Source organism: Drosophila teissieri, chromosome 2L (assembly GCF_016746235.2).
Source record: "Drosophila teissieri strain GT53w chromosome 2L, Prin_Dtei_1.1, whole genome shotgun sequence".
NCBI classification, from domain to species: Eukaryota; Metazoa; Arthropoda; class Insecta; order Diptera; family Drosophilidae; genus Drosophila; species Drosophila teissieri.
The window spans coordinates 16,772,228-16,844,316 of record NC_053029.1 but is presented as its reverse complement, the minus strand read 5'-3'; the positions used below and the strand labels follow the sequence as shown (position 1 = coordinate 16,844,316).

The window sequence follows — 72,089 nt, the reverse complement described above, 5'->3', positions numbered from 1 at the left end:
GCTTTATGCCAGACCACATGCAAATGATCGTGCCCAGCATTCGACACCGGCCTGCGGATCGCGGATCGCGCATCGCGGATGGCAACCTGTCAGCGATCAGTGACCTTAACTGTAAAGCCAGTCGCAGAGCGCATAGGTTCTATTCCCGACACTCCAAAAAAGTGGGCTTAAATCTACGATCAACTATGATATATACAAGATACTCCTTGAGGTGTCTTTAACTATTAAATATATATTTGGTTGAGTAGTACTTCTTTACTTGAATTTAAATAAAATATAGTTAAGTACATTTTATTGCACTTAGGCTACTAACTAACTTTTCTCTTCATCGATTAACTGACATTTTTCGCCAGTGGATTCTTGAGTTACATGACCGCTGAAACCTGGCGTTAGTAGTCGCTAAGTGCAGTCAAGCGACTGCGGACTTAAGACTCCTGTGGCCATCAACTTGATGATGAGGCAGGCAGATCGCCCCAATCCCCCAGTTTCCCCAGCTCACCAGCTCCCCATCCAAAGCACCTCCCATAACCCAGGCAGCAGCACCATCATCGCTTAACCCCCTCGTAGGCTTCGTGCCTGGACTGCTGTAGATCGGCGAGCGTTGATAAATGTTGTTACTTGTCTTTGGATGGTTGTACTCTTCTGAGTTGTCGACAAGCCCGATCGATGGGTGGTTATAGTTGACATGTCGCTCTGTGTTTGCTAGGCCCATCATCTCGGCATCGGAGTGGGGATTGGGATCGGGATGGGGATCATAAAAAGGGGACAGGGCCAGAACGACGATCGCCCAGGGCTGGCCGACTGATTGCCCTTGCCGGCGACTTGTTCGCCAAACGGTTAATTGTGGTTATGATTGGGTCATGTCTGCGCCTAATTAGCCACCTTATATGCCACACCGAAATTACCTTCACTTCCTGCTTGACATCTGCCATCATCTGTGGCTCATCTGCAATTTGAATTCCCCAAGAGCCACGATCCAGGTATAAATATTGCATAAAGTACAGTCAGAGGGTAGAAAGTAGCGCCCCTCTCTCATTCCAGGCACATCCGATTCGTTAATTTGCAGGCAAATCGATTCCAGTCGATGGGATCCCATCCAGAGCTCACTTCGCCCAGCGATTGCATCTACTTGACACACATCGCACGCAAATCGATGCGGCAGCATTTACAAATATACCATATCGGGTATATATCGGGGAATACTCCACCCGCCGATCCCGCACTGAAATTTACAAAAGATGCGGTTCGGAGTCCCAAAATAGACACCTCCCTGCGCGGTGGCTTGAGGCCGATGCTTCACAGCCTATGCCGAAAATGATTTATGTATGGGACTTTCCTCAATTTCATTCAGCTGGGCCTACTTTTTGTATCGCGGTGTATTAGAAACAGCCGAGATGACCCTTAAATCGGAATGGGTCTCTGTTTCACAAGGGAGTTCATTGCCCACTCTCAAGACTTTGCCGAGGCTTAAGCTGTCGAAAGCTGTTTCCATCCAGCATACCTACCACGTGCTTAACAAGATTGAAAAATACAAAGTAATCTTCAACGGATGGAACTCTATTTACCGAAGTTACCTAAACAAAATGTCAAATGTGCAACTGCCTTTTGCTATTAGCAATTGCTAAAAGAGAAGGACAATAAAAATATATGTAAGCTTACACATTAAGTCAACTTTTTATGAATATATTACTGAATATATTACATTTTGGCAGTCATAAGCCCAGTATGATAAAAGTTAAGTTTACTGTGGAATTCGGTAAGACATCGTATTCACGTGACAGACTCCTCAGCACATGTTATGATGGACAATCGCTTGCTGTATATGCAAATAGTGTTAAGGGTTCTATGATCTCATAGAATGACGTAGCTTGTTAGACTCCCGAACTGTTGAAATATTCATGAGAAAAAGACTTTCTTCCGTTTCCGCTATGGGATAGCGTTTCGCATAGCTATGGAGAGCGATCTGAAGTGTATTTAACGAGCCGGCGATAGGATGATACAGAAGTGTTGGCAACACTCCATAAACTAACAGATTGTAAACGCCGGCAATTAACTTTATCTCTGGGCGAGACGCACAACTGTTGGCTGGAACCGTCTGCTTATCGGCAGCCACGTTTACCTGTTCTGATTTGAACGCTGAAAGTGAAACCGTAAATTCCACTCCCGAGGGTCCAATGCGAGTCGTGTTCCTTTCGGCCATCAAATCAGACATCAGGTGGCAGGACTTCTTCTCCTTTCAGCGGCCCTTATGCCGCTCCAGATATCAGAGGTGCGCACTTGGCTATTTTTTATATGCCTCTAAATATATTTCATAAGAAGGCCAAAAACAAGTAAGGGGGAAACCAAGTTGACTTATGCGATCATCAAAAGAGTTAAAAAGGAAACTGTATTTTGGTATAGTATGGTTAATGGGTTTCCTTTATTACCTATACTAATATCTGTATTTTAAACGTACAATGTTAAAAAACAAGCAAGGGGGAAAACCAAGTTAGTATAGGCGATTATTAAATTAGGAGTTGAAAAAGAAAAATATATTTTGATACATTATGGTTCATGGGTTTCCTATATTTCCTATACTCATATCTGTATTTTAAACGTACATTGCTTTAGCTTTCTTTATGGCCTTCACGCACCTCTGATGCTAATCCATAGTAGGCCAACGGCAGTCGGTGATCAAATTTGGTCAGCTCGTAATTAATTCCAGAACTGCCCAGAATAGATACATCTTCGCGGGGCACCATATGGCTGGCTGTCCGCCCCGCAAACAATGTCGATAGGGCTCGCCGCCACGACCCGCTTTATATCGTATAGTTAGTGGCAATTAACACGACACGCTCATGTCCTTCGTGTGCCGTTCGTGTGCTGCGCCGCCGGCTCACTCAGTTTTCATCAATTTCTCGGATTCGGTTACGGGTACGGGTACGGGTACGGGCCCACAACAGTTGGCCAAATGCCCCTTCTGACCAAAGGGTCAGCGGTCGGTTGGCCGGCAGTTTTCCCTAATGAATTCATTCGCTTCACTTTCTGGCCATAATCGGGGGTTCATTATCCTGTGCGCTGCACTTCTGAAGTTCTGATGTTCTGATCTGATGTTCCGATGTGCAGTTGCAACCCCCCGGATCGAGTTTTTGGAAATGGTAAAAGGATTGAGCATTCCCTGAAATTTATTGGGTGTGTCCGGGATATTATTCCTTGTTTGGTCCTCGTGCGGCCGCATATTTCAGAGCATTTTGAACATTCTGATCGTGTTTTGATAAGCGGTTAGACTCTGAAGCCGACCGCGATTAATCAAAAGGGCCACATTTAGAAAAAGGGTTCTACAATATTAATATTTAAAGGAGTATTTTTAATACCATTTATGTACTTTGTTACAGATGTATGTACATTTTGCCATTTAATGGGTATGCCAATAACAAAATATATGCCTGCACACCACTTTAACTTAATAAAATATAAATGACAGAATATGATTTTATGATTTGTAAGAATTAGAAATAGTTCTAACTTAGAGCAATTAACCGCAATGGTTTGTAGTTGTAAAATATGTCATGTCCGTTTCAAGATACATTATATAAATCCAGCATAAGTGATAAAAGTTTGATAATTCAGAGAACAAGAGCACTGCATGTTCACAATTTCCATATGAATGGCTTAATTAATTAGCACTCGTTTATTTAGCCCTGGCAATTTGCATTGACCTGCAGGCAGAACCGAAGCCAAGCGGAACCAACTGCCATAAATCAGTTCGAATCGAAGTTATATTATACATATAGCCACCCACATGAGTCGGCCGACCACTGGCGCCAGTCTTCTGTTCCGACTCGGATTCGCGTGCTGTTCTTAGAGTTTTCAAGACCCAGCGCATTTTCAATTAAAATTCAAATTGATGCAAACAAGTGGCCAAGCCCAGAACCGAGGCCCCAATCCCCAGATTCAGATTCAGCTCCAAGTCCAAGTCCAAGCCTCCTCGCGCATTAACAAATTGAAATTGAAAATGCTCCAGTGCTCCACTGCACCAATGCACCATGGCACCTATGCACCAACGCCCCCGATCTCGGAGCACTGTGCTCCTAACCGATTTCTTTATTTCAGCAACTTTGCATCAAAATTATGAGAATGCAATGCACTTTGCCACCAAGCCGAAAGAGACGTCGAATCTGTCGGAGATGGCGTCGCTGGTGACGCCCGATAGCCCGATAGTATCGCCACTCGAATGGAGCTCCAGTTGCCCCCGGGTTCTCGGTCTCCGGTGGGTGTTGTCCCTACAGAGTCCCCCATATAGTTCAATGCCAGAGCTGCGGTATCGCCGCCAATGATCAGGCTGGGGATTAATTGTCATGTGCGAAAAGTGAATGATACTGGCGCCAAGGAAAAATGAATACTGTTCTGCTTGCAGTAAATAATTTGTTGTAAGAGATTGTAAATCATTTCGGAAATTGGTAGATTGCGACCAACACTGTATGCTTTATATATATATGTATAATATTTTGTATAAATACAGAACCTAATATGCTTTGAAATGTTTTGTCTAGTGAAGGCATTTTTCCTTTTTAACGCCAAGGTTCGCCTGACTGTTATTTTCCTTCCCATTTACCTGAGGCATTCCCCTCTTCAACTTCCACATGCACTTTCAACAGAGCGATTGGAACCACACCCAGTTCACCAACTCAACCACCTTACCGCATTACGTATGAATGAACTCCTTTTCGCCGGCATTCCCGCTCTTGTGCAGGCCACCCTCTGCAGCCTGGGAGTTGGCATTTCCTAGTCGCGCGGTCGGTCATAAGCCTTCCTGGAATTAAGTTACAGCAAGTGCGATGCCCACTCCCACCCCACTACCCCTCCCCCTGCATCTCCCCCTCGTGAGCAACCCCCTTTCTGGGGGAGAGGGACAGGGACAGGGACATCGGACAGCGACCATGTGGCAACTGGCCGACCATAATGCAACATGACATGCGCCGCATGTGCAGCAACACAGCCACAGAGTCTCGGGCCGAGTTGCAAATATGAGTTCATTATTTAAACGTTGACCAAAAAACAAATTGACAAGTAAATGCGGCACATGGTCGGCTCGTTTTGGCGTTTTCTGTGGCCATACACAAGCAGAAAATTCCACTTCGTAGTTATCGGGCATAAGTGGGTTATTATGTCTAGCTAAAGTACAAGAAATTTGCAAGCAGGACAGTGTCTGTATTGTTTGAACATACGCTTTTAGCATTGGTAAAGTAGCTTGGATGTGCAATATTTTGCTGAGTGTACTCCAGCTTGGGTTGGGTTCAGTGGAGTTCGCTGCAGTGGGTTCCTAGGTGGGTTTTACTCCTTCTGCTCCAATAGATGTGGATGATGTTGCGCACATGCGACGCTCTGGTTGTTGTTGTTTTTGCTGTTGTTGCTGCACACAGATCAGCGTCATCAACGCGTACACATTCTGCTCATAAACGACTTTGGCCGCTCGCTGCCATCGGACTTCAAAGAAACTCGCAGGAGGCCGCCGAGCGCCACGCACAGCGCCAACTTTGGTGGTGCTGGCTTGATCTTTGGCCGGACCGCACCACACTGCACCACTCTGCACCACAACGCACTGGACCGGACCTGGTCGGGATGGGGCGGAACGTGAAGCACTTCCCACTTGTTGGTTCCAAAACACTCGAAAAAATGGAATATCTAGTACATATGTATATAATGTGAAAATGTCTCTCTACCAAAGTATGATATCTGAAACTCTGAGTGAATACTTCAGTGACTAGCTAAAAAATAGGAGTGGCTAGCAAAAATAGGTTAAATTGCCTACTACTATATTTACAAATTATTCTTCTATACAGTTTATTTTTCCAAGTGCCTTGGCTCTCAAAGTCTTGCGTCTTCAAGAGTCGCCTGCAACGTCATAGTCCCGACTTGTTAACGCTCTTGGCCTACACAGTGTTAGCTTGCGCCTCGGAAGAGGATCCTTGAAGGGTGGTGAGGTGAAAGGATCGAAGCGGAGTTGCCTCGCCCGCTGCGACTTTGTTGTCGTTGTCGTTGTTAATGATGCCTTATGATGCCAGAGCGCCTGATTTGCCACAATTTATTATGAAAAATCGTAATAATCTCGGCGATTTTCTGAACCCACAAGACGCATTTGTCTTTGGCGGCGCTTATCTTCCGCCGGCCGCGACTCCTCGGACTCTTGGCCATCCATCCGTCAGCGTCGTCGATAGCTGGTTAATGCTCTTGACTGAGACTGAGGCTAAGGCATTGGTTTTGCTTTGGTTTGGCTATGGCTACGGGCTTTGGATCTCAGCTTGGATCAGGCTTGTGGTAACATGAGACCTGGCCCAGTCAGCCAAGCTGCTCCTCCTCCGCCGAGCGTGTCATATTGGCGTTTCCTTTTCGCGGGCGACGCCCACGACTCCTCTGAAGTCGTTTTCAAATTGATTTTTGCCGTCAAATTTGCACAACTTGCTGGGGAGTTCTTGCAAAGGCAGGTCCTCCCACCGCAGTGCTGGAAATTGTATTTTAAATACTTCAAAAAATAATAAAGAAATCAACAAAAAAATTTAAAACTGTCCCAAACTTCATTTTACTAAAAACCCTTTGATAATGGAAAAAAGTTTAATAAACCTTAACGGTCTCTTTAAAGTAAGGATTTAATATGAAATATATAATAATATATGTATATAATATATTTATATCATATAAAAACCCCTGTGTGGCACAAATGTAAGTGAAAACTTAAAAATATAAATAGTTAGTTAATATTAAAATAGCTAGGCTGTCATCACCAGAGTTTAATTCCGTTTCAGGGACGGGACGAAAATCATAGAAAAGGGATCTGATAGAGAACGACCTCCTATTGGTGGTCGACCCACGCCTCTGATCGCCCAAGCTGCGCTGGTTGTCATCGCAAAATGTTACTAATAGTCGGAAATTACAAGCCAATAATCGTTTGTTTGAGCAGCTATCCAGCTGTCTGCCTCTCTCTCTCTCTCTCTGTCTTTTGCGATCTTCCCTCTCTTTCTGTGTAGGTGTTTGGAGTGCGTCGGGACATTCTTTTGATAAATGATCTCGGGCCAAGTCAAAGCCAATTGGAGCCCGTTAACTCTTGGCCAGGCATCATATTTTATGCTTAAGTTGGCATATAACTAATCAAATTCAAGTGCCAGCCGAAGCGGAACTGCAGACATAAAAACGAAAACTCATGAGAAAAATGTAGCTTTAAGTACCGGAAAATGGAAAGCGTACTTACTACTTTTTGGGTTGAGATTTTAAAGATACAGTTTTATTTACAAGTAATTACTTATAAAATGTAAAAGTTACTACAAAAATGAAACACCTTTTGGAAGTAATAACAAATTAACTATTAAGTAAACACCCGTTTAGTGTTTTCATTTTAGTTTTACAACTACGAACGAGGATTCCCTGTCGGTAAACTTAGATCAACTATCAGCAACAAGTTAACCGATTCGAGGCAATTGAAATGCACAACTCTCGTGGAAAACACGCTGAACACTAGATAAAAACTTTGACCAATTGATAACTGGCCAGGCAGCCACATGGAAATGGAAAAATGTTTATCTGCTAAATGCAACAAAGGTGTTTGCACATGTCCAAGCAAATAAAAGCCGGGCGCCGGCTTTTCGGATAGTGGCCACCATTTTAGTGGCCACCACAGTCATAGGAATAGGAACGTGCGACGCCAGCCAGCAGGATAATGCAAATAAATTCACTGGCCAAACGTTGGGCAAACAAATTGGCCACAGACGGGGACTAGGTCTCACCCAAGTCCAACTCCCAACTCCCAATCCCAGTCACAGTTCCAGGCCCAGTCACAATCGCAGCAGGCACAGTGGACCCGGCCTGGCCACATGCAAAATCAAGATAAACGCTTTAATTGAGATTAAATTCATAATTACGATCGCACGGGCGACACTTTTATGGTGTTCTTTAATTAAAGTTTCTGCCGTTCGCCGTCGCAGTTGCCTTTTTCTTGGCCTTTTTGCCGCTGCCGAGTCGCGGACAAGAAATTTGAAACGCGCTTAGACGTCGGCCAGAAACTCGCCCTGCAGCTACAGATCCGTTCGAGGTGCACTGACAAAAAATCTTATCAAGTCTGCAGTATTGTTCAATAGTTAAGAAGTTAACGTAATAAAGATATAAATCGAAGTTTAGTACTTTAAAAAGACTCTTAATACTTAAACCCTTCTTAAGTTTCTGAACCAAGTCTAGCCTGGTAATTCTAGGGGATACCCATGTAGGAAACCACCTAATTTGATGAATAGAGACATTTGTATTGACGAGTTTTTTTAAGTGCAGTTCTCTGGGAAGGTGTTGAGTAATTTTTGCTTTTTTTCTTAGCGCTGGGTATCGCCGCGCGCGACTTTTCGCTGATTGAAATCGCAGCCGCTGATCACATAAATTGCCAGATTTTCGGTTTACATGACAGTGCACTGCCCCTCCCCTCCCCTTCCCACCCTTCGCCACCCCTCCCGCGCGCTTTTCCGGACGCATAATTGCATTGTGCGGCGTGTGTAATTGAAATTAATATGAGTGAATTACCACAGCCGGAATGACGTATTTTTATGTAGGTAAATTTAACGCCCAAGACCTGGGCAATAATTAAGCAATTTAAGCGGATTGAATTTTATACTTGGTGATTTATGGTAGCGATGGCAGGGGTTAAGAGATGTCACGATAAGTTGGGAAAACGTCCACAACGCTTGGCTATCTGGAATAGCCGCCAATCCTGGGATTATAGTGGCTTGGGACCAGTTGGGACTTGGGACTTGGCCCAAAGGGCTGGGAGCTGAGTGCATGTGATCCTCACATTTGACCATAACTCATCACGCTGATAAATCTGGAAGGCCCCCCTTGGACTCTCAAATGATTTCCCACACACCCAGAAAAGTCCAGCGGGTTCTTGTCGAATGCGTAACTCAGAGCGATCGGTTGATAAGGAAGCTAGTCACTCGGAAAAATTGCGTTAGTTAATTTATATAAATTATATGATATAAATATTACCAAATAATTAGAATAAACCAAATGTCTAAGCAATAACTTGCATTTTTTGAGCACTCATCATACAAATATAATTTGTAAGACCTAAGTTATAAATAAATAATCATTTGACGCCCGTATTTACCCATACTATCTAAGTCTAAGTGAGCTTTTACCGATATAGTTTGCATTCATTGCGAATATAAATATTTAAGGATATTGTTATTACCATTGGCTACTTTTTCTAACCAGTTATCGTTTTGTTTTCTGTGTAACCTGGGTAGCTCCAAAGCCTCGCAGCGGCAGCAATTCATTTGAGACAATTAAATGGCTCTCCTAATGATGATGCCACAAGCCCTGAAAAATATGGGGACAGACAGACAGACAGACAGACGGGCAGACAGACAGAGCAGTCCGATAGATAAGGCATTAAAAAGCAATTATGACGACAAATCTGTAAACATACGGCACAGGCGTCGATCGTTTAATGGTGGACTTAACGCAACATTTAGAAGGTAATAAAATCGAGGCGGGCGCCATTCGGTAGGAGAAGCAAAACCCGGGGAGGAGCAGCAACCCAAGTCAAAGTTGCATTAACATAAAAATGTCATAAGGTTTACGGCGGAGATGCGCTTAGCCAGATCGATCCGATAGATACAGCGAAGCGGGGTGGCCAGCTGCCGATCATTTTGCAACTGAACATCGGTGGGGCTCCATAATTATGGCGAGGGTATTTGAAATGGTTTGGTTTGCCCCCAGAATGTGACATAAATTATGAAAGGCGGTCGTAAATCTTGGGTCGATCGCAGATCACTGATCTTGCGGGTAAGCCCATAAGAAAGGCCATTTCTCTTGGAGAACGGAAAGTTCAAAATAGAATTTACGGATGGATTACGCAAACCAAATTTTGATGTAGTGAATATTCATTGGAATTTGACAAAAAATCAGTTGTAGAAAATGTCTAACAGAACTATAAAGGAAATTAATTTTGACCGCAGTAATAGTGAGTTCAGGAGTTAAGCTTAGACCGAGGAACACAAAATGACTTTGGTTGCTCCTTTCAAAAATGAATATTGTTTTCAACTTATAATTCAACTGTGATTTATTAAGTGATTACTTAAATACAAAGTTTCATCAGGTATTTGCATATTAGGTTCTACCAGTGGAGGTCTCTAATTTGAGTGAATCTGCTGACCGGAAACCCACGAACATTAATTAGGCCCCAAATTCCCGGAAAGCCGCTCTACTTTAAGGGACCCCAACCTCTTAAACATGTCGTAAGAAACGACCGGGCACATGCTACAAACAAGCATATAGAACCTAATTCCGATGGTTGAGGAGGTTGGGGATGCAGATGTGGATGGGGATGGGGAAGGCGATCGCCAACAAAGTGGATGTGCTACCTCTTAAGAGACGACAAACATATCGCTCATTGAGCGTAACAAAGGTGCACCTTCAATGAAGCCTAACCCAATAAGGCATGCCACGCAGTCGGATGACAGCTTTGGGGTGCGCTCCACAAACTTGACCTGAGTCCAAGGAGGAGAGCTTGGCAGGGGCTTCCAGGGCGGAGATGGTCGGGGGGTCCCGTGGAGGAGCACCCATTTTACCTGCGACGTTCTGTTTGGGTGACTAAACACTTGTTTCGCTTCAATAACGCACCGTTCGCCGTTCGCCGATCGCCGATCCAAGTCCACCTCCAAGTCGCCGCTGTCATCTTCTGGGCAACGCTTTCGAAATAAACGAAAAAACACAGCGCTTCCAAAGGCAAACAAGCAAATGTGTGAATGCACTGCGAAAAAATCGGTAACCTAAAAAATCACGTAAAAACATTTTATAGAACTGTATGACCAGGTATACCAGGTAGTAAATATAGATTTATTTTTTGTTTTTCTACATCATTTTTCAAATTAATATTGTTTATATAACTACAATAATAACAATTGGACTAATCCAAGGTGGTTTTTCGTTTCAAACATTATTCTGTGAATGATTAATATTCTATAAATAAAAGGGGAAGTTGCCATCCTCATTTTCCCCAGTGCAGTCGTGTGCGATCATCGAAAACATATTTTAACAAGTACGCAATGCTGGAACGCTGACAGGGCGGCCACCAAACCCAAATACAATTTTAAGGCGCTGTCCGTTCGATTCGTTGACTCAAGGTGTAGTATGTGGTATGCATATGGAGGACCCCGCTCGGATCAGTTCGGTTATGGGTTTTGGAATGGGTGGGGGTGGGGGTGGCACTGGGGCATAACGGTGACCCGTGTTTGCCGTTCGTCGCGGAAGTTCTTTTGGGTTGGCCTGAAGACGAAGACGCCGTCGCAGGTTAGTCGAGCTGGGCTTGCACTGAAGAAAAATGTACTTTTATCTATATAAATATGAAATGTAAATATATACTTAATACAAGCATGCGAAAGCAGTTCTTTTAATAAATACAGAAGAAAGTGCGGACTGTTTTTTAAGTGTAGCTTTAAATAACGATTGGGGTTGGAGTTCGGGAAGTTCGGGGTTTCTTCATCGAACGTTCTATATATCGTTCGAATCGGACACACTCCCCGCACGAGAAATTCGCGGTGCGCTGCGGGTCGAGAATTATGGGAAATTAAAAATGTTTTATTTATGAGTAAGAATTCTTGGCACACACTCGTATTTTGTGTTTCGTATTTCGTATTTCGTATTACGTGTGGCAAGTCAAGTAAATCTGAGGTGCGGTTTTCGGTGCACAAGCGCAACAGATATGGAAATTATAATTGTGGTTTATGAGCGTTTAATAGCGACTCGCGGCGGGGGAAGAGACGGCTTGTTTTATGAGCCCGAACTGCGATTGCTGCAAAGTCAATCAATTGTGACACAGGTTCAGTTGAAAGTCGTCGCTCTGGCCTGGCCGTGTTCTAAGCCTATCCACTCCATCAAAATCATGGCTAACCGCCCCCGATCTCCTCTCTCTCCGATCTCCTCCGATCCGGAGCGGCGGCGCTATCTTCCGCCCGACGATTGCGAAAACAACTTTCCAACATTAATGACAATTTGTATCGTAATTGAAATCGAAATGCCGTGAATAAATGCCGCTTTGCACTAAAGCACCGAGACGCAGACAGAGACGCACCAACAAGGAACACCTTTTTCCATGTCCCAGCCTCGGATTGGAACCTACATATACATATTTATGTGTTCCGCAAACCAGTCCGGTCGCCTGGCAGCCACTCCAACTGCAATCGGGAGTCCAAGCAAACCGAAAACACAGGTGCCAATTGGGGAGTGGGCCACGCCGGGCGAAAGCTCAGCTCAGCTCGGTTCAGTTGAGATACTTCGGTTAATTTCAGGCAGCCGCTCTCGGTGTGTAATCCATTTTAATGCCAACACCATTACGAACAGTAGCCTCAGTGTCGCATTTAGCAAAAGCAAAAGCAAAGGCAAACCAACGGCGACCGAAAATGCAAGCTGTCACACACTTGAGTGAATCTGCGAAATCTGTGTAGAGCATCTAGTGGGTCAGCTTTTCTGATTTTCTCTACAGTACAATTTATAAATAATAAAACTTTGAAAGAACTGAAATAGTCTACAATATCTTATGGCCAAGAAGGGGAACATACTATGTGGGAATTCCAAATACCAACTAACCATCTTAAGAATCGCGCAGAGAGGTACCATTTCTTTTGTATTAGCTACACACGATTTATGTCATTTTTCCTCAAGTGCAGTGTATTTGGCAGTCGCTCATTCCAGACTATAAGTCTGGACTCGCACTTTGTTTTATGATTTAAATGAAGCGCCAAAATGGGATGGCAGTGCTGATAGCGAGTGAAAAAGCCAGTGGAGTGCGACCTTAATACGGCGACAATTGATTAGCGAGCGACGGAGCAAGGCGCGCAAGGCTAATGAGGATCGCTCCCTCCTGATCGGATTGGATCGGAATCGAATGGTATGGAATGGTATGGGGTCGTATCCAGGCGACAGAACTGGGTGTGTATGCTGAAGAATGGGTAGAGGTGGCAGGATAATCAGTTGAATGGGCTTAATACAAGATGGAAATACCTAATATAATAAATATTTGACTATGCATCTAATAGTTACGTATACGATGCGCTTGTTAATTATAATGATTCCTATCCTTTTATTCCGTACATGCAATTTATAAATGGCCTTATTACCAGCTTTCTCATTCATGGAATCATAAATATACCCTGCATTTGGCGCCAAGTGCAGTGGAAACCTGTTCCCCGGGCATCGTCATCCCGTCCTGGGACTCTGTATTAATCACTGCGATTCAACGGCGATCGCCTTCGATAGCTGCCTGCACTTCGGCGTTCCGATAGCCCTCGATAGCAGGCGCACAATTTATCAAATACCAGAAGGTAGAAGGCAGAGGGCAGAAGGCTGGATGGGGAGGGATATCGGAGGGACTGAGTCAGTGGCCAGGCATGCCATAACGAACCTTAGCCTACTTAGCAAGTCCAGCTCGAGTGGCCGAAAGAAACCCGCTGGTTGTTTCCCACAATTATGCAAAACAAAGAGGGAGCCAAAGTGCTGCGCTCCACGAGGAGCGGGTGGATAAGGGGCAGAAACAAACATGCCCATACCACAAGGTGCATCTCCCATCCAGCCAATTGCCTGCAAATTATAATGCATTATTTCATAACTCCCGCCAGCAACTTGTTTGAACTGAGTCAGCCACTGCCGGACCCCGGACCCCGGACCCCAGACCCCAACCCGAATCCTATCCGCCACCCGACCCCGGGCGATGGCCAGCAATCAAATCACTTGCCGCCCCAAGCGGACCTCTAAATCGAGTCAGTCTTAGGAATCGCGGACTCGAATGGTAGGTTCTCAGTTCAATTCCAAATATTGTGTACGGAATAGTAATAACTTACAAACTACTTTGTACATATATAATAAATACATATGATCACTTATTTAAATTATTTTACGTCTTGCTTACAAATAAACTGTATTTTGATAACTCTACTTAAAGAGAAATTACTTTACATGCATCAAGAGTATCACCTCACAGTTCTATCACCCCCGTAATACCCTGTTTTCTAGCCTCAGAGATTGCTAGACAACAATCGTCTTGCTCGTTCCGTTGTGGCCTACATTCGCAGCATTGTCCTGACTCGGACTTCTCTTCTGGCAGTTAATTTGATTATGTATTTTCCACTGGGCCGCATTGATTAACTGCCGTCTGACATGACAGCTCAATTCGGGCCCGTCGATGTCATGATTATCGATTGCGCAATATTCCCTCGAGAGTACTATCCTCGGCATCTTCGGATCGGGGTTTTGTGGTCTTCAGCAAACAACGAGAGCTTTGCCTGCTTTGCTTGCTTTGGCCCTTAAGCCACTTTACTTTACCTTTTCTATGCTAACTCGAATCGGACAACGATCGCGTAATCGCCCTTAATCCATCAATAAAACGGGGCCATCACGATATCTGCAAGTCGGAGGCTGCAGTTGCCACTGTTGCAGTGGGGAAAATATGGCCAATTGCGGCGAACGATCGATCCACAACACCATCAGTCAACACAATCAATCTCTTGGCAAGTCCGTTTGGTTGTGAAAATATTTGACTTGTATTCGATCGCTAAGTGCATTTATTGGGGCCTAACGAGCCGGCCCGATCGATCAAGTGCCCTAAAACCTTTCACTAATGATTCGATCATGCGGTGGGTGGCTCTACGGCTGTATGGCTGTATCTGTATCCGAAAATTGAAACTGCATCCAATAGATGCATGTGGGGCTGCTGGCACAACCGGCATTTAGCCTGCCAAATGGATTGTGACAGTCCAATTAGTATTAATTCGGGGTCTTAGTTTGTTTTAGCCGTTCGCTCGACTTTAGCCGTTTTTCGGCGATCTGGGTCTGTGTGCAATTTGATCGGATTTTGGGCCATAACTCATTGCCATCTTTCAATCAGGCGGGACTTTTTACCTTCACTTCTTCCTCGACCCGATCGCGGTGGATAAGAAGTGTCCCACTGCCGAAAACAAACGACTCGCATTCACTTTTAGCCATACGGGCAATAAAGAAACAAATTAACTGATGATCAGTGTCAATGGAATGCAACCATGTAAATTACATACATCCTCCATCCCAGCCGCTCACCCGGCGAAATCAGAGCCACAGCCAAAGCCACAGCCACAGCCAACTCAACCTGGCCATAACTTTGGCCACGGATGCGGAGAGGCCTCTCCCCGCATCGAAATCCTGGCCTGGCCTGGCCTGAATCGTGTCGTGATTACAGGTTGTTTGGAGGATTGGCCCGAACTATGCGATGTGTTGTCGTTTTGAAGCGATGAATTAAGCGATATTTGCAATTAATAACTGTCATGCTTCGGAAATCTGTTCAATAATAAAATTTGTTTAACGAATCAAAGACTGGCACTCTGAAACTGGGACTGGAACCGGGACTGGGATTGGGATTGGGGCTGGGTCTGGGTCTGGGTCTTTCGTCCATCTGAGATTCTTTGGAGCCGGCGTACTCGTCTCCACTCTCCTCGCGATGGCCTCAAGCGATTTCGCAATCGAGGCGACTTTCGTGTTAATGGCATGCAGGCACTGCCATTGATTTCACTTCGATTGCCCATAAAATACGGCCAAGTGGAGATCCAAGTTCGAGGCAGTGTCGGAGGACTCACACTCGGGGAAAAGTTCCGATCCTCCGAAAAGGGTAACAAATGAAACCTCTTGGAGTTCCTGGATCCAGATATGCAAGAATTTAAATGCTTTTAAGACACGTGATTACTTGAATGCATACTTCAAATCACCATTCAAGTTTATCTCGCACTTCATTGAATTTATATTTTATCTGAAATTATTATTTTTGTACTGTTTTAGTGAAAAACGAACTACTGGACCCATTTTCCAAGTGCAGGGCCACGTGCTTGAAGGCGGCAAAAGTTATTGACTGATTATGAGATTTGGCACGCCATGAGGAGAAGGCGGAATGTCGGCAGATTATGTTTTGAAAGTGCAGTCACTGATTTCTTTATGAATTCATTAAACTTTAAATTGGTTTTAAATTGGCCCCGACTCCAGCTCCATCTCGATGGTCTTGTCTTCCGTCGTGTGGAATTTGGCACGACCTGCCCGCCACAATTATCTGGCAGCACACATCTCGGCCAGGCCGAGTTGCCAAGTGGCCAACTGGGCAACTCGGCAACTGGGCACCGCTCAACTGGCCCCTGCTCGCCCTGTGTGGCCAATAGTCGGGAGCAGCCTGTGGGCCAATAATATTAATAACACGCACTTTGTAAGCCTGCCAGCCATCCAGCCATCCAACCTCCTGCCTGCGAGCCAGCTGCCTGCATTCTGGCCCGTGGCCTCCGCATCAGCGTCTCATTGTTTGTTTTCATTAAGAGAAATATTGCAGCGTCAACATGAAATCAATACCGGGTCCAAGGCGATACACCCGCACCTAAGGCCAGGACTCAGACACAGTTGGAGATGGTCCTTAGGTATGCGATTTCAGTTTCTTGGACTATCGCATCTGGACTACTTTGTTCAATTGAAGAAAGGGCGCTGTAATAAATATATCGTTGTTAAAGGTTATAATATGTATTTTAATATTTTCATACATATGCAAATAATATTCGGATTTTAAAGCGAAACCACCTTTGAAATAACTTATATCATTTTCTCTTTATTTCGTTTTAATATCGATATTGGAGTGAAATTCACAAGTATACTTATTTTTGTGTCTTATACAAACAACCTATTTATTAATTAATATAATAATGTACATATATTTAGGGATTTGGTAACTTAGATCTTTGAAACCAATTTTCTTTTATTTAATATTTTTTCAGGACTTCTCAACATTCTTATTTTGACTCCTCACGCTGCCGTCTCTAGCCCTCACGCACTCAGTGTGAGCCCTTTTGTTTCAGAGGCTGCCTTTCTGATGGGGGTGACTGATTGGGATTGTGATTGTAGCTCTGCAGCATTGTGTCCCAGTGCCCCGACTCCTTTCCAAGACTTGCAACTCGCATCCAGGGCTCAGGACATGGACACGGACACGGACACGGACATGGACATGGACATGTGCAATGTGCCGTTTCTCGGTGGCGCGTAAAAGAAAGGAGTTCTCTGTTTTCGGTACTTGGTCGTCGTCTTTCAGTTTTCTGCTGGTGGCTCTGCCTTCTCCAGAAATCTGATACTTTGGCTCCGCTCGTAATTGTGCAGATGCATTGGTCGAAAGGTGTCACTCGAGTGAATGCTGTTGTCTTTGTTGTTCCTACCGATGTCGCCGTCGGTCCGCCCAGCTATGTACATCGTATATCCCCAGACCAAGAACGGATAGCAGACGAGGATCCAGGCACAAGTCGCACACGCGCTTGTGATTTGAGCCACCTACCTCACACCTGTTCCGCCTGCGGAGGAAGTGCGCTATTCTTGGGCTCGGGAACTATCGGAAGTAATGGTATGGGAAGGGTTGTTTGGCACCCAAATCGTAGAGACTGAAAATCTACAGCTGTATGGATCCTATAAATAGATTGGTAAATGTATATTTTGTGCGGTTTCATTGGGGATTGAGTATGAAAACCTAATGGTTCCTGAAACATCTGTGGTTTCTTTGGATGACAATAAATAAAATGGTTATTGTAGCTCGTGACTCTATAGTATATCTTTATATTATCCTAAGACTATTTTCCCTGCAGAAATATGCATCATTAGTACTGACCATAAACGTAGTGGCGAAGACCTTTGTGTCTCTAAACCAAGTACATTCTGCTCAAGTCCCCACCCATTCTGCCGATCCACACACCCACCAACAAAATGTGGATCGCCCCAGGATGCGTGCCAACCTTGGGGTCCGGGTCCCATCATCATCGATCGATTCAATCGCCTGGCTGGGCTACTTTTTAATTTCGGAACCTTGAACTTTTTGTGGCCGGCCGCAAATTGCACACCAGTAAATGCAATAAAAATAAAGCCATGCTGCAGATCTCAGTAATCAGTGGGCAAAATCGCAGCTGGCTGGCCAAAAGCAAAGCAAACAACTTCATCGCAACAATGGCTAATGAGTCAGTGGAGCTGGTCTGCCTGGTGATCTGTCGATCTGTCGGCGGCAATCGACTAATAAAACCATCAAAGACATTAAACGTTGTGGGTGCCATTCATTTGATTGAACTTTGACACCCAACCCCAGAGCCATTCAGGCATCAGATGCTAAAAGGCAGATGCAGATGCAAATGCAAGTCTCTCCGGTTTTGACCACCGCTAATACCAACTTTGGCTTCGAAGCCACAACGGCGCAAATGCGCAAAGGCGCAAAGGAGACCCCATCAAAATAATAATAATAATAAGCACAATAATAATGCAAGATGCTGCAAACGAGTTGCAGATAGGAAAAGCGTTCGCAAAAGTACCCAAACCTATGCCTGTCCATCTACTGGTTTCGATGATAATACCCTTTCTGAGAAAGCTCTTTATGAGATTTTGAACCATGAATAATTATTATTTACGAATAGGTAGTAGCCTACTTTGATTTTTGAATTCTAAAATTAATAATACACCAAGATTATATCGAATGGTAGCTTTTGTGTTATTTTGATGGAACTAAAACATTTTGTAAGGGCATCCAACCTTTGGGATCCCCGCTTACCGCCTTGTTGCCAAAACGTTGGCAACGTTAGTGGATTGGTAAATTATGGCAAGGTCTGCACGTGCTCGGTGGCCATTGTTTTGGGCCAGCTTTGTTGCATCATCGGTGGCGGCATCATAATCCGCTAAATGGGCGACAAATCATATCGGCAAAGTCTTTTCTTTGGCCGAGGAAGTTCGGAACTGTGAGCCACTTCCTATCGGCTTGATCGCTCGATCAGCTGGCGAGTGCTGTGAGCACTTGGGGCCAATACCATTCTTGAAAATCGGTAGAAAAACGTTTTCAGAAAATATAATTGTGTGGCCATTTCAATTTCATTTAAGTCTGAGTAGCCCGCGGGTTATGTTTCGACTGTCGCACAGTTTCGATCGAACTGGCATTGTTTAAGTTTCGGTTTCTGTTTCTGTTTCTCTGGCTGGCTGTCTGCCCGTTTTGCGGTGATTTCTTGAGTTTTTGGGTTTCGGAGTCTGAGAGATCGTTATAATCTGGCCCCTGGCGCCGCAGTTGCAACTGCCACGTCCTTCGCTTCGAGTGGGTGGCTTAAATTGTTTGGCAGTGGGCTATTTTTTGGCCGGTTTCCGTTATTTGCTGTTTGATTTAAAATATAATTTTATATAATCTGCTACCAGCCTCAATTAAATGCACGTTTTGGCTGGGATAGGTCTGCTAAATGCAATCGATTATTGGTTTATTTTAATTGCTTTGCCTTGGCCAACAGCAACGTGAGAACCTGCGATTCTGGTTACGCCGATCAAAGACAGATAGTAAGACAAACAAGTCTTGTAGATACATTTTTCGGTTGCTATTTCACTTTTAAAGTAATGCAGCTTACAACTTAACTGCCATTCCTCTGCACTTCGCAGCCCCATTTAAAATCATTCTAGAGGGTTAACATTTATGGACGCAGTACAAATGATGTAAACATCTGTTGTTAACTCATTTATGAACCAGCAGCACCCTCGCGACCACTCGACGTGTTAAACGTCAATAAAGTTGCTAATATCAACAGAAACACGGACGGAGCATCGGTTCATATGGAGGCGATTCTCGAGCCCGCTGGCAGCCAAATGGAAACAATGAAGCGGAACCCTTTTGCTCTGAAAGCGGGGTGTACTATACATATATATAAATGTATATACAATATATATAGACTGGTCTGGCAATTAACTGTGTGAAGTGTCGTGGTAATTATGTCGCTGTTTAGGGCGAAAGTGTGCCACCAGACTCCGCGAAGGGGTTAATTTACCGGGCGCCGTCGAAAGCAAACAGAATTAGCCAGTCAACTCTTTGGTAATTGGAATTGCGTGGGGTTGATAAGGGAGTACTACTAAATACAGTGGTTACTTCAAAACAGGCGTTTTATAAATGATGAAAGTGCTAAACTATGCTGGTGCTAGGTATTTTTTTAACATATTTTTAGCTTTTTTTTAAGGCTATAAAAAGCACAACTGTCTAAGAAGCTATTCGTTTAAGTTTTAATTACAATAATTTGATGTTTTGGAACATGGTTATGACCACAAGAAAATAAAATTGTATTATTGGAATAACTTAATGGTTTGCATTGTTCCATAAAACGCCTTTCTATTTGCATAGGTTGTTTGGCTACTACTAATTTAAAAAAAAAGCAGAAAATAATTTTTATAAAAAACGGAAAAATGGGAGTATTTACTATTTTTTCCTGCTCTCATAAAATATTTCTATAATGTCCCAGCGGCCACTGTATTAAATACACTGTATTAGAGCAACTCAATTTATGTCGACGAGGAGGCGCCCCAAAAAACGAGTATCTCCCGCCGAATGCAGCAAAGTGAGTTATTGAATTACGGAAAGCCCCAAAAAATGGCCCCGAGCTAAACATTAGAATAATGCCCTGCGGTGGGAGGAGGACTGAACGCCTCATCGAGAAATCTCACGTGGAATCGGGCCCGGCGGCGTGTGAGAAATCAGCTTGAAAGGACGCCGACCCTTGGAGTCGAGTGCCCGTACTCCCCTCGATTCCCGGAACACGTGTCGCAGACTGGGCGGCACTAAATCATAGCCAAATGCTTATGATTAGAGGAAATGGCGGCTCCTCCCGCCACGGTCACATTACACTTCACGGCGAGTTAAGCGCCCGGAGCAGCGAGTTTTCCGGCAGCTGGATATGGATATGCTGGCACCAAAATAGACCATCACCACGACTTCGGGCGATCTTGTGCCTTGGCGTTGTGTTGTCCCTGGGCTCGGTTTTTTAATTAGAAACATTTGAAAGCTATTGTCATCGGGAGCGGGAGTGGGGATCGGAAGCAACACACTTGTTGGCAGCTATCACTGCCTGAGGCGGGCTAATAAGGCCCGGATTGTGGAAGTTACGGCGTACACTTGGGGAGACAGGGCTCACCAGCAACAAATGAGCCTGTCAGTGGAAACTTTGTTGGGGAAAAAGCAGGGAAAGGAGCGACAACGGGTAGATGATTCAAAATCAGAAGAGGATTTAATGGTATGAAAGGGAAAATAGATTAGGGAAATATTACATATTGTGCTAATTTAATCTACTAGTATTATTTAAAAATACATTTACTATAACTTAAAGTTTCCTTAGTACTCTTGGCATTGTTTTTAATAATGTTTTATCATCCAAACCCCTTTATTATCCCTTTATTACATGAACACAAGTAATTCAACTTTGTGAGCTTTTGTGTACAGGGCTTTCCACGTATTCCAAGAAAAGAGCTTCCCAAATCCCCATTTCATGGTGTTGAATACCAGTATTTACAAAATAATTTTCGAAAATAGGCATGGGCATCCCATCTGCCATTCGCAGAGGACATAAACGTCATGTTTTCATCGGGGCTTAGCCGGTCCAAGTGTTATCCCCTTGTATCGAGCGATATGTTATGTTTTGTTAGCTGCAAACGCACTCATGATGGCCCATAATCGCTGAATTTGGCTTAGTTGCGACACACATAAAAGGGGCCATCGCAGGGGGATTTTGTAGTCGGTGCAGGGATACTAAAAGAATAAAAACAACTTTTACGACGGCCACAGATTTACTCTCAAAGTGCAGTAAAACTTGCACGGGACAATCCGTCAACGGAAGGGAGGTCTCTGGATTCCCCAATTCTTGGAGAACTCCGGCGAAAGGTGACAAAGCCTCAGGCGATGGGAAAGATATAAAATCAAAGTCAAACGCGGCGATTTGATGGCATTTGCTGGGGAATCAATTTAATCGCATTTAATGCCAGGCCAGACATCGAAATAGACGGCAATAGACTGGCGATATAGAAATTTCAATAATTTTCCAGAGGCAGCGCCAAAAATACCTACCGAGAAAAGGGGGAAAGTTAAGTGCGACATCGCTGGGGGAATTGATTTAACATCATTGCTCCACCCCGTCCGATCCGCTTGAGGGATGTGATGGGGCGATGGTCGATGGGGCGATGGGACACCTTGCCTGGGACAAACACCCACTAATTAGTTGTACCCGAAGATATTTATGCCCAATAAAACTCTTTCAGCAGCTGTGTGCGATAAAAACGCGCCCAAAATTAGGCAAAGTGCAGTCGACTGAGAAACGATTAACGGCCTGCATTAGCCAGCCCAGCCGAGCAGAGGCTGCTCTGATTGATGCCACAAATTTGCAGAGCCCTCGATGTGTGTGCTCTGCTAATATGAAAATGGGTCTTTCCGGGCGGGAAACTAGCTCCACTTTCAGCTCCAGCTCCAGCTTAAACACCAACTAGTGCCCCTTGCATCCAAGAGCTTCGAACGTCCGACTGACTTGGCTCGCCTGATCGCCCCAATGTATCACGATGGATTTATAGTTTAGTATGCACGATCAATCAAAAATCGTGAAGTGCGCAGAGAGAAAGAGAGAACTGCGATTCAAGCTCTTCTGCGTCTAACAGTAAACGACGACCAAGGAGATGGAGATGGACTCGTGACCAGCATGCTGCAGGTTCCTATGGTAATTAAAATGCATTTAAGTAGCCATTAAAAATATTAGCCATTTTAATGAGATGTTTAAAATCAACTCGTCACCTTACGTCCAGTATTCGCCTTTGGCAAAGCCATCAAAACTAATTAATGATATTAGTTGTTGGATTACCTAAAACAAGTCAAGAAATTAATGTATTTTAAAGGGGTAAGCTGCAGCAAAGAGTACTGGAAATGTCATTAAAAACTTGTCTCGCTTCTATTTCTTGTGATTTTAATATCAGTCCTAACTATGGGACTCTCTACGCCATTCACGAATAATATACCTTATTTAGCTTGTGGTTACATTCTATTAAAATTCTTTTAATAGTAGTAGTAGTGGTATATTCAGAACTACTTACTCCCGCTTTGGGATCACGAGTCCATCGCCAGCCAGTCAGCCAACTCAGTCGGCGGGGCATATTAAAAGAAAGTCTTCTCGACGAAGCGTTGCCAATAAGAATTATTACACCTGATTGGAATCTGCTGCCGCAGCATCGGCAGCTTCTACTTGACCACTCTGTACTTGTGGGTGGGTGGGTCGTCTCGAAATCAGAATCCGCCAGCCGGGGAAGCCGCCTTATGGCTGGTAACCTGGCCTCAGATTCAGATTCAGCTGCGGACCGACTGCATTTATTAACATTTTGACTTTGTGACCAATATTGGCTGTGTAGAAACTGCAGACGAAGGCTTCCCAAACCCAAATCCCAAATCCCGAATCCCGAACTGCGGCTTGGTAGGCGTACTTAATCGATCGCTTGTTGATAGGCAAATTGGCAACAACAAAGCTGAAAACTGGCCATAACCTGTTTCGGTTTACTCCTCTCAGCTCGGTGGAAAATTCGTGATGAGCACGGAACCAAAAAACAAAAAAATTAAAACAAAACAAGGGGGAAAAGAGGCTGCTTTAGTTCTTTTTGGCCAGGTCCACTGTGTGATCTTTATCTTGGCCGCCAGAAATTTTAGCTAGGGCTCCATCGTCCGTCTCGAAGTCATTTACATTTGGCGGAATGGGAATGGGACTCGGAACGTCTGAGCCAGCCCGACTCTGGCTGACAGTTTGGAGCATTGCAAAGTGATCGTTAAATCACGAATATTTAATTGTCTTCATCACCTGAGGGTGCTTGAAATTAGTTTGGACTTGCTTTTAACATTTCTTCGTCGTTCGAACTCCTTTCTGTAATGGCCTGTAATGGTCTCGGCTTTCAGATGGGCCATTTAAACTGACGGACTGACGGACTCACTGCCTAGCTGGCTGGCCATGGCCCTGGCACTGGCACTGGCCCTCCCATCGCTGGGGATAGGGTTTAAGACATTAGCCACAAATTGCATGCATAGATTCGGCCTTTAATGAGCCCAGCAAGCGAACAATATTTAGTGCTAATTTTATGGATTCAGGCTGGCCAAAAGGGATTGGGGCCAAGAAATGCCCAGGCACGTCCAGAAGTGAATTTGATCGATCCGTTTTTGATGGCTCTCAATTACTAATCCCTAGTATTTGGCAAAATGTTAGGAAAACAATTCAATTGGTCTTCAAATGATCGCAGTGTACTAATTTTCCAGTTGGAATAGTGCAATGCCAACCAGTTCCCACAAGTCAACGGCCCAAGTAGATGGCGCCTAAGGTTCTCATCATAAAACAGAAATCATTAGAATCACTAATTCAACATTTTAACTTCCTTTATAACCTTTCTGATATTTTTCCCATGTAGGCAGTCACACTTTGCCGGTTTCGATCACACCTAAAATCAATGAGTAAGTCATAAAAGGTTCCATTAGAGCAAGTCCATCGATTCCCGATTCCCACGCTTGCAACTCCCTACATTTCCCATTGGAAGTGCACTTCACTCTATGACCAATCCTGGGTAAATATGTGCGCTTAGTTGACCCAAAACAATTAACGGTTAACGTCGAGCGACCTTTTCGCCCTTTCCGCCCCTTGGGGTGGGTGATCGCAGATCAGAAATCAAATAGTGACTAAACAGATATCAATTATTGCAACCCATCGATGATGTGTGCTCTTCTAATGGTCTTCCCTCACAAAGTGGCCATGCATCATTGCACATGTTTCAATGCAAACATGTTTCGGTGAAATACTCGTAGGACATAAGAACATGCAATCCAGGGTGGAATGAAATGGCAGATTCCATATTGTCCCAACACATATTCCCACAATTGTCAAATCACAATCGCTGCGAATTTGGCGAAACTGCCGCTGTAGCAGTTTCTGGTAGCTACCAGTAAAAATTAAATTAAGCCAAATTAAATGGCAAGTTGCGAGGGACTCAGGGGTGGTTTCGCACCCTGCGTCTGTTCGATCCATTAATGAGCGACAAACGCTGATGATATTATTTACTTGACGTCATTCCACTGAGGGAAATGTAATGTTATACGTAAAAATAATTTAAAAAATAATAACAAAATGCTGGTAATATAATAATGGATTATTAGTACAACATCTTCCTATTCCTGTTCTGTCAAACAGTTAACCTGAAAAATACGCATCATTAAAGAAGGCACTTAAATGAATTAGTAAATGAAAACCACTCCACTTTGTATATTTGTAGGTACACGAATTGTTTCTCAGTGTGCCCTCACTGTTTCATGTAATTGCTGGCTGGCCACACAGTTGAAAGTCAACGAGGGGAGGGATGAGTTGGGCGCTAAGGGTGAGGGTGGCAAGTGGGCGTCACGGCTGCCTGAACACCCTCGCCCTGTTGGCTTAACCCCTCGCTTCGTGCGCCCGTCGGTCGTCGGCCGGCGGCTTAACCCCTCGCTGCCGTTGGCCCGGACATTTGACATACGTTTTGAGCAGCGTTCAGTGCTTAATATGCGACACGTGACCCACACTTTGCACGTTCCGTTTTGTTCTGCTGCGACCTTCTGCAGTTCCACCTTCATTTCGAGCACTATGCAGGTCCTGGTCGTGGTTCTGGTCCTGGTACTCCTTCTCTGGGGATCGTCTACTTTCCGGTTTGACTTGTTGTTGTGTGACACGCGCTTCGCTATCGCGAACTCCATCGTTCCGTCTAAATTTCCAACTCCATTGTGGGCTGACCAGCGACACGCGTCTTCATTGGACGTGGATATGGATTGCGATGTGGGTGTGTCATCTGGCGGCTAGGAGAGGGTTGACATGTGGCCATCTGAGGGTGGATCGCAGAGCTTTTGTCCAGAACCACTGATGAGGCTGAACCCTGAGTGCAACCGTTGTAGTTTGTCCGCAGCTCATTATGTTCGCTTTTGCTCTCTGCGGCTTCCATTGTGGAGCTTATAAGATGACCTGACATCGCCACCACAAGTGCTCTTTCATGGGTCAAGCTGTGATAAAAGAAATACAAATTCAGGAAAAGGGGATTTTTATCTTTTTTAGGATACGTATACAGATATGTTTGACAGCTAGGGTTCCAAATTACAAGTAATTAAATACTAGCAAGCTGCTCAAGCAATCTGAAGAATTGAAGAATTTTGTTTATCAGTTATTCTCGCGTAAGTCCCACTTTGCTGACCTCAGTGACCCTGTCTCGAGAGGTCATGGAGAGTCCTCTGCTCCGGGGCAGTTCAACTGTCGGACGACAAACTGTGAGCTTAGAAACTTAAAGAGAAACACCACTAGGATAATCCAGCATAATGTTTGTACATTATTTGATCGAATTTGCACCATCGTGAGCGCTGGCCACAATTTTCCCCAGCACGTTTTCTTTTCTCCTAGCGGTCGGCCGGTCGATCGGCGAAAATTGCCATACAAATTAAGTGATTTGCCATTGACATTTCCGCCAGGGACCGAACTTAGAGCCAGTCTTGGCCAGGGTCCAGATTCGAGCCAGATTCGAGCCAGCCGCGAGCCTTGAACGAAGCACGCGCGTGAATAATGAAGTGCCAAGATCGCTTACACTCAGAGAATCTGCGACTGCGGTCATTTTCACACAATTCGCATTGACCCCGCGCACACTAACCTGACCCTGGGGAATCGAGGCTCAGTCACAGTCAAAGTCTATGGCCGAGACTCAAGCTCAGGTTCACTGGAGAGAAAGAGCCTGGCTGGCTGACTGACTGGCTGACTTGCTGGCTGGCCGACAATCGATTTTAATTTGTTTAACTTGTGCATCAATTTCTGCGCTTGTTTGTGCAGCATCTTCTTCGTTTTGCCGGGGCCATTGTGCATAAATTACTGACACTTGTCTCCATTAAAAATGAAGGTGATTCAACTGTCAGCCCTGACTCTGAATCCCAAACCGAGTCCGCGACTCCCTGGCAGTCACGGCATGTTTTCCGCTCGGACCATGGATGCCATGGATGTGACTGGATGCCATGATGCCATGGCTATTGGATATCGCTATGACGTTCCATGGACATCAATCGCTGGCAATTTTCTTGTAATTGTTTGATGCTGTTGTGCCAGTACAATTGACAAGCGAGCTGTTCAACTGACTTGGGAAGTGTTTTCCTTGGATTCGTTGAACTACGGATGCATCTCAACGTTAAGTTATACTGCGGTAAATTTCTATTAAATATTTAATTAAAAATTTAATTGTATTATGCAAGTTAACAGATACTCTGCTCTGATTATAGTTAAAAGTACGAAATAGCAAACAATAAACCCAAAAACGTCACTCAAGCTTTAGGATATAAAAATGGCACTTTAATCAGATCTGCGAACCCACCAACTCTCTACTCCCACAAAGCACAAAGTACCTCGTTTGGTGGTCTAATCCGCGTACAATTCGTAGCTGTTAAATAAAAATTATCTATAAATTAGCTTTGACGCATTTTGAAATATTTTAGCACTTTTGCGTTATCGCGGCGACAAAATCTATTACTTAATTTTTTATTTGCGCCACTCTCGCGCATGTTTGGCAAATATCAACCGAGATGAAATATGAAATGCAACTGGCCCGAGAGGTCTGGCCAGCATTTAACTGGCCATTTATGTGCGTGATTATTTCGTGATATGGCGAGCAGTCGGCTCATAAATAATATTAAGCCAGTTTTCAGTTTTCAGTGCTCAGTGTTCAGGCGAATGTCCAGAGTCGGATTCGAAGTCAGAGTTCCATTCCAGGTCCAGGTCCATGTCCATGTCCAGGTCCCACATCCAAGTCCCATGCTACACCCTCTCGCGATGCGAATTGATTTCTGTTTGGGCTGCGAGCACGGGCAGACTGTTAAATCATTTAATATACCAATTATAACAAGTCGAGTAGTTAACATAAATCCTGCTATCCGCATTCAATGAAAAAGTTAAGTGATTTTCGCGCTGGACCTTTTTTATATTTGGCCAACGGCGACGTCGCCAAGAAATCAAAACTCATGCATTATGAATGCCAAAATTCTCTGACGTGGTCAATTTCGATTTTTATTTATTTTATTGCCTCTAATGCATCGGCGCACTGCCTGGCAAATAAATAAATATTGGAAATAGCAACAAAAGCATGACAATTTCAAAAAGGAACCCACTCTGCATGTGGAGAGAGCGTATGAGTCCGGTGGCGGAGGCATCGTGACACGGCGTCTTCTGGGATATAAAAAAAGCCTTACAATAATTAGAATAACCAGAATCCAGAAATGTATAAAGTATCTAAATATCTTCTATTAAATTCAATATAATTATTCCACTTACACGATTTGATCGCGAAATGACGTCGAACACCTCACATCTCTATCGCGGTTTTATATCTCGGGCTGACAGGTTGGTTTCCCCACTCGCTCGCTAGGTGGCGTCTAGTGCGCGGACGTCTGTCCGGCGGGTCATATATATTCGAGTGTCTCGGCGGACTTCTTTTCTTTGGCTGCTTTTGTACTGAATCATTGCCTGCCGCACGTCCGAACGTCTGTGCAGCGCCAAAAAACCAAAACCGCTGACTGTCTGCCCCACTGTCTCATATTTTATCACAGCAGCCGCTGTCTCGAGTGGCCAAGTGTCTTGGCTAGAGGTTTTTGGCCGTGGTTTTAGCCAGGCTTTTTCTTCGCCTTTTTAGCTGTGGCACATGCTCTAAGACCGTCGGTCTCTTGGTCTCTATTTTTTTATTTTCGGCACAGATTTACGACTTTTTATGCTGTTTTGATTTGTTTTTGCATAAGGGTGTTCACGTGGCCCAGGCCGGGAGACTGGACTGCGACTGGACTGCGACTGGAGTCGCAACTGTTTGGCCGTTTGTCTTGTCAGTGGCGTTGTAATTGGGTTTCAGAATATGACGGAAAGAGTGTTGCTAATCAGCAAATCAGGCTCTGGCGTTGAGTAGACGAATTACAGCGCACTTGGGGTATTTGGGGTATTTGTATTTGGCTGTGGGTCTCTCTGCTAATGCCAAGCGAGCGATTGGCAACCTGTTTTGTATTTCCATTCAAAATGGAAAGGCGTTTCTTTGGCCCGCCGACTGGACCATCAATCTTCAGTCAAAGTGTCGCCCAGGACTTGGTGTTAACTTCCTAATTTTCAGCCAAAGTCCAATGGGAGTGGATTGCTTTAGTGTCAAGCAATCACAAAACCTTACATTTTATTTCTCCATAAACCCATACTTAGATATCTTTATGTTCCAGACAAATAAACATTAATACTTAAAAGGCTTTTTGTATGCATTTCTTGTAAAAATCAATGGCACTAGTGAACATTGAAAGCATTAAAATGATTAAGGCCTTTGAAAGAATTAATGCAACTGATTTTAATTTTCGATAGGTTTCTAGGTTTTCCAATCAACCATTATAATAATAATCATTTATGAAGCTAGCATTGTAAAGAGCTTATATTTTTGTTCAATAGCAAATATATAATGCAACTTCCATTTAGTTAAAAACACTTTAAAGGATGATGTCTGACTAGCAGGAATGGACAGGATCACTCCTCAGAGGTGGAAGTGCCACGGATGGCATGGTAGAGACTAGGGTGGGTAGGGCAGTGGAGAATCGAGTGGCAGCTGGTCAGTTGGACTCGCCGAAAGTCGTAAGTTGGGCAGTTGGCCAGGTGCGGGTGCCCCACACACTCGCACACCTCGCCTGCAAACTGGTTGCTGGACATGAGGTGAGGCAAAAGGCTAGTAACTGGCCAGCAGGCGTGTCGGACTTGGGTACTTGGCTATTTTAAGTCCCAATTCAAATGGCTATTTTAAAGGACCTTATAATTTGTATGCACACTTATTGATTTCAAATTCATAGAATATAACTAGAATATTACATTAATTAAGTTTGTAGTTTAATTTGTAGCAAACTAATTTTATAAGCACTTTCTTTTCTGTTAGTGTTCAAAGTTATTTCAATAACAGCTGTCTTTATCGGAATATTCTTTAAAACTTTGTTTCTTGTTGGATTTATGTATGTACATTATACATTCGATTTCTTTTCAAGCTAAAAGTAATAGTTAAAGGTAATATAGTATTGTGATGCGATCTAGCTAGTTTGGCAGTCCCAAGTTGGCTGCCCAGTGCGAATGGCCAAGAGAGACGTGGAACTCTGCGTGGCTGGGAACACACCCGCATCGCGGCAGCAGACTGGACTCGGAGCCAAACTCAGTTTAAAACCAGATTAGCGCCCAAGTCTGCGCCTAATTTTTGTCGGTGGGCCTGAGCAAATTTGAATTTGAATGTTAGCGGGTGATAGTCGCCGTTTTCCTAGTCATTTTTTCTTTTTTCCTCCTTTTGGGCAACCAGCGACCACTTGGTCGGTCGGCGAACGCTGTTCCACAATCTCGTGCCGCTGGCGGGTTGACAGTGTGGCCCGGTGCAAGCCCCTCGCGGTTCCTGTGAAATACAGGATGACATGGGGCATGGTTATGGTTACGTGCATACAAAAGCCACTAAGCTGATTACGAAATGTTGACCTTTTTGCGGCACAGGCACAGCCCAACCACTTGTCAGCGCCTTTGGCGGAGGAGCTGCCGGCGAAAGGTTTATGTCAACTGCTTTTTCGGGCACCCCTTCTTGTAGTCCCCCGATTTCCAATCCCCGTATTCCCCGGTTACCCCAGATAATTGCCCGCGAATCGAGTTCGATTTAATTCACCCATAATTCAGGTGGCTCCCGCTAATGGCTGAACGGGTGGTATTGTCGTCCGTCGTCAGTAAGAAGTACTTCCTGCTTATCACTTTGCCTATAAACTAGTCCAGAGTGAACCGTAAATCGAGCTGTTTCACTCTGGCAAACTGTTTGTTTGCAAACTCGAAAGTTTCGTAATACTTAATGGAATGACCCATGCGTGACTCACTTGATCGGCCAATAGCAATTACGCTTTTCGGGGTAAGGAGTGCATACTAAATCTATAAACTTTTCTAGGGTGCAATGATTGATAAGCCAAATAGTTGCATATACAAAGTAGTGGATTGTGTCGTCTATGACTCATTATTGCGCTCACTACTTTGCTTTTCCGGCCAGTAATTTGTTAACAAATCCCTTACCATTAGGCACAAATGATACAGAATAGTAATAGATTTAATAGCAGTTCTTAAATTCAAAGAAAAATATTTCTATACTTAACTCTGCTAAGAAGTTGAAAGGCTATTTTCTGGCAAATAGAGTAGTCGCCTTGGACACTCTGGAATTTGGTGATTTTCCATCAGAATAAGATCCAAGCTGAGCGTGGCTAAAGCTCTGTTGGATTGGTTTGCATGCCGGCAGCTGGTCCTCCGTTGCATACCTGCGCACTATCCACTCACCCCGATCGAGTGGGGTGGAAATCAGGTTCGAAATGGTGGGAAAGTTTTGCAACCCCGAGCAGGCGAAGTGAGACAAAAGCACCGGCTCCGAAGAGGCGTCGCTTGACAGCAACCTGGTGTCGGGTACCATTTACCATTCACCATTCACCGGGCACCAAACACCAAACACCGAACAGCCAAACACCGGGTGCCTTCAAGGACAAGCCCTGCGAATAACCCACCCCATGCCACCCAGCAGCAGGCTGTTGCTGTTGAAGCTGAGGAAGCACGATGTGTGCTCTGTTGTCCTGCAGCTGCGCAGTAAATCCTGTCCGACGGCAGGGTGGCTTTTATGTATGTTTTGGTGGGAAAATAAATCAGTCGAGTTCTCAAACATTGCTATACTGATGATTAATGGCCAGCGATTTTTCGGAAACTGTACTTGATCAGCGGCGGAAAATGTGCAGCGGAATTCGGCGGCCTCATGTTGCTCTTTTCAGAATTTGCCTCCTTTATAACTGTGAGAATGTGCATTTGATTTGTAATATTTCTAGATCGCTGATTTCTTATATTTACTCACTTGGAATGGGCAATCAAGTAAAATGATTTGATTTGACTAGGCAGAATTTAAAGGAGCATTCTTGCAATTAGTCGCTACTTTTGGATGGTTTCAAATTACTGAGAAAGCTCTGCATGATACCGAGTCTAAAGCGACGATCTTGGTCTCCCATCGATATAATATTTATTGAGGTGCAATGGGCTGAAAAAGTAATGGAAAATGAGCCTGGGAAATTTATTTTCTCTTAGTAGAGCAATATTATTTTCTTCACAAAAGATGTTTCAAACAAAAGAGAAAATTGCCTGCCTGAGCAGAAAGTGAAGTCAAGCAACATTTGGCTACTTTAAATTAATAGGAAACAGAATCCACGATTGGGATCAGCAACTATACATATACATATATATGAGTTTTCAAAGTCGGTAGTTCTGTGACAAATTTGATTCCGGGAGACAATCAATTTAATCAGCACATATTTAATTTTCACATTTTTTGCTGCCGTAGATTCACGCCTTGGGCAACATGTGGCGGCGTGGCAACTTTCCATTTCCAAATTGGTAGTCGCCAGGACAAATGGGTGCGCATGTGCGCGCCATCTATAAAAACAACAGCATTAGTCAAGCGGCAATTGGCCGAAAGAGAGTCGCTGTTAGAGCCGGGCCCAAAAAGTCCTCGGGCTTTGTTTTGCGAGAGGAGCACTTGCAGCCAACCTGATTCCGAGTGGGTGGAACGGGGCCATTCGATTTTCAACTGACAAATTCGCACTCATTTATTGGGGTTGGAGAGTTAAGGTCGACCTTTGAGAGTGCGGCACCTGGTGGTGCACGCCCGGCATACGGCTGTCTTTTTCATCGCTGTCTTGGCCTGGCAAGGCGCAGGAGCACTTCATTGAATCGGTGTACTGGATAACGCCATAGTTGCCCGATATCATCCAGTTGTGATCGTTCCTCAGGAGCGTGTCCGCCATTCCCTCCGGCAGTCCGCAAACCACCTCGCACTTGACAGTCCGCAAGGCACATATATTGGTGGGTCTGAAGCCCCGCAGGCAAGTGATGAACTCCTCGGCCGAATCCCATATATAGTCACCCAGCAACTTTCGGTAGTTCAGATCCCCCTTGAAAATGGCCAACTTGGAGGTGGTGAGCAAACGATAGAGCTCGATATCCGACTCCACCATAACGAAATAGGGTTGTGGACCAGTCCAGAAGTGGGAGGTTGGAGCTATGACGATCTTCTCGAACTTCATCAAGTGGGCCCACTTCTTGCCCACCGCAGAAAGCGTCTCATCCTGGTGCCCAGTCAGAAAGTCTATTGTCCATTCGATATCGGCACGCGTAACATCGGATATATACCACGGAATGGCCTTGACATGCAGACGCACTTGGGTGGCCAGGTTGTTGTCCACCATATATTCCAGCAAGAGCATATCCGTGAAGAACTCGAAGCCTCCGTTGTCGCAGATGAAGTCCACAATGCGTTTCCCGCTGGTCTTGCTCGCCTTCATCAAGCAGTTCCAAATCAGAGTGGAGTCATCTACGAGCAGAATCCTATCGATGTCGGCCACCTTAACCAGGACATCTATATCGTCCTTGTTATCTTCCTCCGCGAAATCAAAGTTGCCAATTTGCAGTTCGAAGTGCGTTCCCCACAGGTCAATCCGCAGAAGCTTGCTGAATACCTCGAAGCTCTTGGGCAATCCTCGCGTGGCTCTGGCCAACGCTCCCATGGCCACCTCGCTGAGCATCAGATCCTCCTTTTTCAGGTGATCGAAGCAGTCGTACTTGTGCAGGTGGCGGCTGTTTTCGAAGAAGGAAAAGATCCGCCGGTACAAGTAGCACTCGGCATGCAGCCAACAGGCGCGAAAAAAGGACTTTTTGGGGCGTGGCATCTCTGTTATGAAGGCGTTCCACTCGACTTTGTCCGGCTCCGCACCGTGGAACAGCAGGAACTGCCGATCCCGGTTCAGTTCCATCTTGAGTCGCTCAATGGCATCCACTATTAGCCTGACATCCTTGCGCACTTCCTCGCCGTATGTGTTCACCAGATCCGGGACGTCGGATAGGAGCCTCATAATGATCTGCTGCATAATTCCCGGCATCCGAGTCCTCAGCGTCAAATAGGCGAAACTCTGTTTGTACCTTCCGGACAGCAGGGAGTGGCGAGGAGTGGGGCCCTCGAAGAGATCTTGTGTGGTGGTGGACTTCTCTGAGCGCGTTGAGACACGCCAGCCCATCTTGTTTAATTTAATTTGAGGAGGCAGTGTGATTTTTTTTAATTTTTTAGGAAAACGAAAGGAAAGACTGAAGGAAGACTGAAAGAAGACTGAAAACAAGTCTTGCTTCTAAACTTTAAATGAAGCTTAATACATAATTGGTAATTGAAATTTTATTATCCACCATAATGAGTATTTATCTCTGTAAAGTATGCTTGTACGCCAAGAACTTCGTGATAAAGTTTCATTAAAATCAACCAAATAATAATAAGCAAAATGTGGGCTTTCTCGGTTGATTTGCACTCAAGCAGCCTTTATTTAACAACTCGAATCCTTGATCGCCCCAGGGAAGTAACCAGAAATGTCCCCACATAAACCAGGTAAGTACTGTGGGAAACCTCGCGGCATTAATGAGATCCAACCTCCGCGCTTCCCATCTATGGAACCACTTCCTTCCGATGCCCAGGTGTTATCCGCATCGCGTCATGTCCAAGTGTAATTTACACGGTCGGTGGCAAACGAAATTAGCATATTCTTAGAGTGCTTGCCCTTGATCCCTGATTGCATCCGGTTTGGGATGGGTTCGAGCTGCAGTCCCGGGTAAGTGAAAATCTTGGCAAGCCTAGGGGTTGGCTGAGGGTTATTGCAGTTAGCATAATTGTCACATGTTAATAAACAAGTCCGCGGCACTGTGGGAATCTCAATCTCGCAGTCGTCGGGGTTAATTCTATGCTAATGGAGCAAGGTGTGCACTTCCTCTGACAACCCTTTTCGGTTCCTATCCGATCCAATTGAATGTTTATGAACTGCGGATGACGCAAGTGTTCGTCGGATCGTTCGGTTTCTGCCTTATTTGCATAAGCATTTGCCAAAGAAGCCGAGCTGATATGATATTATTTGTTTGCCCAAGACACACTCATAAATGTCACACCGAGAAAAACAATTACGGATCCAACTCTTCTTTTAAGTAAAATACGTTTTTAAATGTAGAAAACTGGGCGAAATACAAACATAACAAAATAACAATGGGAATGGGAGATTCACCTTTCTCCAAATAAGTAAGAATAGTAGTCGAAAATAAATCATTCTCGCAGTGTAGCACTTACCCCTTGTGATTTTATGCGGCAGACACCGGTGCGTCAAAATAGTGAAACTTGCGGCTCTTTATCGCCGGCCGTGCACCTTAGACCCCGTCGATTCGCATCCAGGTGTTCTCTTCCTCAGAAATCGGAAACTTCCCCCGTGGAAATCCGGTTCCAAGTTCGGTGGTGATTCCTTTCAGCTATCTGCGAATTTGCGACTCAAGGTGCTACATACTTTCCGTGCGCCATTTTCGTTCAGCAGTTGAGTTTGCTTTGGGTTGCCAAGGAGACGTTTATATACCCTATAAAACGTAATGCATACCCTAAAATGTCATTACTTTTGCATCGCTATGGGAAACAATGCGAGTATATGGGTTACATTTAGAGATAATTATGCCATGACCTGATTTGAACATCAAAATAAATAATAAAAAATTATCAAATCGTTTGATAGGGCAAGGGTAGTAGTATCTTCGGTGCCTTGGGTGAACTTGGAAGAGTGTTAGGACTGAATTACGTTTCCTCATGAAATCACGAAACCGAAATGGCCTAGCAGCTGCGTAGTTATTGTGGCAAGTTCTGGCATGTGCTCATCGCTACGCAATATTGTCAATCTTTTTTTGGGTGTGGGGACTGAAGTCTATGACTGTTCATTGTTCGATATTGGGAGCGGAAAAAACGGACCCAGCCCAAGCAGGGCGAATTAAGATCGAGCGGATATCGAATTCCACAAAGTAGCATTCGGAGATCTCGGCTATATCGCCGCAGCCAAATTATGTTCTGCCATAAAAATGCCTCAACTTTCACCCGGCAGGAGAAAAAAGTGACAAAATATGGCTGGCCCGGTAATTGCTCCCAGCAGATCAGTGAATATATTTATGTGATTGCTGCCCCCGATCGTTGCAAGTAAAAATTGCATTATCGGAGTCATAAACAAATTAGGGGTCCCAACAAAAAATCAAAACCAGCACGAAAGCGGAGAGAGCGGCAGCTGCATATGTGGCCGGATAATCAAGGCTCAAGTGGCGGGTCCCATTAGCTGACACCGCAGCGCGGGAAGTGCACACAGTATTTTAGAAACAATGGCCACTGGCACACTCGGAAAAATATAGTTTAGTTTTAGTTCAAAAATTAAATATCTCTATCTATATGTTCCAAAAACTGGTTCCTTAAATATTCTGTACATCCAATCAAATGAGATTTTATAGGAATTGGAGTTGATTATTGTTAAAACGATGCCGTGTCGGTAATATTATAAACAGGTAGCTAGTACAGCTCTGATATTCTCTCCTTATTAAGTTGACATGTTCTAGAATTTGTTCTCACTGCAACGCAGGCAACTAAGCTCGAGAAGATTAATAACTCGCCGGCGCACGTTCAATTAATCTTTCGCTGCGCCTGCTCCGCTCCGAAAGTGCAACTGGAGCCGGCAGACATGGAAATCGAAGTCCCACCCACTGACAACTTAACGGCACGTCTCCGGAACGGATTCCCGGGATCCGATGGGACAGTAGCCGAAGAAATGGGATGGTGGCACTGGGATGGTGGCCATGGAATGGGGATGGAATGAGGTGACATCGTGTACCTGCCGCATTGTCAGTGTCAATTGTGACAGTGCCTGCGACAGAGGCTCACTCCCCGAAAACAAACAAACGGACACGTTCTCCTGGGGGGAGAAGATGGCCCCGAGATGATGATGCCAAGCATTTGCCCATGAACGTGACAAAAGTGAAGAACACGCTGCCGGGAATCCGGCTAAATTAGTTGTTTTAGCTGCGTCTAAATTTAGGAGCTACTGCGACCCCTCGGCCCATTCGGGGATTTTGGGCGTGCGGCAATCCATTGGCCATAAATCAATTATACGGCCCCAACCGTATTTATAGACCGACTTCTGGGCTTCTGGACTTCTGTTCAGGTGCATGGGTGAGGGAAATTCCCAACCATATAGCGGCAATAATTTCAAATATTTTCATAGCTCAAATTTATGTAAATACAATGCTGACTGCTGACAGCTCGAATATGGTTGTGCCGTCTAAATTAGCATAAAATATAAATCGGAATCATTTGTAATAATTAGGGCGACATTTGCTGCCGTTTTCAACACAGATTTTTTGGCAGAAAAAATGGGACTCTTCCCAAGAGTTTTCGCCTGCACTTAATTCGTTTAATTAGGAATCCCACGGGCAAACAAATGCTTTTGACTTCATTATGGCCAGGGAACATAAAAAAGAGAAAAACATGCGAAAGCTGTCAGCTAAATTGATGCACCCTCAAGCATTGGATTACAAAGGCAGTGAGCCCACAAAAACACGACAACAAAAGCAAATGAGGCTGAAGTTGCAGCAGCAGCACCACCAGCTGAACCAGCTCATTCACCATCCACCATCCTCCATCTGAACCACCAGCACGCAACTTGACTCCTTCCTGCTCACCACAAAAAATATCGACGAGTTACTGCTGCAGGAGTAGTCGAGCAGTTGAATTTTATTTGAATTAGCAACGCGCAATCAAAAACATTCAAACACGCATAAATTGAATCCCGTGGGATGATTTCTGTTTCGGGTTCCCAGTGGCGCGGTGGCATGGTGGCAACCCCCTCGACGTCCAGCCAGCAACTTGTCACGTGATTCCAATAACAAATAACTCCTGCCAGGGATCATCCCTTAGTCCTTACTGCACCGAAGCCGCGACGAAATCCAGCCGGAACCCGTATTTCGCAGAGCGTGGGTAAGTTATTTATCGGTCAGAATCCTTCAGGGAGATGACGTGGACCTGATCCTGACCACCCTCTCGAGCAGGAATCGTCATCCTCCTCCTCCTCCTCCGCCTTCTGCCTTTCTCACCGTCCCTGCAAGTGAAAATTGTTCGGTCATGGGAACATTCGCACTCCATAATGGCATAGTTATGTTCCGTATTAGGCACTCAATGCTACTTAATTGATTGGCCATCATATGGGGGTCCTTCTTTAGGTAAATAAATGGGTGTGGCTTTGCTATTGAGTAAGGTATCACAATGGACGAGTAATTATATTTTAGTACAGTGAACTAATCACAAATGGGAATGATGTGTGGAGTCGTAACATAAGTGTAATACTAATATGGAACATTTAAGCAGATATTTTATCAAATCGAGTGTCTTTTTCCTGTACTCTCTAAGTGAATTAATCCCCAAAAAGCGATAGCGAACTTGAACTTCAACATGCCCTTCAGCTTTACCAAAGAAATTCCCAAAAGGATGTTTGTCATTGATAAGCAAATTAAATTGAGCACCCCAGAAATTATCTCAAGATGTTCGGATATGCAAACATATTTGCAAGTGATTCAGCTTTGCCAAATTTGTTCGGATGGCAACTAATAAGGCGGCAAATTTCTCATTTTTATGATGTCTCAACATTGCATTAACATAAACGCTGATGCTAATCTTTTTTTCCCATGAAGAACCGACGAAACATAAACAATTTATTATCGTGATTCATTTATGAAAATAAAATCACAAGCTCGCCGGTGATTATTAGTTCGAGATGAGAGCGCCAAAGCTGGCGATCAGCGGATCGATCTATCTTTCCAATGCCAGGCGGGTGGTCCGAAAAACCAACTTTACAGATACACTGAAAGAAATGCAGTCACATATATTTACAAATATTATTTTGATACTGATATTGGTTAAATGCAAGTATCGCAACCAAGCCTTTAATTATTTTTGGATCAGGTATAGAGTGAACTTTTGTTTCCTGTGTAGTTAACCACTGAGACTAGTAACTAAGCTTCTTCCCAGCAGATTAATATCTCAAGAGCGCATTTTAATTAGCGGCGATGAAGTCGAAACTTAATTTATTGTCACTCCGACTAATGAAACACGCCTTGGAGTCCCGATTCTTCGGCTTCAGACCCCACATAATTGACCAATTTGAGAGTGTGTGTGGTGGGTCTCTTAGTCTCTTATCGAAGCGCACACGCTGTCAATAAAACAAATTAGTTTGAATTATAGACGTAGCTTCCATATTTTCTTGGACTCCGTCTCGATCTCCGGAGTCGGCACTAATTTATGCGGCGTCGGAAGCTTCAGACTGTTGTCTGCTTTTATTCGATTATAATTACCGTTACCGTGTTCTCCGGCCAGATAATAATATCGGATTTCAAAAGCGGCGTTTATGCTCGCTGACCTGGAGCTGGAGCTGGAGTTGGAGCTTCCCCCGCCGTATCAGGCGCCAATAGTTCTAAGATCTTGTTTTGATTGCAGCTCGGTCTGGGCGACATCGCATCGCATTGCATCGCATAGCATCGCATAGCATTTTTCTTGTATTTTCCTTGTATTTTCCTTGTATTTGTCTTGTATTTCTCCCGCATTGTGTGCTCAGTGGCTTGAAAAACCTTCAGCTCGTGACAATGTGAGACAAAAGTCGGCGTGTGGCTGGGACAGGCGCTCTGGATCGGATTCGTTTTGGATTTCTGCATACTTCTCTGAACGACTATTTCGCCGCCCGACTTTCTTTTGTCCGCTCCCGAGCGCAGCTGCAGCCAGCAGATACCCAGATACTCAGATACTCGGATGGTTGGATGCCCAGATACTTGCCACCTTGACGGCGGCAAATTAATGGCATTTTGCACTTCATTATGCGACTCTGTGCGGCCGTTTGACACTTTGAAGTGAGGCACTCAGCTGTGGAGCAGTGGAAATCTGTGTGGGACAGTTAGCCTTTGCGGTTTACCTCTTACCTGCCAGGTGATGTGCAGTTAGCTTTTCCCCGGCGTCCCAGCGTTCCAGGGTTTGATGACACTATCCTCATTGTTGCCACCGCCGCAGTCTTCGAGGGCTGTCCAGCAGAAGGTGAAATTGGCCATGGTCAAAATCGAATGATCATCGGCAGATGGCCAGGGACACAATTGAGCTGTGGGCTTGAATTAAGATGATGGATGGGCACATATTTCAAATGTTTTCATTTTGTCAAATATAGACTTTATTAGAAATTAGAAAACTAAAGGGGTATTTAAAGACAGTTATCCTGATTTAATGTTCAGTGAAATCTTTTCCTTGGCAGAATTTCCTCTCAAATTTTCCATATTGTTGTTGAAAATCATTATGTAAATAGTAAACATTATTATGCTCAAATAGATTTTAGAGATCTCAGAGGACTTAGAAGTCTACTTATCACAATCTCTTTACGTTTTTTGAATCTTGATTCCTTTATGAAAGATCAGTATCTTTTCTTTTTGATATAAGAGTATTGTAGGTATACCTCATTACCCTAAGTTTAAATTTCACAATAAAAGATGAGCCAACGATGCATCAAGGGCTGATTAATAGTTTTACAATTCCAGCAGCAGTTAATTATAATTCAAATTCACTTTCCAATGTACTATCACAGCAGCGATCGTTTCCTATTGTTAACGTTACGGAGATCACAACACATCTCGGCCAACTGAGCACACCGGTTCGTTACAGGATTTTGGCGCCAAATACCCGTGGCATGGAATAATCGGTTCCAAGACGAAATCAGTTCCTTGTGGTACGTGTCACAGTCGGCAGATGTGGGACTGGATGACGGTCGGGGGGTGCGACTCCTTGCAAGACGCTCGCCGAGGGGTTGGCCGGAAAGTAACGTCCAAAACAGCAGTTCCACCACCACCACCATCAGCACCACCGATATTCCGACGAAGGTTGTCTGGTGATGCTGCGGATTTTGGGGTGGGCCAACTGCGCCAGGTAGATTTGCACGAACCTCTCTCTTTTGGCGCATTCCAAGGCACTCGGCTGCGATCGGGAAAATAAAGCCAGGTAACTGTGCGGGCACATGCCCATTTTGGGGTGGATTGGAGGTCTCTGGTCTCTGGCAGATGGCGAGATTCTTTAATATCGGGAATTGAAATTTCATGGCCTTTAGGGGGTTACTTCTGCCGAGTGCACCGATATGCGAGGAGGAGGAGGAGGACCGGAACAATACTCTGGGAAAGGTTGATTTACCTTAGATCTGCGCGCTGTTTGTCCTGGTGATTAATATTTCTGTGGACGTCTAAGTGGGTACACTGCATTGTTGCTGGGGTCGATTTAATGGCGGAGCCAATGTCACGTGCTGATCCTGCTCAGCTGCCAGCCGGAGAGGATCGCTCCGATAAGGATCAACTGGCAACCTAAGTGCTTCTGTAACAGCGAGATCTGTAACAAAGGATCGCATTATGCTCAAGAATTAAAGCTTGAAGACACAAATGGGAAAACTTTTTGTACCTTTATTAATATATGCATCCTAATGATTTTACTATGTTGGTATTCAAATATATGGGGATAATTTCCTTAATCTCTGATCAGGAAATTCAGCAGAAAGTTTGATCTCTTAAGCTCAGCTTAACAAAATTTGAGCAGTGAACACCAGGCCAATAAGCAGCTTATTCAAACGATAGCTAAAATACCCTCTGAGTAGCACAGAAAGCTATCTCTTAAATCCGGGGGACGACTGGCAGTTGGAACAAGAGCGCCCCAAAGAGCGAAGAGAGTGACATTTCTGTTGGGGCACGAAGCTTCTCTTGGCGGGGATCCAAAGAGCAAGCTCACCTGCTCCCGAAGAGCAACCGTGTGTAAGGCTTATGTAAAAAGCGATCGTGTGAGGCGGGCCCGAAAGAGGCTTATAAATAAACTTGATCGGGTATATAGCAAGCTCGCCACCAGCTGCCGCTCACTCACACTCGCACTCGCACTCACACCATTGAAAATCAGGGGAAATACGAGCTGAAGCAGAGAGGCAGCTGGTGGCGATCGGGATCGGGATCGGATCGGCTAGTGGAACGGAGAGAGCCCTGTGGCACGTGCTCGCTTTTTACACACAGATTTGTTCCTCTCGTCTCCAGAGCCCTCCCTCCCTCTCTCGACGACTCTCTACATGGCCGTGGTACCCCCGGATTGCCGGATCGCCCGATCTGCAGCTGTATCTGCGTTCAATGAACGCACAGCTGTGGCTCGAACGCTGAATGGATCTTTGGCTCGTGGTTCGTGGTTCGTGGTTCGGGGTGGATTTACAGAATCCCGGGCGACATCGGAAGTAGGTAGACGCCAAGATCCTTTTTGCCCAGGGGGTTGATCGTCCTGCCAGGGGGTTGATCGGGAGTCTATAAAACCAGACTGATCCTCGCTGGGTTGCATCATTCGAGCGAGAAACTCCCAGCGATCGAGACGCGTGTGGCAAAAGCAAATGTGTGAGCAGTGATTTAAGTTCAAGGATCGGTATTAAATACAAAATCGAAGATCGTTGATCAGTAACCATAAGGAATATTCACAACGCAACCATGGATAAACTCAAGTACAGCCGCTGTCCGCTCAAGAAGCGTCCGATAATGGTGGAGGAGTCCAGTCCAGAGGATCACCTAAGTCATGGTAGGTTTGAGGTTATGGAAGTGATCCAGCAGGCACATACTAACTCTATGCTGATGTCAACAGATGAGGGACCCGTGGACTTGAGTGTGGCCTCAGCAGCCGTGCCTTTGGAGCCCCATTGGATGGCCAAAGCGGAGCCAGAACCTCAGCCGGTGCCCATTGAAATGAGGCGCCGCTTCGATGCCGCCATGAATCAGACCAAGGAGCAGTTGGCCCGTCGCATTTGGGAGGAAACCCGTGAGATAGCCCGCGCCTTTCCGGACGTCTTCACCCGCGAGGAAATCGCCAAGAGCCTGGCCCGCCTCGGCTACGGTGAATTCGAGCTGCCACCCGAGGAGGAGGTAATGGAGCCGGAGCCGGAGCCGGAACCAGAGCAGCAAATCCCTCTTGGATACGCCAGAGATGCTAGCCCAACCATCATCAAGGTTGAACCCACTGATGAGGATCAGTTCCCCCTGCGAAACTACAATAACAACCTACTCAAAAGCATAGCCGAGTATGAGGACTGTATGAAGATGCAGAACATCAAAGAGGAGATAGCTCCGGTGCCACAACCCCAGTTGTTCTATCCACCCCCCACTCCACTGGCCGAACCCGAGGACCTTTCCGTAGCCCAGCGGAGAGTGCTGAGCGAGAACATGAATCTGCAGAACGTGGCAAGAGCTTTGCTTAGCATGCAACACATGGCTCCGCAGCATCCGCAGCATCCCCAGCATCCGCAGCATCCGTCGCCTCCGATGGACATGGAGGAGGACCAGGAGAATCAGGACCTCAACCAGCTGAAGATCAAGAGCAGCAACGACCTGTACTACCAGTGCCAGCAGTGCAACAAGTGCTATGCCACCTATGCAGGACTGGTGAAGCATCAGCAAACGCACGCCTACGAAAGCACGGAGTACAAGATCATCAGAAGCCAGCCTGGAGGATCTGGTGCCATAGTCGACCAAACCGAGTTCTGCACGGATCAGGCTTCGGCTTTGATTCAGGCAGCTAATGTAGCCTCGGCACAGAGCATGCAAAAGCCAGTGGGAGTGCCGCGATACCATTGCCAGGATTGCGGAAAGAGCTACTCCACCTACTCGGGACTCTCCAAGCACCAGCAGTTCCACTGTCCTTCGGCCGAGGGCAACCAGGTGAAGAAGGTCTTCAGCTGCAAGAACTGCGACAAAACCTACGTGTCCCTGGGCGCCCTCAAGATGCACATTCGCACACACACCCTGCCCTGCAAGTGCCCCATTTGCGGCAAGGCCTTTTCGCGACCCTGGCTCCTCCAGGGTCACATCCGCACCCACACGGGCGAGAAGCCCTTCAGCTGCCAACACTGCAACCGTGCCTTCGCCGACAGGTCCAATCTTCGCGCGCACATGCAGACCCACTCGGACGTGAAGAAGTACTCCTGCCCCACCTGCACCAAGTCCTTCTCGCGCATGTCCCTGCTGGCCAAGCACCTGCAAAGCGGTTGCCAGAGCGAGCAGAGCGGAGGTCCCAGTGGGTCAGGAGGTGGCTTCGATCAGCAGCAGCTTCAGCAGCACCTCCAGGGCTACGAGGAGGGTCACAACCCCCATCCCCACCAAGTCTACTACGCCGGCAGTGTGGGCAGCAGCAACGGCGATGAGGAGGAGGGCGGGGACTACTCAATTCCACCACCGGCCATTTATTAATCTTCAACGTTAGTCCATATTCTTAGTCAGTTTAACCAAAGTTAGAAGTCAGATTCAGGGAAAAGTCAGTGCCAAAAATTAGTCAGGGCAATTTTATTGCCTCTTAGGGTCCCTAGTTTACCAGAAATATTTAATTAGAGTTATCGCTAAATTATTCCAGTACTCATATCGCAGTTGAGAGCTTAGCCTTAGATTGTTTTCGTTGCCAATTCCTTGTATTATAGATCATTGTTAAAACTCGTTTGTGTACAAATCAAAACGGTGCCACAGAATGAACCCCAATTCATACCACACACTAACTTTTAGTTTAATCTTATAATTTATTTTAACTTATACTTTATGATTTAAGCCTTGTAAATATGGTGGAGGTAGCCATTTACTTGCATGTATTTAAATATAATTTTTTTAATAAATAAAACTCAAGCAAACAGAAGTCATCGCATTTAACATAGTTTCGTGGAAGGAAGTAAACTTATTTCCCTCATCCCATTACTTTCGTTAAAATCGGCGTCTTTGCAAACCTCCAGTTTTATCTATCGGACGAACTGTTTGAATCGCATCGCAATCTAAAAGATGAAATCTCGGAAATGCAATGTAGGTGTCGCTTATTTATCGCTGCACTCGAAATGAAAATCCACAGAAATCGAGACATTCAACCGTCAGAGAGACTCAATGGGGGGTTCCAAAAGGCTAGGAAAGCAGTCTGTACTATATACTATACATATGAAGCCGTTTGTATGTATAGAAATGTATTGAAAATCGCTGCTTAAATCAAAATTAATTGCCAGAATAATAATTGTTTTGAACGTAAAGCACCGAAATGCAAACGGCAAACGGCAAACCGGAGGAGAATTGGCGCAGCTGCAATTGCAACTGCAACTGCGACTGCGTCACCGTCACCGTCAAGCAGCAACACTAGCAACCAGCAACCAGCAACACTGCAACTAGCAACATCAACATCAACAACAGCAGCAGGCGGCAAGCGCCAACAGTCTAGTATTTGGTGGGCCTGCTGCAGTTGGCGAAATCCACTCAAAACAACAAACCAAGCGATGAATCATCGATTTTGTTTTCGGTTTTTTCGAGGCAAACTGAACAAATCAACAAAGCCGGCTCTTGGTGCAGCCGCACGCAGCTAGATGGCGCTAGTGGGCAGCCAGCTTGCAGGCAGGCAAGCTCAATTAAACGCGTTTTCCAGTTGCCGCTTTGCCGCTTTTCCGCTCTGCAGCCCAGCCGCACCTTACTTTATGTGGCGAAAAGCCCCACCCACCCTGCATCCCCATCTGGATCTCAGGCCACTCGGGCTCAGCTCACTCGCATTATTATAAAAGCCGTCCACGCAGTTTCTAACGCTCCACAACTTGCAGTTTACTTTTTGTTCATAAGCTGCTACTCTTGCCAGAACTCGGGGCCTCACAAAGTCAGGTGCGATTCGCTCCATATGCGATATATCTCTCATTACCCAAGGAAGTTTATGTACAATAATAATAATAATAGAAAATTTCGAGGGATTGATATAGAGGATTGCTGAAGAACAGGATTGATATAGTCTTTTGACATCTTTAAACTAAATTGGGAAAGTATCATCTTCATATGAGACTGTCGAACTCAGTTGAAATCTTTCTTGTTTGCCCGTTTTTTAAATTATTTTACCCCGTTGTAAGGGTATTCCCTGAGACGATGCCTCCACTTGCTTCCGAGTTCGGCTGGGGCAAGCGGTAGCTTTTTGGTCTATTAGGAAACCACGCCATAGAGCTGCCACTTGAAAGTCATATTGCATTTGCTAGACAGCACTCGCCAGAACCGGGGACAGCCAGGTTTTTTATAAGGTTTGTATTTTGATTTTGAGTGCGCGTGCTGCCGTTCGTCGGCCCCAAGTGCCACGCCCCTTTGGAACGCATGCGGTTTTTGGTAGCGGCATTTTGGGCCCGGCTTCGTCGCCGTGGCAGTTTAATTAATCTTCGATCGCCCAGGTTCGCTCAAAATGCATTTTTAAATGCATTTTTCCGATCAAAATTATTAGTATTTAAATTCAGATATTCACGACACGTTTTACCAGCTCGTTGGCCATTAATATTTAATAATTTCAATCGGCACATGAAACAAATTGTGGAATACTGCCCGGCGCCGCAGCTGTACATATTGACAGACAACAGGCATTGTTTTTGCCTTTGCTGTTGCTTTTATCGGGTATAGGTAATAATATTTTCGTTGTTACGGCCAATAAGCTGTACGTGTTGTTTGCTTAACGCGCCGAGTGTAAATTAATATTTAATTATGATTGTTCTCGGCTCGGGCGCTGATCGTGTGTTGAGTAAACGCCATTTTCTGTATTAAGATCTAATCGCCGTGATTGTGAAGTGCTGCCAACAACAGCAAACGTTTAGGCCAAGTCTTGTACCGGGCTATTGGCAATTGGGTTTCGCTCTCGCTTACGATAGCCATATTGGGCAATGCATAGGGGAAGAACTTTTGGATCGTTCAAGTGATCAAAGATGTTCTCTAAAAAATTTCATTGCATATGTTAACTTCTTCTATAATAAATAAGTATCCACCTAAGACTGGCAGTTCTAGCCGAGTTCCATCGCCTCCAGCGATACTCCATATGTGTAGGGGTGACAGCAGTGATTAGCCACGAGCAGGGCAATCCCGACTGTCCATAACTCATGCCACACACACAACACACACAACACTTCGGCGGAACTGGCCGAAATTACGGCTGGGCCAAGTCATAAATCCGATGCCGTGCACTCGTCGACGTCAAATTAATCAAAAGGAAACCAAAATGCAGCGCAGGCAAATTAGCCATAACAAAACCGAAGCGAAACCGACACAGAACCCAGAAAAAAACCATCAAGTGGCAAAAGCCAAATGAGAACTTTTTTCCCACACTGCCAGGCGATCAGAGCGATCAAAGCGAACCGAGCCACAGATTCGACACAAAAAGAATAAGAACCTTCTGAGCAAATCACATGCAGACAACGCCCCTGAAATGAAATCGATATAATTATTTGCATTATTAATAATTACGATTGTCTCGCTGGCATTTCGACTCGGCTTCAGACTCGCATTCGGATTCGGATTCGTTCGGAAATATGAAATTCAAATTCGTGTGCGTTGGCGTTGGCGTTGTGGCTTCGACCGCACACAGAACCATAAAGATTGGCTTTTGCACTCATAATATGCTAAGAACTGGCCGGGACTTTGTTTTCACGGCGGCTAATTAATTCAAACCGCAAAGCTGAAACTTCAATACGGAAATAAGCTTAATCTAACCGCCGCAGCGAGAAAAAAGCAATTTGAAAACTTAATGTGGACTCCGACTCGAATCAGGCTCGGATATACTCGCATGGCACTGAGGCGCCAGCGGCGAAACAATTGCACCGAGCTCTGGTTTTGGCCATATGTGTGGGCCACCCACACCGGGCCAGAGCCGGACAAAAAGCAGAAATCCGTCAACAGGCGACAGACAGCGCATATCAAAAAACTCAAATGTGAGGCTCAGGCCTCCAAACCCCATGAGGCAAAATCCGAACCCAACCTGACCGCGCTCCACGCAAAGCTTCAACTTGTCAGCGCGCTAAGTGCTCAAAAAAAAAAATACATACGTACATACGAGTACATATATGTATATGCAGAACAGTCGAGATCTTTAAAATACCACGAATGTAGCTATGACACATTGTTCTTTTAGCGCCTCGCTTTCAGTTCTTCATTGGGCGTTCAACCCGCACATTCGATTTGCTGCAGAGCAACCTGTTGTGTTGCTCACTTGTTGCATACTGCTGAAATCGGATTTGTCTTATTACAACACCGAGAAGGCGATAGGCAAAAGATTTAATTATGCCCGTGCCGGGTATTAGTTTTCAGTATCCGTGAAACACTTCACTTCAATGTGAGCCATTTGAAGCATGAGTTCTTGCTCTTTAGGTTAAGTACCTTACAATTTTAATACTAAAAAGCGAAATCTACCTTTAGTTTTTAATGCAAATGCCACTTGTTTCAAATAAAGCAATTTATTTGTGTACTTCATTCAAGTACATAATAGACATGTCATTAAGTGGTGCCATAGTCTTGATTTTCAGCAAAGGTAATATTTTTGAAAAGGGTATTTTTAAGGCGGAGTTCGGATCTTTATAATATTAGGAGGCGAGGGCGTGGGTGTTCGACCCGTCGCCGTCGTCGTCATTGAGAGGGCGTCAAAAGAGACAAAAGCCATCCAGTCACAAAATTGACATTTTGCTTTCAGCAGCAGTAGTTACGTTCGAAATTATAAAAAAAATATAAGGATGGAAAGGAAAAAACCAAAACAGAGCGAAAAAATCATATTTTGCACGTTTTTTGTGTCGAGTGGCGACGAGCGAAACAAAAGACTTAGGCAGCGAACTTGCCGAAAAGGGCCCGGGAACACCTCGTCCACCAGTCTTCCCGTCCACCAGTCCACCAGTTCATCCGCCACTCCAGCGCCGCTGCAAAGTGTCAAGTTGCGCAACTTGTCAGCTAGTCAGGGGGCTTTTTGTTTTATGCATAAAGCCGTTTTTAATTAAACCGACGACAGCCACTAAACATGCCCCATTATCATGTCATATCTATGTGTACTATCTGCATGTGCCTATCTTCTGGCCGGGGATCGGGCTTCAGACCCCAGAGCCAAGATCCCAGACTGCAGGCCAGGATCGGATCGGCACGGATCGGCTCGGATCGGTTCAGTTTGGCTATATGGCGGCGCGCTGACATAAACGCTGACATTAATTGAGTAATTTATAACGATGTCGAGCAGACAGAATGGATGGAAAGACATCGAGAGCCGACATCAAAAGCTCGGCAAGCGCATGTCTCGGGGCGCTCCAGAGTCGGAGGGATCCGAGAGCACAACATGATATTGTTATTATTATTATGATTACCAGCGACATGAATTCAATTAACACTTGTCAGATGTAGTCAGCTCCGAGCCGCGAACTGCGATCTGCGAACTACGGGCTGCTAGCCCCGAAAATACCCCAACAAGCTCACGATCCGCCGGCGTAGATAAGTTTGGAAATTTATGTCTCGGCTTGGCCAGCTTTGCGCCAAGTTATAACCCAGATAGATGTTCTCTATTCGATTTTTGGGCGGGACAAGCTCAGGCTTTGGTAGTTTTCCTTTCAAATGATTTGGATCAAAAAAGCCTGTTTAAGCCATATAATATTCCTTAACATTAAATACTTTTTCAAAATTAACAATAGCCTAATAACATTCCCGTCCAGATGTGGTTATTTTCGCAGAACCATCCATAAATTGGTTTATTTGCCGTCCTTTTGGCCGGGCTCGTCAGCAAACGGCTCACAATAATTGCCAATGCAGAAACCTTTTTGGCCCGCTGCTAATGAGCCGAACATCGCCGCATTGCCGCATCGCTTCTGCATTTAGGCCTAATAACTGTCGGCGAGGAAAGTCTGCAAATGGCCAGTGGAGAGCCGCCGAGAGACGTCCCGAAAAAGGCGCACAAGTCAAAGCAAATTAAAATAAGAATCACGACAGGTTACCATGCAATCCCCCAATCGAACCCGCGAGGACTTCAGCTCCATTCGGAACAAACACGAAACGCCGCCAGAAAAGTTCAAGTCGGCTGGTGAAAGAAATTTACAAGTGTTAAATGTCGAACGCTTTTTGGCACTGAGGGGAAATGCGTGCTGGCCGGCTTTCGACACGAAGGCAACGCGGAAACGGTGGACAAATAAACCCAGGTTGTAAACTGCACTCTAAACAAATGTGTACTAAATTCTAATAGAAAATTATAAAACCACTTATTTTTGAGGTGTGAAATGCAAGGGATAAGAAGCTGGGATATAATACTTATGGGGGGCCTAACTAATTATTTGTAAAACTTGAAGGCATTGCTTATATGCCTATTTCAAGGACGAAGCTTTTCCTCAAGTGAAACCCCACCCCTCGCACTCAGCCGCTTCTGGAAGTCCGACAAATGGCGTACGTGTTAATGGCATTTGAATTTGGCCAAATATGGAATTGTCTCCGTCGTCGGCGCTGTCACTTTGCATGTTCCCCTCGGCAGGCAAGTGAAGAGCCGGGCTTTGGCTTTAACTTTGGCTATCAGGCCTTACAGTTGGACAAATGCTCGGCCAGAGTCGTGTCTCATTCGCTTACCGAATTAAATCAGTGGCAGAGGCAGTCGAAAGCGACACGCATCCGTCGCTTTTATTTGGCTTTTTTGGTATCTTCTGGTTGCCCGCATTAAAATTATATAGCATTCGGGTAGCTTTCTAATGGATCGTGACTGGGTGCCGAGTTGGAGGATGAGTCCAGCAGTCGCAACAGTTGACACAATTTCAGCCAAATGTGTTGAAAAATTAAATGGGGATTGTTGTCATGGAATTTGCCGATATATAGGCTGATTTCGGCTGATATCACTTGCCAGCCCATCCCATCTTCACGGGCTTTCCTCATTTCCAATTTGCCCATTTGCGAACTCGCTCACTAAACACACTATATGGCCGGGCTAATCAACTCAAGGCATCTGACAGGCCCTAAAGCAATTTCCTGATTATTTATAGAGGTAACATCACTTGCCAGCGGCCTCAGACCCACACAATCCGCCGATGTGGTTCAATTGAAGTGCGCTGCTGCTGCGGTTCAATAAACCAGACTCGGTTGAGTTCCAACAGCAATAGCAATCCACATCCACATCCCAATCCAAGCCAAATCCGAATGACAGGCAACAACAAACAAGTTTAATTATAGCTCATGTAAATAATTTCTCAATTGTAAGCTGTTATCAAAGAAAACTTCAATCAATCATAGAATACCCAGGTCTCGGCAAGTATCAACCTGAGAGGCAGTCACCACACAATGGCTAGATCTCAGCTCCGGGCGTGGGCCGTGCAGTTTGAACTAGCCAAATCTTGGCTAATTAATCAAAATAATAATCAAGCAATCAGTGGATCATATGGCCAGACATCAGACACCAGCACAAAGCTCAAGTTCGTATATTCGCTTTTTTTTTATCTATGTTGTTCGCCTCTTGGCTTTTTGGGTGAGCCACGACGCACGCCAAAGTGCGGCCCAGAAGGGTTAGAGGCGGGTGCGTGAGGCAAGAAGACTGGGGATTACTTAACAGAATTTTATTTATACAATTCTTTACTATCTACGATGCTAAAGATTCTCCCAACTTACAGCACACCTTATTATCTTATTGACTATTTCCTAGCCTTTTAATTCTTTCGCTCGAAGAACTTTGTATTAAATTTACATTTTCTTCATTAATATCATTGCCTTTTCATAGTAATCGATCCTGCTCTCACGAACACTTCACTAGGACTGTCGGAAACATGACTTCAACCGCTGTCATTGCTCACGAGTTACGGGCATTTGGCTTTTTGTTTTGTTTCGAATTTCAGGTGCTTGGGTGATTCAAACTATTCGGCTATTCATTCATTGAGACATGCAACTTGTTTTGTTCTCGCACTCGGCTCGACACTTGGCCGCAAAACACACACACTCACACACACAGTCCGTAGACCATAGACCATACACCATATATGGGTAGCTCACAATCGGAGGAGATTTTGACATTACGAGCTGGAGTTTGAGGTTGAACCTGTAGCTCCAAACCCGCCGACTGACGGAGCGTTAAGTAACGTCTACGCGTTTGAAACAATTAATCACCTGTCGTCGTCGTCGCCGTCGTCGTTTGTGCGATTGGTCTTTTTGCTCCCCAGATTTTGTTTCAAAGCCAGACGGTTATGTGGTTTAGTGGCCTTTTCTGGTATTCGTGTATTTGTTTCTTTTCAGCTGGTGCATGATCTGTTATGGTTTTGTATGTTGATTGCTCTGAGCCGGTGATAAATCATTCCGGTGCTGCTGTTTTGGGAATCGTGTTGATCTTCTACCACGGCAGCGAAATGTCAAAAGAGCTTGTTGTATTTCTGGTTGGGAAATGTCCGGCGATTAGATCTAATTGGCATAGTTTTCACTGCACCCACTTTGATGTGTTCAATTGCTGACAAATAACCCAAGTCATTTGTCCGGGCTGCCAATAATATATCAAGATAAGTTATTGTTTAAGTTACAGCTATTTGACATTGAAAAAGTTACCTTATTGGAAAATAATATTATTATAAAAAGAATTGGAATGCCAAATATTTTCCAGCTGTTTTTCTTACACGATTTCCATCTTTCTCCGCTAGACCTCGAACTTTTCTTCAACTCAGAGCTCCGCCTCCTGCGCCAAAAACATCGCCAACGCGAGACAAGTGAAAAGCGCATAAATCGACGCCCAACACCTTGATTTGGTCGGGAAAAATGGGAGGAGGGGATAAGCCTGCCCCGACATGCAAGTGAAATTTAACAAGCCACTCCTAAAGATCAGCGCTGGCAACAATAGCAAAACCATCATCACACACAATGAGAGTCGAAAGCGGTGATTTTTCAGTCGAGCACCGAACCCAAAATACGTCACATTTCGGGAGATGGAAATATTGTTTCAGCCCCCCACAAAACTGGGCACAGCCGAAGAAATGCTGCACGCCCCCAGAATTTTCGGAGCAGAGGAGCGATCACTTGCGCATATAATTAAATCAAATTAAAGGAACCAAGAAGACAAAAGGCCAGCCGTCCCACTGTTCCACTTGTCACGGCAAAGGGCGTTTATATTTTGCACACAGAAATATAGGATTGTATTCATGGTTTCCAACTGTATTGGTTTTAAATTTACCTAAGGAATACACGCTCTGTACGTACTAAGCGTCAAAAAATAAAAAATACTCAATATAATTCGGTAAATTGTTTTTGCTAATATTTAAATCCGACAAGTCAAGATTAAAATTAATTTTTTCCCTGTAGAAAGTTGCGTGAGGAGAGGCTGATGCCGCACCCGAACCTTTTTATAGGGGACTCGCCCTGAGCGCCAACGCAAATTCAATGGATCCGCTGATCCTCCCAGCTCCTCCTGCCATCGCCATCGCCTTGATCTTCGTGCATCCCACTGGAGGCGCAAAAACCAAGTCACTGTCTCTAATTGAATTCGTCGGTTTAAATAAAATAATTCAGCTGCAGGGGCAGTGCAAATAAATTTTTGCTGCCTAGGTCCAAGTCTAGCTATTCGATGGTGTGGATATTGCCTGTTTCCCCAACTCCTTTGATTGCTCACTAAATGCTCCTCGGCAAACATACATAAACACACACAGGTATACAATTGATTTCTGCGTTTTCCTTCTTTTTCCTGCTCGGTCTGGCAAGTGTCTCGGGTCCCTCGAAGGCGCAGCAAATCAATCTGCAAACATGCCGCCAAGCCAAGTGCAAGATCCAGAGACCCCAGAGCCAAGTGCACAGCGAGAAAAACCCAATGATACTATTTTATTAAATTAAATTAGTGAAAAGAGTCTCAAGATATCTCGGCAAAGAATTTGAAATGCATAGAACAAATTTACCAAAAATTAACGTATAAACTGAAATATTTGTAATAGAAACTAATAAATGCCAAGTATTTAATACCCTTTCTCTACCTCTTATGCTTTTTGTAAAGTGCACTTAGTCAGTCCCCGTCCTTTAGGTGGGCATCACTTTCTGGCTTGCTGCGGTGGTTTTGGTGCCGTAATAAATACATTTGGTGAATTTTAATGTCCTCCTCCCATTTTTCAGGCAATTTGAGCGCAGCGTCTTCGGGACTTCCTTTCCTGAACCGTAGAGCCGAACCGAACCAAACCGAACCGAAAACACAGGCAAACCCCGGCAATCGCTGGCAACCCAAACACTTTGGTGCCCTTTTTGGGGCAACTCCTCTGGATTTGTGCGCGGTTTGGCAATAAATATTTTGAATCAGAAAACATATAAATTTAGTGATTTGCCAGTCAGTCGGGGAGTTCGGGTTTGGAGTCAACGAGTGTGTAAGCTTCTTCTGAAGACTGGAAGACCCAGCAAGTTGGAGAAACGAAACGAAACGAAGCGATACGGATACGAAACGTATCGGATCAGATCGCCTCATCGCAGTTCAACATAAATTGGTAAATTGTTTTTGGCGGCTTCTTCCCGGCACATATTTTCGTATATTGCATTTTGTAGTTGCCTCCGTCTGCCAGTTAAGTGGGTCAAACCTGAAGTCCCGAAGCTCCGCGCTCGCACTCGGACTCCAAATTGAACTTGCAGTTCGCGTCTGCGGTAGCCAGCATTCAAAGTAGGTGATGAAGTTCCAATGCTCCTTGATTTGTGATAAGCTTCATATTTTTAGGGTTTAATTCAATGAAAGTTGCGTCGACAATGGGCAGGCCGTGGCGTCGACCAATTCCAGCGGCAGTCGGTGAAATTATGCATTCGGCGGATGGGTCTTTCTGTGTCGTTTTTATTTTTATTCCTTATTTTCCCCCGTCGGTTTTCGGCTGGGGTTTATGGCCTGGTGCTTGCGTGAAAATTTGCTTTATGCCGGGCCAGAGTTCAGCAGGGGAGAACTCTTTTCGGCCAAGTCATAAAATTGATTTCAAGCTTTGGCGAGGAGTGAAAGCGACTGCGCATGATGCGAGCTATAGGCTGCTATATAGGCAGCTGCTTATTGCGATCATTCTCATTGCGACCAGGCTCTTGATTGGGTGGAAAGTGCGGGCAGTCCGCAATTCGGTTAATTGGGGATAGAATGTGGCCAAGTGTAGTGCCCAGATGACGATAACAAATCAGTGGTAATGAATATCAGGAGATCTACAGGGCGCAATCCACACTGGCCAAAGGTAATGTGAGCTGCTACAAAGAACTCTCTGAATGAAGTATCAGTATCAAAGTACAACGTGAGCAATAACTAGAAGAATTGGATTATAAATAATGGATGGATTAAACTCATGCGATAGTGAAACGAATCGAAACAGAGTTTTTTACTGGATATCTGCTGATTTTACGTGAATCTACGTGTATAAATAAACAATTCAGGTGAATGTCGGTGCAGCACAGGCATTTCTAATTAACATTACTGAGTATTTAGAATCCATTAAATCACTGGGAGCATTAACGTTCTGTACTTAATTGGCATTCCCTCCCAGACATGTCGAGATCCTTCCCAGAGTGGGCAGTGGGCAGTGGGCGTCACCTTTCCAGAAGAAAGTACCGCTCACCGTGCCGGCGGGCTAGCCATGACCAATTAGGCCATTTGCCAAAATCAAACTATCAACTTCGACACTCATTAGCGTCAAATTATAGCGCGTGCAAAAGGCAACGAGCGGCGAATAGCGAATGGCGAATGGCAGAAGCTCAAGTACAAGAACCTCGTAAATCCATAAAAGCAATCGTAAATTTTTATTGTCATGCCACTTGCCAGTTTCCTAGGCATGAGGGAAATGCCCCGGCACTCCGGTGTGCTGAGAACTTTTCTCCAGGGAAAACTGAACGCCATCATCACGGCGACTTCGACCCGCGTTCCACTTGGTTAGTTCGCCAACTCGGTTGCCTCTCTTCGCCGGCTTGGCATATTAAACCAAAGCGCACATATTTCATAACAAAATTTATGAAGGGCCATTAACTTTAAGAATCTTTGCTGCAATTTAAGAGCGGCGGCGGTGGCGGCGGCGGGAATTGGTAGTAGCTTACACTGGCATTGTTCAATGTTTCAAATCATTTTAAAGAAACAAACTTCATGTTAAAAAAAAACGATAAAAGTAATTGTTGTTTTTAAGCAGTGTTATTTATTTATTTATTTTTAGTGATCAGTGGCTTCTCTGCACAGTTTTTTAAGATTACCTAGTAGTTCTTAGCGGGTTTGCCGTATTTTTTCAAGTGCAGACTTAGATAAAGGCAGCGTCGCGCCAAAGTAGCGCCAATATTTCGTCTAACAATTGGCGACGACCTAATGCCCCGTTTGGCAATCGACGTGGTTGCCGGCCAACGTGCTTGTCGTCGTTTAATTCAATAAGAAGATGTGGTGGCAGTGGGAGTGGGAGTGGAAGTGGGAGATGGCGGACGGTGGCGATCGGTGGCTCCCGAGGTGGTGCAGTGGCTCATGCAGTTCACATGAATGCCATGAAACAATAAATTACACTATTAATAAATAATAAATGTAATGGGATACTGCAGTTGCCGAGTGGCGGGCCAGCTACCTGTTTTTAGCCCTCTCCCAGACCCCTTTACTATTATTACTATGCCAGGCTAACTACTATGTCAAAAGGCTGCTTGGCAAATAAACTATGTTCCGAAAGGGTAGGCAAATCACTCTAAGCAAAAGCGAATCGGTAGGGCGCTACAATTGTAATGATTAAAAGTTTGTTTGATTCTGATATCTTAAACTGCATAATATGTTTAATAACTCATTTCATCTATAAGTAATTGTAATCTTACAATTGTCTAAAGTCTAAATCGTTTTGGCTAATTTCCTGGGTATTCTTCTCTTATCTTGTTACAGTTTAGTGAAATGAATGATCCAACGTTTTGGCAAAGTCATGGCTACCCATCTCTCCCTACAAAACCCAGCAGCGAAACAATTGCAATTTGGTCTTTGGCAGCTGCTGAGTGGATGGAATAAAGTGGCCGAGAGCAGGAGCAGGAGCCCAGCAGCATCACGCGATGCACCAGGAAGAGCGGCTTCGTCGCCTCCAAATGGTTAATCATCCCAGAAACGACCTAGACAGCAACAACTGCACTGTGAGTTGCTGATTGCGCGTGATCTTGGGGTAATTGAAATTTCAAATTTCTGTACACGAAATGCAATCGCAATTGCAATTAAAGATCCTGAGTCATATTTCTCTGGGCACACACTTAAATTGTCGCCCCCAACCAGCGATTATCGAGTGCCTTTTTTCTATTCCCACCTTCTGGGCAAGAGAATTGTCAATTTTGCTGCCCGGCGGGTGGAAAAGGTCTGCCAAACGCATTTGAGCCACTTTTTCAATTCGAAAAATTGGTGAAACAGTAGCCAACAGGATAGACAAGCGACAACTCATCGCCACTCGCCATCGCCGTCGTCATCGCCCCACCCGGCGATGCCCACCTAAAAACCCCAAAACCATGGGCCGAAAAAAAGAGGAGCAGCTGCCCGCACGCGCATATATTTAAATAAAACGTGACTGCTAAAATGGTCCCCATATCTCCTTGACTCGTTCGCCGGACACTTGTGTGCGCTACCGCTACCTGATATTTTCCTACACCACATCCATGGTCCAGGGTATGAGAAGGGTATATTCTGTTGTTATTCTGAGTAGTTCAGTGAAAAATCTAAAACAGCTTGCGCTACTTATTTATTATTTGGACAAACGTGTATCGCTTTAGAAAATTGGATAACGTGTGTTTAACTTTGTGAGCAACGAATGTTGGAGTCCTGTTTTTTGATCAAAGTTCCAAGTTGTAACTATTTTCTGATCTAGAGAATTTTGAACAAATTGGTACGACTACCCTGCGAACCACAAATGATCTAGTATATTTTAAAGAGCATTCCCGTATCGCCCATACATTTTCCTGCATGCCTCTGGACCATCCGAAGACATTGGCATCCTGCTGCGAGAAATAACCTTTTGCCTGACTGCCGGGCCAACCGGCGACGTAGGCTCAATTCATATAGACAATATAAATATTTCATCTAATGCTGGCAATCTGCACTTGTGCCATCGCCAGCAGGCTGCCGAGGAAGGGAGCTGAAGCCGGGATCTGGGATCTCCATCATCATCATCATCATCTGCGTCGTGGAGTGGGCCGGATAGTTGGCCTCTGTGGGCCACGTTGGCGTATCGCGCTTTTGATTTAATTTCTAGTGCTGCCTCCTTGTCTCCTAGCCTCCTTTATGCATGTACATAGTATATAGTCTTTTTGGGCTTTTGGGTGCAACAGAGATGTCGATGAGGATGTGAGGCGATGCGATCTTTCTTCTCATGTAAATTAGCACACGTTTCCCGGCTTAAACAGAAAGAGGTTGCTGGTTGCTGGGCCGATGCAAGGAGGCTAGTTCTTAAAACTGCTAAATGAACTCATATGCAAATGTAGTCTGCACTAAGTGGGCTGCCCGTGGAGCGGAGGTGGGCCGACTAGCCAGGCTGGGAGTCGGGAAAACGGATGAACGGATGAACGGAAAAACAATGAGCCAGCATTTGGTTCAATGACTAATGCCCCGCGCGATTCGTAGAAGCCCCCGCCACTCAGTTTGAATTCCCGAAAAATCACTCATACGACTCGTGTGACGCATCTCTGCGGCTTAAATCCCCTCAAAGCGAATCACAGACCAAAGCCCCAAAACCAAATCCCCAACGCACATGAATGGGACCTTTTAATAGCTTTACGGCCATCCAACTGCGATTGAACAATGCCAACCCGTCCTCGTAAAGTATCGCTCAATCAAGCGAGCCCAGCTGATCCAAGCTGACGTAGAATTTTCCATGGTTTTATGCGCTCATCTCCCACTCCCTCAGATGGCGGCTTTATCTGTAAGCCACCGAAGGCAATTAAAAGAAATGAAATAAATTAATTTTGTCACTCCCTCAGCTAGACTGAATACTCTTCTCAAGAGACTCCACAGGACTTGAGAGAAGCGTTAGATCATTGCGCATTAGCACTTATTTTGTACGCACAGTTTGAAGAAGGCAAAACACTGGTGGTAAGTTTTAGGTTATCAAATTAGACTTACAAAATAAATATATACAAAAACAAGCACCATTTTGTTAGAGTATTTTACAACGCCATAGTTTTCACTACATTTACACACGGTCTTATTTTGACTCTTCTCTTTGTTCCAGTTTTATACTCATCTGGTTTCACGCGGCTACTTATATTGTGTTGCTTTAATATTTTGTTCCGATGATCTTAATCAATAATTTAAATTTTTTATTTGAATTTTTATAGCGTTTCAGAGCTTAATGATGGCTGCCGCATTGGGTTCGGTTGTATTTTCGGTGTTAAGGTTTTCTTTGTGTAATGATGTTAATAACTTTTTGTTTGCTGCCGGATTTTGTTATTTTAATTTTAACGACTCTTTGTTGCGGAGATTAAGTCTCATTGGTGGATACATTGTTTTCGATTCCAAAGACACTTAAACGGTTTATTAGCCGCCATATTTCCCTGGCACTGTGTTAATTTATGTGGACCAGTGACTCAAACCAAATTCGTTTGAAGGTGGTTATGAATCGTAGAAGGCAAGCCGTGAGAACGAATGATGATCGAATCCCTGATATCGGAATAATAATGCGAATCGTTTTTCCATCAGATGACAATAGCTAGCCAGGTTCGCCAATCAGAATTTGTACACCCATTGCTCGTAGATTTTTTCCCTTGTGTAGAGAAAATCTAAGCCCTGTGATTTGCATTTCCCACGCTGCATTCACCTGACTTTCACCTACCTGCGCTGCGCCTTTGTGTTGTAGGTGTTGCAAACACTTGTTTCTCTTTCTTGCGCCAAATCCTCTACCGGCATTCGAACAAATTTTTTAATTTGTATGCCTACGAGTGGGAAACAACACGGATCAAGTGGCCAATGTGGCAGATGCTTATTAACATATCACAGAGGCGACTCCGGCCGATGCACATTAACTTGTTGGACTAACGAGCCGCTCCATTTGGGTTTGTAACAATTCGTTATGCCAGGCCAGAGCAAATAACCAGAGGACTGGAACTCGAAGACCAAAAACCGAAGCAGAAAAGCAGAAACAGAAATCTCATCCCCACTTCAGCGTCATCATCATCATCATGACGTGCCCACAGTTATCGCTTATCACAATCAGTGATAATTTTAACAGTAATCAACCTGTCCCTGCCCGATGACTGACATCCCGAGACAGGTTGTCGGTCCCTCCGAGTTTCGGCTCCGACTTTCGGCCTCCTCGCGGTGTGTATAATTTTCAGTGAAATTGTTTAAATTTCGTTTTAATTTAATGATGCCGACGAGCGACGAGCTGCAGATCCTCGACCATCGCCATCACCATGGCGGTGAGCGCCAGTTGCGCTAAAAGGTGGCCACCGAAACAAAAAATAAAAACAAGAACAGGAACGCAAACATAAATAAAGTAAACAGAGGAACAAAAAACCAAAAAAAAAAACTCACGCAGAATATAAGAAATGTGGAGACTTGGTCTTGAAAAAAATTATCAAAAGCTGCCGCTAACATGTCTTTCGTTTGATCTTTTTGGCAGCGCAGTGGGCACATTCAGAAAAAATCTCCAAGCATTTGCACTGTGTTTGATTTTATCTAATTAAAAACAAATTACAAACAACGTAAGTGAAAATCTTAAATTGGCAATACATCAACACCATAACCGAACAAGACTCAGTATGAACAGATAAATCAAATTAAATAAAAGTATAGTATAGTTTCAATCGTTTTTTAAGTGTATTTCCCATAAGTGGACTTGGGAAGCTCGATACCCGATAGGAGGTATCAGGGTAATTCAGAAGGGATTGGGGGCATCTATTGATGGCAGGAGAGGTCCCCATTTTCCCCAACCTCGACAGTTATTTGCCGCATTTGTTACCTGCTTTTATAACTGCTGCTGCCGTTGGTGAACTTGTTAACAGCGCTGTTTTCATATTTATTTTCGCTACCCTCCCTTGGCGTTTCGGTTTATTTATGGTCTTAGATTTGGGTCCGCACCGCTGTTTTCGTTGTATATTAATTTTATTGTGTCATTCGGTTTTAGCATTGACATAACTACAACGAAAATCGGCGAGCGCAAGTTGGTGGGAACTTTTTCGATGGGCGATCGAGTTCGGTGTCTAAGTCATTTGATTTGTGGCAACAGCCTCGAAACGAAATCAGGGTAATCTCCTCAAACTAATAGCTACCGTCAGCCGTAATAGCCACGCCCACCGCATAGGTACCTGCTCTGCCCTTTTAATTACCACATGCCGCGTTTTCGAGTCAAGTTAAATTATATTTCCTGTTCTCGGACTCCGGACTCCGATTCCTCTCCCACACCGGCGCCTTTTACCTTTTTACCCAAAAATCGAAAAATCCAAAAATCCAACCGAAAAGCATTGAGAAGTTTTCTGTATCCATTTGATTTAAGCCGCCCGGCCAGATCGGTAAGATCTGGGCTACAGTCCAGCTGACACGCCCTGGGCGATCGGCGGAGGTGGAAGTGGAAGATCGGGGAGGCCAGCGTAAAATGTAGCAACTTTATTGGCACAACGGGCGTGCATATTAAATTAGTAAAAGATTCGACCGTTGGAAAACGATTCCGCGCTTCTTGCGGCTTTTTTTAGGGGAAAATGATATTTGTGACGGTATTAGATAGATTTTATACCAAGTAACACATAGTTCGTGGTACCCTTGTAAATTACGTAAATTCATATTAATAAAATAGTATAAATGGGTCGGCATGACTAATAAGATTCTTCCTTAAGTCAGTTGGTAAGTGAGATTTTTAATGTATATACCCCACTTCACCCTTTATCAAAACCTATCTAAAACAAAGTCCATGAGATCAGTTTCTGGGAAGCAGGCAGCCAAAATAAGCTTGTATGTAGATTTTGCGCGCTCGTTTGGTGGCCTCTATTTTTTCGGCTTCGGTTTGGGCTGGAGTCTCTGGAAAAATTTGCACACAGCCTGGGCAACGAAGACACGGCGCACGGGGAATATTGTTTTGTCAGCTTTTTATTGGCCAACATGGGCCATAAAGCTACTCAAGTAGTATTTTTGCGATAAAATACAACAGAAAACACACGGCCCAGGAGGCGCGGGACGACAGATCCGAGCAGAACAGAACCCAGAACACAGAACAAGAACGGCAGATAATGCAGACGCATAGGATAAAAGTCTTGGGACAAGCTGGCCAAGATAGCGGCAGCCGAAGAAGCTGGCCAAAAAGAAAAAACAGCAAAAAAAGCAGAAAAATCCAGCAAGCAACAAAGGCAGGCGACAAAAGCAACAACCGAGCTGCCCGGAGAGCCGGACATTCGGGCAACTTAAAGTAACTTGTAAAGTCGCCGGGATGTCGGAAAGCCGCAATGTCGGGGGTGTGGAAAACAGCTCGCAGCCGCAGCTTGTACGGATAATTGGCGATCCAGGTAGAGTTGCAGCCGGTGTGTCTGGTGCCATGCCATTTGACCATAAACGAGCTAAAAATTTGTTCGGCGTCGTCAAGTGCAGCATTTTTAAAAAAGTAAGGCCAGACCGAACACGCCCTCCCCTCTCCTTCCCCCATCCATTCCCTCCGTCCGGAGGGCCGAAAATGCGAAAAGCTTTTGCAGCATTTCGCTATCATTATTTATTAGACAATCGCCGCTGCCAAGCTGGAAAAGAAAAGCGGGAGCAGCAAGTGCTATCAACTGGAAGCCACCGGAGGAAAAGTCCCCCGCCACGAGACTGCAACATTTAACAACGAAAAGCGATAAAGTTACGATTTATTAGCCCAGAGTCGCTTTAAAATCAATTATGCCGGAATGTGGAACGCTATGGAAGCGGCCATCCGAGGACACCCAAGCAGCAGGCCCAGAACAAAGATTATGCAATGCAAACACTTCGTAGAGCCAAAAAGTTGGGTACTTGGGGGGATTATCGACAAGGATATACCCAGTAACAAGTTCAGATGTCGCAATAAATTACATACTTCATACATTATTTTGGAAAATGCAAGGTATAATTCCATTTCAATAGAAATATAGTAGGCCGATAGAAAGTATTAAGTGTTTACTTTACAAGAGTAGCGCATGTGTTGGAGTTCGAAATGTTTTCCAAATACTTTCTTTTCATATGCGAAGTTATCCCTACCCATGAGTGGAGCTTACTCCACGCACCACTTAAAAAAAACAGGGTAACCGAGATGCGGAGAAGAAGTCGCCTAACCCGAGCGTAACCTCTACTTAGCCCCCAACTGGCGAGTCCGCTGCCGACAACTCTCGCCTTGTCTATGGATGATAAATTAAAAGCCCAACTTGACAATCACTTAAGCATAGTTTGTAAGGCGTCCTCATAGATTTTAAGCTGCCGTTGGCTTCCAGTTTGTTGTCTGGCCGCAAGGAGCAGCCACTTCTCCCCCTCCTCCTGCCCCAGCTAGCGGGCTTAACCTGAGGCTATAGCCAAAGCCAAAGCCAAAGCCAAAGGCAGCCAAAGGCAGCCAGAGCCACCAAAGCCGACGACAACGACGACGACGTGAACACGTTCCTATTAGTGGCGAAAGATCAGCGAAAAATAGAACGGCGGTTCATTAAAATGAGAATCCGGAGGAGGTCGGGCCAGGGAGTGAGGTGGCTGGATGGGGGGTTGCAGATGACAGAGGTTACAGTGGCTGCACTGCGGGAAATTTTAACACTTTTAGTCTTATGATCTTGGCTAATTAATTGATTTTAGCCGAAAAAGGATTGTGTTCAAAATAATTACTAATAAGAATTCTTATACCAAAGCCATAAGTTTGTTTAGCCATGTTTTTAATTTCTCAAATATTTCTTAAATTTTATCAATACTATTACTTTTAAAATCAGAATCATTTTTTCCACTGTTGCTGCGGCTATAGCTAAGGAGCTGGTCCGCGGCTTCGGGGCTTAAAGAATAATGATAGCGGTATTCTTGAGCTATTGTAAACGCAAAGGAGCAAGTCGGTCCAAAGGAGCCGAGCCTGACCGCCGTTGCCCCTCCTACCATCCCTTCTTCAACCATCTCCACCTCTCCCCCCTCAACTCCCCCTGGTACAGACCGTGTTCACTTTCGCGCCCGCTCTTTAGAACTGTGAACATACAAATTCACTCAGCGTTGATAGTAGCATCCAAATAAGAACTGCAGTCGGCTAGGGCAGTGGGCAAAAACCAAGCAGTTCCATTTAAATACTCTTCTCTTAGAAATGATGGTTAATAATACAAAATTTAAGTCTGCATAATAAGCTGATATTCATTTGAGTTAAAGGTTTTACACACATAACATAACATAACATTTATGTAAGTGTTAAAACCTCAATTGATTTTATTGAAGTTTTTGGGAAACGGAAAAAAGTTTAACTTAAAAGGAGATTCGTGTATAGATTCGCCTTGCTTAATTTAATTTTATGTATCATCTAATATAAAATCAGCAGCTCTTTCCGCCTGTTTTCCATCTTCAAATGTCCAGAGACTCCGTCTTCCACAGGGTGGCCAACATCCAGATGCCGTGGCGAGTTGGGGGCGTTGCTGCCTGCTCCTCGGGGCGTGCATTGGAAACAAGTTGGCCGCATATTTTGTACGGGTTCAGAGTTCATCCCGGCGATCAGGGGCTGCCAGACAGACCTATAGATAGACAGGCTGATCCAGAGGCAGCTCGCAGTTCGCAGCTTGCAGCTCGCAGCTAGGAGCTGGCTTGTCCACTTGTCGTCGCCAGTTAGCCCGATGTCCATCGGAGCCCCGCAGGCCCCGCCGGCCCCCTTCACCTGTCATTGTCACCGCCTGCGACGAGGTTGTTGGCTGACATTTGCCTATAGAGCCGCAGACATGGCCATTTCGATTGCAATTGCAATTGCAATTGCGAATGCGAAACGCGAAATGCGCAAAATTTCCAGTTCCTCCTCTCGTATTGTTGCCACATATTTCAAGTGTCAAACGAGCAAATTGCATACCAGGCTCCCTCCTCGATACCGAAACTCTATTTACATGTTCTGGTGGGCGTACTTAAGATGCCTGAAATGCCAGCGAGCCGGGCTAACAAGTCCGTGCCAATTTGCTTACCGTTTTCGGATCTCTCCAAATTGTCGCCATGATTTAAAATTCCTGGAGACGTGCCTTCTTTACCTCAACCTGTTGTCTTGACTTTCAAAGGAGTTATTCACCTTAAAGCTCTATCTGAACTAAAGGTTACGCTATCTAAGTATTAAAATGAAATTACATTCTCATATATAAAGCATGATCTAGAAACTCTTTTGAGAATTATGTGTTCTATGTGTTTGAAGCAAGCATAACGAAATCGGGAGAAATTGCTTACGGCTTCACGCCCATTAGCGGGGAAATGGAGAAATGGTAAACAACAGATGAGGCCGATTAATCATGGACGCTGTTCTCAGCCCAGGTCCTGACAGGCCAAGTTCAAAGGACCTCTCGCACCGCCCGCTATTGTGGCCACATGACAGCCCAGGTTGATTTTTAATTTCCGACTTGTTTTTGCCTAATTTTATGCAGCCTCAAGGAGCAAGGATTGCATGACCCGTCTAGAACTGAGAACTGAGGCCATATGCTGCTTGAATATTCCATGAGCAGTACAAATTAAAAACGGAGCCCCCGACTAAATTCTAGCCACTTGATTAATTTAGCGTGCAGAATGATTAAGTACTTTATACAGGGGAAGGTCCTTGCCGTAAATGTAAGGTCCTGCCGGGGCGTTTCACCCTCAAGTTCGTCCGGAAGAGTCATCTGGCCACCTTGAAGTGCATCAATGATGGAAACTGCAGCACCAATAAGCTGAAATTACATTTCCATGCATTTCAAGCCGGCTCAGCTTTTTATGGTTGTCACAAATTTACATAAAACCCGATAACACACCCCCGACTGTCGACTGCAACCCTATCTTTGGGTGCACTTTGAAAAATCTGGTGTATTTTATAATACGCCAAATTCATGTTCTGGCACAGACGAACATGAATTGCAATTATTCTCATTTACACAATTAATTTGTTTAAAAATACACATGTATCTATAAGCAACATACATGGTTGTAATACATTAAACGTTTTTATTAAACGTATTTATTTTCGTTATGCATACTTAACTTATTAAATAAAATGTAATCCTCGTTTTCATATAACTTTTGCAACTTATTCATTTTTTCTGCCAGTTTACTACCTGTTAGCAACCCACTCAATGCGAGTGCTATAATTAATGAGCCACGAGCGTGTCAGAAGGTGAGCAACAACAGGAAAAAATGGAAACAGCACAAAACAAAGTTTCCTCGCCATTTCAATTAGGCATAAAAAGTTCCATTCAATGCAGGGGAGGATTGGGAATTCGACGCGTGCCTCCTGGCTCTTCTCCGCCGCTGGATTTCGTACCTGGGCAGGAGCTGCACCCAGTTGGGCACGTCCTTTGGAAAATAATAGATCCAGAAAAAAGCGACACACTTAACAAAATTGGAACATTGTATATATTGTAACTTAATCGACTATTAGTCAATTAGTATTAAATTCAGCACCTTAGGCAAAGGACCCAATGTGATATTCCGGTGCACCAATAAAAAACCGGGAAGCAAAGGACGACTCATGTCTGTGTCTGTGTTTTTGTCCGTGTCTGTGTTTCTGTCCGTGGGTCGTCGGGTGAGTCACGTGACGCATTTGCAGCGGATTTGGCTTATTTTCGGATGCACAAGGCAGTCGCCATGGGAGCGTCACGCTACGCAGAGTCGCCCTGTCCATACATTAAAATTAATAATAAACGATTTCGGTGTAATAACAATAATTTTGCCCGAAATTTAGTGGCCGCCTGCATTTGTCTGTGCGATGTACATGCAGATGTGGATTTGGGGGCCACGAGTTAGGAGTTTGCTTTAAGTGGGCGTGGGTGCAAATGGCAAACATTTGAGCACGCAATGGGGGCCAGAGAGACGGCCAGACAGCCGAGCAACTGCCTCCAAGTTTATGACGTGGGCGTTTCAATTAAATTGATCAAGGGGCGGACGGGGCCGGGGAGGCCAATGGAGAGCGGTAAGGTAACAGCAGGAAGCTCCGACCAGTTGGACACATTTTTCGGGGGCAGAAACAGGAGGTTAACATTTGTTTTGAGCCCGACTGTCATTTGGGATTTAGCGATCAGCGCGACTAAAGTGATTCGGACATGAAGTCAAAGAGCGGGGAGTCCAGTAAACTTGCAAGTCTGGATAGGATTGTGAAACCGGAAGAGTGGAGCTAGCAGCTAAATGTGATTTTTAAATTTATAACATATACTACCTTATGCCATTTTCCAATTCACTCTATCTATATGATTAGCTAATCAAATTCCACGATCCAGTATCTTTATCAACATCTGGATTGCTTTTACCTGAGCTACACTTAGTAATTTGTAATTTTATCAACACCTTCTTCACCTACTGTTATTCATCTTAATTTGATTGCACTTCAACCTCCTTACCGTATAAAATTCATTCAAGTCTTTCCAAATTACATAGCAATAAACTTTCATTCACCTTTTCCCACACCCATGATCCAATTTTAATCAACTACAAACTAGAGATCCAAGATATTCCGACCCGAAAAGCCGCATATTTGGATAAATATTCGAAGATATTCAAGAATAATCGCATCTAAATGCTGTAACCAATTAAACCCATCCACAAATTTCGTTACACATTCCCCGCCGAAGCTTTATTCAAAAACAATCAACTCGGAGGAAAATGAGTTGGGAAAATTGAATAGCACAAAAACATAACGAAACAGAAGGGGAAATTATAATACAAATGCGAGCGAGCAAATCAAGGAGACAAGCGACCTTATCAAGTGGATGTCCAACTAAAAACCGATGACTGTCACTTTATAGGACCGTAAAAATTATACAAATTTTATGACGGCTCGATGACAAAACTGATTGAGGCGGAAAACAAGTTGAATCGCTCGGTGGCTGCCATGCATAATTTAGTCAAATTAGACGCCATTAGCCACCAGAAAACTAACTGGCATTGAGAAGACACACCGATACCGACACCGACTCCATCACGCATTTAAAATGATTCCGAGTCAAACCGATTTTCCCCAGCAGCATCAACACCTGATTCGCTGTTATTTTTATCCAGAAACTGGACTGAGATCTGCGACTAATTAAAAACGCTTCGGTATTTATGGCTACTTTAATGGCCAAGACGACACAAGTAAGGGGCAACTTTGTTGCCTTTTTGAAATTATTTTGTCAAATTTTGAAAACGACTGCAGGATTGTGGCTTAACGCAAATATTGACCCGTTCATAAACTTTTAGAATTTATGGCACTTTGAGCCGCTGGCGACTTATTTATTTTTATGCGCGCTCAACAAGAAATACACAAATTTGCATGCATCGGCATTTTTGTTGAGCCGAAAAATGAAACACGAATTTCTCATTAGGTGATCTCAAAAAAATTATATTACTGCGGCTCCATTGGGGTTTTTAATATGTTCGGGACCAAAAATTATTGCCCGACAGGTTTGCCAACCTCACATAACTCGTTTAGAATTCATGTATAAAATGTGAATCGACTAATTTGCGTAAAGCGAGAAAGAAGGCGACAAATTTACAATTCGAATCAGCCCACAAAATGGCCGACGCTCTGGGCCAACTTTGTTATGGGGCCGGCACATGGCAATCGACATCTCAGTCCCAGAGTTTCAAAGTTTTAAAGTTTCCAAGTCAGAGTATCTTTTTTGTAGCCAGAGGGCAATGTACACGCAATGCAAAAAGTGGACGATCTACGACTGCAAGTGGGTGCAATGGCTTTTAATGAGCTGTTAAAGTGGATGTAGCTCAACTCTTCTTCTCCCAATCGCCATCTATGACTGGCTTGCACCTGATGTGGGCTTAACACCCAACGAAAACCGAGTTGTCTTAGGAACTTTCAATGGATAAGTAGTTATTAATACTTCAAGAAATAATAACTATACTGTTGCAAGTAAAATAATCACCAATAAAATGTTAAGGGAATAAGTATATTTTAAAGAGCTACACCAAGAGCATTTTCTACCATAACATTACAATCAGCCGCTTCAATGAACTAATGGTACATATTTTAAATTAGCGAAACCTTCTCCAAATTAAGTCAAGAGCTGAACACTCTGAGTTGGCCTTCAGTGGGTTAATGTGCTGTGCACTTGGCATCCAGTGGAGTAACCAGAGCACACCGTCTTGGACATGCAAAGTCATCTTCTTCACCTCGACTTGACTTCACTCGTTGTCAGTCACAGAGAAAAAAATATTCGATAAAAAAACGAATTCTTTGATGATTATATTAATTAATATATATTTATATTTTTTTTTTGAAAATGTGTGTACTATCTAAAAATAAATTCTAAAAATAGATACGATTGGTGGATTTTATTAAATTATTTAAGCAAGGGAAGGTCAATAACAAAGTTTCTCGTGAACCTGCAGTTGTCTCGTGCCAAAACAGCTTCCTCTGTTGAGGCTGATAAAGTTATTGTCGCACCGTGAAGACATTTAATAAATGGCGTAGGCATTAGACCAGCTTCAGTCTCTGCAGCTCTCTAGGAATATGTGGCCGTTGCCAAACCGCAGCTAGTTGCAGTTGCATGTTGCATGAGCCAGCGATATGATACGTGGCCCAGAGCTGGCCAAGCCGAACTGAGCCAACTCTTGTCGTCCTGGCATAATGAGTGAGTAGCAGATGGAGCAATGAGACGATACAGACAGTTGTCAACATAATTTAGGCGCATGCAAAATGCCGGCAGCAGCAAGTACAATCTCCATTCCCATTTTAGGCGTTAACCCATTGGGGCCATAGTCACAGATGACTACAAAAATATATGGCGCATTTAAAAAATTATTGTATTAACAAAAACGAAAATATATTTGGTATAAATATGTTTTGATTGCTAGAAGCGATATCCTTTACGTTTTCAAATTGAAATTTCATGTTTATCCCTTAAATTTAAAAAAAATCTGCCGCCCATTTTGAGGACAGCAAACAATCGCCTTGCTCCCTGACCATTTGCTGTAGCCACTTCGCGGCATAAAAGGGTTAAAGTCGGAGGCCAACTTCAGCCTCAACTTGAGCCCCACTTCATTGGCACTCGGGCACTGGCAGTCGTATGTTGGTGTAACATAAGTGCGAAGCACACTTTATTGTATCACAAATGCCATATTTTCTCATTACGATTGGACATGATGCATGTGGAATGCCCACAGGCGACACGCAACTCCTTCGGGGCCAAGTGCAGAGTGGATACTTTGCGCTGGAGAGGATGCTGGAGAGGACGCTGGCGAGGGGGTCTGGAGAGTCGAAATAATTAAATGCGTCAAGTGTTGGCAACCGAGGCGATCGCCAGCCGGAAAAAGCGAAAGAGCAACCCGAGCGACCCGTGCGTCCAAATGGCAACCTGTCACCATGGGAGCTCTGGGGATGAGTGCGTGATGCGATGTTTTAACAATCGGCAAGTGAGCTACTAGAGATATATATTAAAAAATAACTTTCTGCATGCATTTGGCTTATATTATATAATATAATAAGTTGTATGGTTAAACAATTTCGATGCCTAACACCCCCAAATACTACTATTTTTGGTCGGCATCCTCCTATCGCCACCGAGTTCTATTGGGGATTCATGAAGTTATTCCTTGCTTTATGTCCGGAGAACATCGCACCACATTGAGTCCAACCAGCAGCGGATTGATCTTGTTTATGTGAGCATGTTGCACATAAAGCAGACGCCAGGAACATGCAAAACAAGGAAGAAAAAAAATGAAGCAAGGAGTCGAGAAAAAGGAGAACAAACAACAAGCGGGGAAAAACCGATACGGAGAGGACACTCAACACGTTGAGAAGTTTATTTGGCACCTGAAGATGATAATCGGTTACAAATTAATTGCAACTATGTTGACATTGTCCAGCCCGCTTCAGCTGGGCGAGAGAACGAGATGGCGAGGGGTGAGGGGGCGGAGCGGTCAACGGTCTCAATTTATATAGACAGGCGGCAACTGTAAATAAATAAAATTGTCAACGGTCGCCTGCACTTGCGAACTCTTCCACAGATTGCGCCTCCTTGATTGCCTTGCTCTTAAATTGTGCTGCCAACTTTTCAAAAAGCGCAAAAAATGGGCAAAAAGGAAAGGAAAATCCGAACAAAATCTGCAAATTTACACGGAAATCTTCGAATCCAAGTCTGGGGATTGGCAAAGTGTTTTACATATATACACTCGTATTTTCTTCTTTTTGGTCCCCAGCTCCAATGGAACGCATTCCATTTGACAGCTGCAGGGGGGGCCGTCATCAGGCGAGTTACTTGTTGTCTACATTCTGGAGCAAGTGGCTTCGGACCAGCAGAGATCAACACGTAGAAAAAACTTGAGTATAATAGGAAATAAAGTGCAAAGAATATTTAAAAACTTAAAAGGGTTGTATCATATTATAAAGATTTAAAGAGTATTTTGTTCTGTTGCCAGAAATTCACTAACAAAAGCCAAGATGTTTTGCTAAATCCACTTCCAACAGTAATGAACCAAATCTCATATGGTAATATAAATATGATCATTTACACATGGTTCTTGGTTACTTAGGCTTCTTGAATTGATTTGGTTCTCAGGTGGGCTCTTTTCCTCACAGTGTACACCCAGAACCGTGAACCTCGGGCTGCGTCTGGAGCCCGGCATGCGTAAATTGGATTAATGCATTTGATTCGCCCCAAAAGACGCCAGCGCCAAAAGACTCAAGCTTGCTGACTTTGAGGCCCAGTCCGAATCCGAATGCGAATCTGAATCTGAATTCGAGTCCGAATCCGAGTCTGAAGTGTGACAATTGTCTGAGGGCCCGGATCGCGAGTTCTTAGCCAGCAAGCATTGTTCCAATTTGGTTTGTTCTGGCTGCAAAGGCACTCGATGTGGTTGCCTGGCTGTGGTTCCTGCTGGTACGAAGTACAGGTGATATATCAGACAAGTGACGACGGCCAGTGGTGAAGGGGGGGGGGCATTCCCCGCACTTCCTTTCATCTGCGATGACGTGCAGCGATAATGGAGCTGCGCAGGAATGTAGACGTCTGGCCATTTCAGTGGGTGTTGGTGTGGGTGTGAGAGCCGTGGGTGTCAGCATTTCTGGCCACGAAAGCACCTCTGACTGTCCGATGTCAGATTTGGCAGACCTTTTGCAAAGGTCAAGGATGGCTTTAAAGTGCTTTCATCATTTCTCTTGTTGGATTGTCTCTGGCCAGGATGTAATCACTTTTAAAAAGGCTTTATGTTTGACCCAAATTTATGAGCGATTTACGCAACTCACTATTTACCTGCTCATTAGGTACAATGAACGAAACAAGAAATTCACATCATTTTTGCCATAATCTGAGCGCATCCCAAGACCCAAATGTGTGATTGCGTGAAATCCCACAAGTCGGTGGGATATGTTCATACAGTAGAGGTCATAAAACTGAGAAGTCAGTAGAAATTCCTTAGTTCAGCACCCGGTTTTATACCCAATTAATATAAAATAAACTAAAATGTGACATAGATCAGCTCTCAACTATAGCAAATGCACCGTAGAGTTT

The 72,089-nt window shown here is 44.5% G+C and overlaps 3 protein-coding genes and 2 long non-coding RNA genes across 5 annotated transcripts; 3 read left to right on the top strand and 2 right to left on the bottom strand.

Moving 5' to 3' along the window:
- Positions 1–15,875: 15,875 nt before the first annotated feature.
- LOC122626713 lies at positions 15,876–16,637 on the bottom strand. The gene is made up of 3 exons (XR_006326730.1): positions 16,554–16,637; positions 16,259–16,497; positions 15,876–16,195 (listed from the first exon to the last, which is right to left on the bottom strand). It is a non-coding gene; the product is annotated as an uncharacterized LOC122626713 (long non-coding RNA).
- A 15,479-nt stretch (positions 16,638–32,116) lies between these two features.
- Positions 32,117–34,037, bottom strand: LOC122625857 (damage-control phosphatase ARMT1). Its single transcript, XM_043805891.1, has one exon. The coding sequence runs from the start codon at positions 33,944–33,946 to the stop codon at positions 32,483–32,485; it is 1,464 nt and encodes a 487-aa protein (XP_043661826.1). The 5' UTR covers positions 33,947–34,037; the 3' UTR covers positions 32,117–32,482.
- An 8,244-nt stretch (positions 34,038–42,281) lies between these two features.
- LOC122626594 (zinc finger protein 135) lies at positions 42,282–44,030 on the top strand. The gene is made up of 2 exons (XM_043806913.1): positions 42,282–42,369; positions 42,433–44,030. The coding sequence occupies exons 1-2, from the start codon at positions 42,282–42,284 to the stop codon at positions 44,028–44,030; spliced, it is 1,686 nt and encodes a 561-aa protein (XP_043662848.1).
- A 5,526-nt stretch (positions 44,031–49,556) lies between these two features.
- On the top strand, positions 49,557–49,763 carry LOC122625993. Its single transcript, XM_043806086.1, has one exon. It carries the CDS (start codon positions 49,557–49,559, stop codon positions 49,761–49,763), a length of 207 nt encoding a protein of 68 aa, XP_043662021.1.
- A 2,714-nt stretch (positions 49,764–52,477) lies between these two features.
- Positions 52,478–53,097, top strand: LOC122626782. The gene is made up of 2 exons (XR_006326735.1): positions 52,478–52,803; positions 52,869–53,097. It is a non-coding gene; the product is annotated as an uncharacterized LOC122626782 (long non-coding RNA).
- Positions 53,098–72,089: the final 18,992 nt, after the last annotated feature.

What these genes read in the sequence shown, in the direction of transcription:
- LOC122625857 (XM_043805891.1), bottom strand. Translation starts at nt 33,946, where the DNA reads ATGGGCTGGCGTGTCTCAACGCGCTCAGAGAAGTCCACCACCACACAA.
- LOC122625993 (XM_043806086.1), top strand. Translation starts at nt 49,557, where the DNA reads ATGCAATCCCCCAATCGAACCCGCGAGGACTTCAGCTCCATTCGGAAC.
- LOC122626594 (XM_043806913.1), top strand. Translation starts at nt 42,282, where the DNA reads ATGGATAAACTCAAGTACAGCCGCTGTCCGCTCAAGAAGCGTCCGATA. An exon ending in AGAGGATCACCTAAGTCATG is followed by an intron (nt 42,370 to 42,432) that starts GTAGGTTTGAGG and finishes TGATGTCAACAG; the next exon opens with ATGAGGGACCCGTGGACTTG.